This window comes from Ambystoma mexicanum, chromosome 1p (assembly GCF_040938575.1).
Source record: "Ambystoma mexicanum isolate Mex_15411 chromosome 1p, UKY_AmexF1_1, whole genome shotgun sequence".
Classification (NCBI taxonomy): domain Eukaryota; kingdom Metazoa; phylum Chordata; class Amphibia; order Caudata; family Ambystomatidae; genus Ambystoma; species Ambystoma mexicanum.
Genome location: NC_090921.1, coordinates 656,291,001 through 656,363,089, shown reverse-complemented (window position 1 = coordinate 656,363,089; position 72,089 = coordinate 656,291,001). Strand labels below are relative to the sequence as shown.

General features: G+C 45.0%; 1 long non-coding RNA gene across 5 annotated transcripts; it reads left to right on the top strand.

Annotated features, from left to right (window-relative positions):
• Positions 1 to 37,745: 37,745 nt before the first annotated feature.
• On the top strand, positions 37,746 to 63,826 carry LOC138578637 (uncharacterized). 5 transcript variants are annotated; one of them, XR_011303993.1, is made up of 9 exons: positions 37,746 to 37,848; positions 38,915 to 39,125; positions 41,319 to 41,511; positions 41,984 to 42,123; positions 42,544 to 42,711; positions 44,148 to 44,219; positions 44,533 to 44,584; positions 60,790 to 61,042; positions 61,622 to 63,826. It is a non-coding gene; the product is annotated as an uncharacterized lncRNA (long non-coding RNA). The 5 variants fall into 5 exon arrangements; XR_011303994.1 differs by having other exon boundaries at positions 60,790 to 61,730; positions 61,807 to 63,826; XR_011303996.1 differs by having other exon boundaries at positions 60,790 to 61,954; positions 62,461 to 63,826.
• Positions 63,827 to 72,089: the final 8,263 nt, after the last annotated feature.

Below are 72,089 nucleotides of genomic sequence, written 5' to 3'. Positions count from 1 at the left end.
CAGGATTTGTAAGGGCAATGGATGCTCTGCAAATTGAAGACACAAGACAAACAGAATCTGAACAAATTCAAGTAACACAAGTACATCATAATCAAGATCAAGTAAAAGAGTTATATAATTATCTATATGAAAATCCTCCGGTGGAAGACAGAAGAATGAATATGGATATGAGTAATGAGTATTTGGAATATAACATATACAGCATGGATGTATGTAAGATTGATATATGACATGTCAGATGGAAGTACAGCTATAAAAGTAACCGTAAGTCTCGGAAATCAGAACATACAATTTCTGGTGGACACCAGTGCTACGGTAAATGTAATGAGCAACAAAATATATAAAGATATAGCACAGCTATATCCATTATGACCGTCACAAGCCAATATATTCCAGTGGGGAGCCATGCAACCATTGGTTGTGAAAGGGAAATTCACATGTGACTTGGTGCACAAAGATAATCATATACCTGCGGAAATGTTTGTCATAGACAGTCCTGTGGAAGGGAGATGTCTTATTAGCTGCAGGACTACAACAAGGCTGAAGACAATGGGCCTCATTACAGGTCAGGCGGTCCGGAATTAACAGTGGCGGTAAACCCACCGCCACTGTTAATTCCGGACCGCCCGATCCCGAGTCCTGCAGGCGGGAGGTGATCTTCCCGCCAGGTCTGACCTGGTGGGTTGAACACCTCCCGCCTGCAGGCAGACGTGGAAACACCAGCACCATCATGAGATGGTGCCGGTGTTTCGACTTCCCCATTCCCATTGAGTCCTATGGGACTCAATGGGAATGGGGATTTACCCAATTCCGCCTTTGGAATTCCCGGGACACCAGGGTCGTAATGCCCTGGTAATTCCGGGAGTCACGGAGGCGGAATGGTAATATGAGTCCGGCGGTAACCAGACGGTTTTACCACCGCGGTTACCACCGGACTCGTAATGAGGCCCAATGAATATAGAGACACTAAAAGAGAAATTTCCTGATTTATTTAAAGGGTTAGGGAAATTGAAATGGGATGCAATACATCTTCATATTGATCCACAGGTTCAGCCAGTCCCTCAGCATCCAAGGAGAATAGGATTCCATCTTCAGGAGAAAGATTCCAAAGAACTAAAACAACTTATTGATAATAACATAATTGAAAAGGTGGAGAGTGGTCCCACACCATGGGTGTCGCCATTGGTAGTGGTCCCAAAGGCTGATGGACGCATTTGTTTATGTGTAGATATGAGGATTCCTAATGTGGCTATACAGAGACAAAGGCACCCGGAACCTAATATTGAGGACATGATCATTAGATTAAATAGAGCAACTAGATTTCCGAAGCTTGATTTGAATCAAGGGTATCATCAACTGGAAATCGATCCTGAGTCTAGACACATAACCACATTCACAACTCATGATGGTCTGTTTAGGTATAAGAGAATAAGTTTTGGAATATCATCTGCAGCGGAAATATTTCAAGAGGCAATAAGAAAAGTAATTGCAGCTGTGAAGAATGCATTTAATTATAGCAATGATATACTAGTGTATGGAGTCACTCAAAAGCAGCATGATGAAGCGCTAGAGAAAGTGTGTACAGCTTTGCAAAATAGCAGATTGACTTTAAATGGATCGAAATGCGTTGTAAATAAACAGAGTTTACGATTTCTTGGACATGTGTTCTCAGAAAAGGGAATAAGAGCAGACTCAGACAAAGTGAATACCATTCTTAATTTGGAGCCACCAAAGGATGTAACTGTCACGCCGCCCAACCCGGGCTTGTTCCAGCCCACTTACCTGATGCGGCGTGCCACGCCTTGGAGGGTTTACCCCCGCTTTCGCCTGGGGGGTACGGGGCGGTCCTGGGTACCGGTTGCTCCTGGATCTTCGGGACGCTTGGTCTCGCACATGCGTGGTCAGCCGCTCCGGTTCCCGCGCTCTTCCGGGTTCCCGGGGCATGCCGTTCCGCGCATGCGCGGCCGACCCCTTCCCGCTTTCCGCGCATGCGCAGTACACGATGCTCTCGGCTCCCGGCCGGTTTGCGGCCCAAGCCTCGCTTTGGGCCTCCCAGCACCTGGGAAACAGCACGGCTTGCGTTCCAAGCCTCCCGGGTGTGGGAGGCCCTACTTAAGGAGCCTGGCGGTTTGATCAAACCGCGTCTCAACGTGGTCTGACCGGATCGTTGTTTTGCTCCTGCCTTGACCTGAGTTCCGCTCTGTCCTGCCTGGTCTTTCCAGTCCCTTCTGTATAGACCTGCCCTTCCTTGCCCGGGTAGGGGGTCTCCCTGGTTCCCTTCTCCTTGCTCCCTTCCTGCTGGGGTGGTTCCCCCCTTCTCAGTTGTTCTCTGTTCTTCCTCTGGGTTCTTGGTCCTCCTTGGTTCCCTTGCCTTCTCGCCTTCCCTTGCATTCTGCTGCCTCCTGGATTCCTGCTCCTGGATTAGACTCGCAACTCTTCTTGCTCCAGTTGTCTGCAGAGAACTTCTAGCCAAAGACTATCAGGCTCCACCTGTCAGTGCTTGCACTGTCCTGATGCCACATTAATCAGGGGTGAGCTAACCTGTGGCATCGGGAGCTGGTTCACCTCCAGTCCAGTATCCATTTGGACGGGAGTTGGGCTGGTTCCTTGTGTCACTCTCACATCACCACAGAACTTCTGGCATTCTGGCATCGTCTACTAAGCCGACTTCCGGACGAACAGGTACGCTGCGCCCTAGTGACGCCATCTTTAACAGTAACTGAATTAAGATCGTTCTTGGGGATGACAGGTTATTGTGCTCATTGTGTACCTGAATTTGCAATGCTGACGGACCCTCTGCGACAACTGTTGAAGAAAGAAACAGCATTCACGTGGGATGAGAGATGCAAAAAGAGTTTTTAATTGATCAAGAGAGAACTTGTTAGTGGCCGGCAATTAGCTTATTTTAACCCAGAGTGGGAAACTGAAGTTACAGTGGATGCCAGTCCTGTGGGGTTAGGGGCAATTTTGGCACAAGTTAAACCAGGAAAGGAGGACGCCAGACATATTGTGATGTATGCCAGTCCTGCGCTGAATAAAATTGAACAGGCATATTCACAAGCAGAAAGAGAGAGTTTAGCCGCTGTATGAGCTTGTGAACATTTTTATCATTTCGTGATTGGAAGACCATTTACACGTATTACAGATCATCAAGCTTAGATCTTACTATTTGGAAATCCAAGAATGCCTCCACGCATTGAGAGGTGGGGTATAAGCCTGCAAGAGTATGATTATGTCATTGTACATAAACCAGGGAAAGAGGCTAATCCGGCAGACTATTTATCTCAACATCCAAGGGAAGGAGGTGATGACAAGATGCAAATAGAGGCGGAAAACCATGTGGCATACTTATCTTTTAATGCTTTGTCGCCAACAGTATCGAGAGAAATGTTCATAGAGAAAAGTAAAAGTGATCTAATAATACAAGCAACAATATGCTTGACTGTAGCTGGCAAATGGAAGTGGTTGGCGAAAGAGCAAAATGCTGAAGGAGCGTTGGATATGAAAGATCTTCAAAGATTGACAAGGATAAGTGGAGAGCTGACATCAACGGATGACGGAATGCACTTGAGAGGAAATAGGCTGGTTGCACCAAAGAGGAAAATGCTAGTAATGCTGGTGCATGAAGGGCATTGTGGGATAGTAAATACTAAAAAGATATTGAGAAATGAAGTATGGTTCCTGTGTATGGATATAATAATAGAAGACATCGTAAAAAAAAAATGTTTGCATGTCAGGTGTCTACATCTAATAGCAATACTGTTCCTCTTCAAATTGTACTGTCATGCACCAGCCCTGGAAGCTAGTTTACCGTTGGAAGTACTACTAACATGGATTCCAGGAGCAAACCCAACGGTCTAGTTTTTTCAAAGATGGCCGACGGAACCTATAACTGGCTGATCAAACTAGCGCACGGCGCGTTGTATCGTAATTGTTACTTGCGCTGCCAGTCTCTTACAGTGACTTGCCTTTATCCTCTTCCCATATCGCTTTGCTCTAGCCTTTCCTGTTCTTTGCCACTCGTGGTGTCCTAAGGTCTTCAGGTAAGGTGATCGGGATCTTTTCAAGCTACTTTCGCTTTCACTACGCGTTTTCTATTTACCGCGCATATTCTTTGTACATGTCTATCTCTGCAACCCACCTTGGTCTCCGCTGTCAGAACCCGCTCGAGCGGAAGGGAGACTCTGTTTTTACTCCGTTCTATTCTATTTTTCTTGTTTCCTCTATTGTTTACCTTCTCTGTTCCGTACTTTTCTGCCTCGTTCCAGCAGTGCAGATACTTTCACGGAAGTCCGTGAGACCGTTTGGATCTACGGTCTCACTACACACCTATTACCCCTGGGTCCCGAAGGGTACTAGAGACCCCAGCAACCAGTCTCCTCATCCAATATCGGAGGGTAGCGTCTGTGGAATCGGCAGACCGGATTCCCCACTTCAGCTAGCCTTCTAGTAATTATCTGGACCTTCCCATCACAACAGTCTCGTGATCTTCGGGGTTTTTTCTGCCTAACGGCTTTTTCCCCGTTTTAGGGCGTGCTCCTCGGTTCACCTCCGGATCTATACTGTATTCAGACCACGGAGGCAGCCGAGGGAGCGCGGCCCTACTTACGACAAAAAAAAGAGAAGAATCCTGAGAAGAAGACCAAGATCAAGACCAAGAGGAAAAGCTCAGTCAGAGTGGAGGAAGTACCTCAGTAAACAGGTGAGGAGGAGTTTGGGGAGGAGGAGACCCCGCTTGACATGTACCCTCACCAGATGGACCATGGAGTAGAGTAGCCCTCGATTTTATTGGTGGCCTTGGATGAATATTCCCGATTTCCGTTGGTGAAACATGTGATATCAACTGCTTTCCATCATGTAGCTTGTGTTCTGGATGAACTATTCAGTGAATGGGTATTCCTAAAATTGTGAAAAAGGATAATGGACTACCATTTCAAGGACATCAGTTTGAGAAATTTGCAGCATACCTAGGATTTAAACATCAAAAGATTACTCCACTGTGGCCGCAAGCAAATGGTATGGTGGAGAAGTTTATGTTGAGTTTCAAAAGAACAAGACAGAAGGCTGTTGTGGATAATATGTCAATGACACAAGCAGTGTCGCAAATGCTTAGGAGTTATCGGAACACCCCGCATGACATGACTGGATATTCGCAGTCAGAACTAATGATACGATATAAACCTTGAACCCCTATCCCACAGTTAAGTGATTATACTCTAGAAGAAGATGAAGAGATAAGAGATCGGGACAAGATGAAGAGAAGGAAAGTCAAAGAATGAGCTGACTATAAAAGGAAGGCGTAAGACAATCAAATTGGGGTGGGAAAGTCTGTGCTAGTGCGGCAAAGATTGCGTACTAAGTTGGATTCAAGATACAAACCTGTGGTGCTGAAAGTGAAAAGGGTGAAAGGGCCCATGATTACTGCAGTTGATGAGGATAACCATGAAATTACACCGAATGCATCATTCTTTAGGCGGATGTTTCAAGAAGATACTGACGTTCACGCTGAGAATGAAACAATTCCATATTGGATAATGGCTCTGTGATGTCTGAAGAGTTTCCAGTTACTGAAGAAGAGACTGAACTTGTGGGCGGAGGACCTGGTGGTTTAAGTCCTGCAGCTGATGTTTCACATGCTGGTGAGTTAGGATGTAGTGGAGAGGTGGATTCAAGAGACATGTCTGTAAGAGGTCGGCCTCACAGAGTGGTGCGTAAACCAGATCGATTAATTGAACAAATGTAAGGTCTGATCAACTATCTGTAAGTACTAAGTTAAATAATATTCCAATATTCTATATGTTCAGATAAAGAAATTAAGCATTTTAGTATAATTATATAAATTAAATAATAAGCAAGGGGGAGTTGTTGTGTTGTTAATAGTTACTGGGGTAGTCAAGAATGATAGGATGTCATAATAGAATGCAGAATGTTTTTAGGGAAATCTAGAATGTGGAAGACAGAAAAAGATAATAAAAGGTTATGTGTTGCACGTTATGGGCTCCGGTTTATTAATGCTGGAAATATAAAACAGCCACCAGAAATGACATATACTGCCCATTATACAGAAAACAAGGGTTACACTTTGGAGGCATTAAGTTCAGATCAGGGTGTTACAAGTCTTTTATCCACTCAGAATCTGGATTGCCTGTATTCCTGCATTTCAGTTGTCATTTTCTGGCTCTGGTACACGCATCATGGCACAGGACTATGCACGTCAGCGGGCTTGAGAAACGGGCATTAAGCCTGAGATTTGTTTCTTGGTGGAAGAGGTCCAGCTAGAAGCCACTACCGATGACATTCTCTTGATGACAGGTCCCCTAGAGCCTATCACAGGGAACATAAACAGGCCTCGGGTGCATCACGGGTCAGGACACCACATGCTTTATGCTGTATTGTGGGCATAATGCCATTGAGAACAAGAGCCCTGTCTGATAAGCTCTGTGGAGGGGAGTCTGATATCATGTGCCCTGTCTGGCCCCTGTTAGATGAATATGCTTAGCTTTTAAGCCTTCTTTTCCAACTTCCCCACAAGGTGGTTATCTATAGATGATTGATTTCCACTAAGAGTGTAAGTTGTATGATATTGGTACAATGATTTAAATTGCTCTGCTCTAAATTGAGTTGTTCAGTGTCAGATGTTATTAAGAAAGACCTGCTCTCGAACCTTGACTCTAACACTCTGTGTTTTCTCATTTTGCTTGATCCTCTTCTGCCTTTGATACTGTCAACCATACCATCCTGCTCAACCGTCTCCATGATAACCTGGGTATCACTGGTCAGGCTCTGGCGTGGCTGACCTTTTTCCTCTCTGATTGATCCTCCCAGGTCCAACTGGGGTCCTTCCTCTCTGACATCTTTTTCTCTACCTGTGGTGTCCCCCAGGGATCTGACCTCTCTCCCTGGCTGTTCAACCAGTATCTGGCACTCCTTGCCCACCGCATCGCCGCTCTCTGCCCCAACTTTCAGTGCTATGTGGATGATACCCAGCTCATTTTCAGGCTACGCCTCCTCTTCTCCTTCCCTTATCTCTGACGGTCTGCTATCTAGGAGGTGCGGCGCCAATGACCTCTGCCTTAATGCCGACAAGACTGAGATTCTACTCATCGGCACACCCACTCCCTCCTTCCCTGCAGCTCTCTGGCCGGCCTCTCTTGGCCCTCTTCCTGCTCCTACCTGCAAAGTAAAAAACCTCGGGGTCATCTTCGACTCCACACTCTCTTTCTCTCCTCACATTTCTGACGTCTGTAAGAAGTCTCACTACCAATTACACCTCCTCAGAGGTATCCTTCCTTTCCTCTTCTTCCCCCAGAAGTTCACTGTCTCTAGAGCCCTGGTTCTCTCGAAGCTGGACTACTGTAACAGCCTCTATCTAAATCTGCCTGCCTCTACTCTCTGCCCTTTGCAACTCATCCAGAACAGGACTGCGAGACTTGTCCTTGGCCTCAAGCCCAGGGACCGTTTCTCTCCAGAACTGCAATTGCTACACTGGCTCCCATTGGCTGCGAGGATTAAGTTCAAAACACTCTGCCTTGTCCACAAGGCCTTCTGGGGCCTTGGGCCAAAATACCTTCAACTCGCTCTTCCTAAATATCTTCCTTCTCAAGCTCTTCGCTCATCCGCCTCCAACTCCCTCAGGGTCAGCCGCTTCTCCAAGCAACAAGTTGGGGGCAGATCTCTCTTCTCAGCAGGGGCCTCCCTCTGGAACAGCCTTCCGGCCTCCCTGAAACTTGAGGAGAACCATCTCCGGTTCCGGAAGCACCTCAAAACCTTACTCGTTGCCTCCGCTTTCTCTCCCCCTGTCCCCTGCTAAAATTACTGAAACTGCACTGAATCTGCAACTGGGCCACTCACCGATCTCAGTCCTTGGCCCAGCCACTCTCCCCTGCACTGCCTCCCTGGCAACCCCTGCACTGCGGGACTGTCTCTGTATCCCTATAGCGCCCCCTTCCCAGCACTTGTCTGCACTTACCTTGCACTTGCCACCAGCTGGCCCTTAGTATTTATCTTCTTGTTCTACTAACCCTGTACTGCACTTTCCCGTCTCCCGTCCCCCTTGCACTTTTCCCTTCCATCTACCCTTGCACTTGTGCGATCTGAATGACACCTGGCCTAGTAGGATCGTTGTCTGTCTCCCCTTGTCCCCCCGCCCCCTGCCTCGTCGCGCCTTGAAACACTTGTGTATAGGCGCGTTATAAATGCCATATCATATCATATCATATCATATCATATCATATCATATCATATCATATAGTGGTGTTAGGATCCTTTTTGAGTCGTTGTGGGCTGTTTCAGGGTATGATCCCAACATCCATACCTGCCCTGAGTCTCCCTTTGAGTTATTATTGTTTAAGGCCCCATAAGTCTACCATGCCTGATGCATTGCACCTTTCACCACATGTGTGATGCACTCGTCTGCAGTTTTAGTCTTTTAAAAAGGCTCTGGATGTTGCTATAAAGGGCTTACCATCTTCTCATGCTACCTGCTACTATGATGTATTTTCACTTCTGTGTTGCTAGTGGAACTGTCTCCATTTAGGAGACATGTATTAAAGGATGCGTTAAAGTGTAGGTTTTGTCTCCAGGCGGTTTGTGCGGTCCAATGCCCCACATGGATAAACGCTGGCCATTGGCTTGATGGTAAAGGGGATTAGGCAAGCAGCGCAGAAGTCCAGTGCCACACATGTAGGACAGCCTGGCTATGGAGAGCAGAGGGCTGATTGAAGAATTTTCTTGAAGGAGTATTACCCAACATAGAGAGCTGATTTATAGGCACATTTAGCGATGATTTTGGCATGGTTTAAGTATTCTGCACTTTTTATTGTAAAGAAGAACTAGATTGTACATATATTTTATTTGTGTGGAATTTTTTCCTAGGTTTTAGGATTATGTAAAATTATATTATACAAATACAATGTTAATTTTCTTTTTTTAAATGAATTGTGAATAAGTTGTAAATTATCAAAGAAGCTCAATTTGATTTGTTCTGTTATCTAATTGATATTTGAAACGTTGATTTAATCAACTAACCAAAGAAGAAATAAAAAATAAAATTAAAGAAAAGATTGAAGAAGGGCTTTGACCATCAGTAGAAGGTTGATACAAACACTGCAGGCCATGGCTGAACTGGTGGGAAAGATCTGCATGGCAGCCTCTCGCATGTGATCCCCTCAGGATGCATGACTTTCTGAGTGATGGTTACATTCTAGGACTGGCAGTCTGGAACAAGCGCCGCATGGCTCAACACATCTTTCCCGTGTCTGAAACAATGAAGCAACATTGTCCTCCCTCCAACCCAGTCCAGAACAGCTGATATTGTTGAATAGGGAGATGTGTAACACAGAGAGACACACAGGTCCCCGAAATAAAAACATCCTCTGAGTGCATGGGATTAGCCATTGATAGAAGCCGGGGTGACTGTGTAACTCGGGGCGAGAGTTGTAGAAGATTCCCTGTAAGCAATCCTTTAGTCTCCCGTGCCTAGTGCGTTGGTATTTTTCCCACCTATGGGATGCATTTATATCTATGGGCCCCATTACACGGTAGGCGGTAAGGGTTTTCCGGTACCGGTATTTACCGGTACCGGTAAACCCTTACCGCCTTACTACGAGGTCCCTTTGCGGGTTGGTACATTAACACCTGCTGTTAGCAGGCGTTAAAAAACAAACCTGCAAAGGGGCCGGGGTGCTTATTACGGTACCGCAATTTGTGGTACCGTAATTAGCGCCTTCCCCATTCCCATTATGCCCTATGGGGCAAAAATGGGAATGGGGAAGGGCAATGGAGGAAGGAGGAATTACCGCCTTCCCAACCTTGGAATAGGGTGGTAATTCCCCTTTCCTCCAAGGCGGTACCGGTAAATTACCAGCATGAACCATGGCGCTAATAGCCACATGGTTTACCACCTACTGTGTAATGAGGCCCCCTATCTTTTCTTTTCATCCTGCCTGGTGCATTGGAGTTTTTTGTGCTGCTAGTGGAACTGTCTACATTGGGGAGAGATGTGTTGAACAATGCTTTTAAGTACACGGTGTGTTTCCATGCTGCTTTTTAACTCCGGGGACGACATGCTTAATAGGTGGTGGCTCTGTGCAGTCTGACACAAGTACTGCATGGCTAACCACCGACACATATCGGCGTGGGCCCAAAACTGATAGAGCATTGCCCTCCCTCCATCTAAGGCTAGACGAGTTATCACAGTTAAAGAGGGAGATGTGCAAAACCAAGAAGAAACATTGAACTCCCTGAAAAATGAGCAAACTGGCTTCTGCATGGATGGGATACATCATTTTGTAGAATCCTCGGCTACTGTGTAGGTTGGGACTAGAGTTGTAGAAGGTCGCTTGCAGGAACTCCATTTGTCGACCCTGCCTAATGCATTGATATGTTCTTGACTTGTTTGCTGCAGTTTAGGTGTTTTATTCTGCTGTAAAGACTGCAACTTCATTCCTTGAACATGACCAAACACTGGCAAATATTTGAAGAGGGGACCATTCTGATGTGCGTGGGTAGGTCACCATTGCAATCTACCATCCATGACATTAAACATTACTGCGGGGCCAGGCATCAGCACTTGTTGCGCGTGAGTTCACTCTTGCAGGCTTTAAACATTGTATGTACATGATTGCTGTACTGTAGGCCATTCATTAGTGGCTCTGTTGCATCTGGCAATCACACATGCCTACAGCAGTCCACTACCACACCTGGGGCTTAGGCGACTATGTGCACTCTGGCTCAAGTAATGCAAGTCCAGGAAGACTCCCCTTGTGCCATTTTGCAGAGGTCAAACACAGGGAAATGCATCACTTCTGCTTTATTTTTCACAGGCCTTTGCAGTAAATTGATATCTATTTTGCCTATATTCAATATTCATATGTATTCTACTTATTCTTTTGTAAAGGAGCCATGCTACTCAGGTGCCAAACACAAAAATGAATCAACTTTGCCCTGCGCCTCCCCAGAACTATAAAGGAGGGAGACCTTCAACAGAGAGAAGAGGGAGGAAATATTGTTGAGAAAATAGAAAAAAGGCTTGTGCTTGCATAGGATCAGTCATTTCGTAGAAGCCATGGCTACTATGTACGTTGTGGCTAGAGCGGTATAAAGTTGCCTGTAACAGCTCCTTTAGTCTACCCTGCCCAGTGCATTGAATTTGTTCACACCCCTGTGCTGCATTTATATGTATTCATATTCTTATGTAAATCGGCCAGGTTGCTCCATGATGAGTGGCTAAATGGCTTGGAGTCAGAATCCAGAAAATAAATTGTGAATCCAAATTTCCGACTTCATTCTGACGATTTAACATACTGACCATAAATATTGGTGGTGTGGGTGCAGAGTCAAAGTGGGCATGCGGCCGTAACCCCCATCATACAATATAATAAAAGGCTAGATGTATGTTTGTCCGACGCAGTCATGTGCAGTAGAGACTGCCCGCTTCACCTGTTGTCACTGCTGGAGGGCGCTGTTGCCTTAGGAATAACATATTAACAGTCTGAACATGTCTCTCCTCACGCACTTTGGCCCGGGTACACAGGCTTTCACACTAGTTAAGCAATACAAAGGTATAAGAAATGGTAATATTGCAAATTGTTCCCATGTTAAAGGGACTTGAAAAAATGTGAAATTCTCACCTCTGACATACAACTGTCTAAACACTGCCAAATATTTCGGGAGGGTGCTATTCAGGTGTGCATGGCTACATAACCATTTTAATGTAAGTCTCTTGGCCTTGTGTGATACTGTGGAGCAAGGCACCAGAACGTGGTGTAAAGGAGTGCACTGTAGCGTTAAACGATGGATGTACATGGTTGCAGTACCATAGGCTGGTAATTGGTGGCGGCAGGCAATATAACACTACACTAACACGTGCCTCCAGCTGCCCTCCACCAGACATGGTTAATAGGTGGCACTTTGCAGTCTGTATAAGTAATGTAACTGCAGCCACGCTATTCCTGTGTCACTTTTGTCCAGGTGAAGCACAGGGAAATGACTCTGTGCTTCTTTGTATTTCAGAGGCTTGTCCACCATGTGTGTTAGTCCACTATTGCAGGCCTGCCATAGGCATCAATGTGCACCTGGGCACCAATAATGGTTGGGAGTGCCATAGGTGGCGGTGTGCAGTCTGGCATAAGTATTGGGAGTGCCGGCAAACTAAACTGGTGCCTCTCTTCCGTTTGACACAATGGGCCTCATTCCGAGTATGGCGGTAAGGGATAGCGGCCACCGCTAACGAGAGCGGTGGCGGTAATCCCTTACCGCCATACTCCGAGTTCCCTTAGCGCCATGGAGGTTTTAACACCTGCTTTTAGCAGGTGTTAAAAACCATGGCGCTAAGGGACCTTGATGTTAATTACGCCACCGTAATTTACGGTGGCGTAATTAACGCCTTCCCCACTCCCATTATGCCCTATGGGGCAAAAATGGGAATGGGGAAGGGTGAATAGGGATTGGGGAATTACCGCCCCGCCACCCTTGGAATGGGGCGGTAATTCCGCCATCCACCAAGGCGCTGCCGGTGCGGGTACGGCGTCAACCAAGGCGTTAATAGCGCCATTGGTTAGCGCCGTACTCGGAAGGAGGCCCAATAAAACAGTGCACTGTGAATCTGTGCTTTCTTATTTACCACAGGCCTTTGTACCAGCCTGGGAGCAGATTTATTAATTGACCAGTTGTAGAATTGATATCTTGGTGTTTTTTGTTTAAGAACATATCTGGAAAGCATACACGTGCTCTTTATGAGCATTTGCTGCGCCCACACAATTATTTTATTTGTTACTATTCACACAACTGTCATGGTGCAAAAGTATTTCTACACATACAATGGTTACTGTATCATACAACACAAAAATTAACTCAAACACTTTATATATATTGGGGACAAATAAAGTAGGCCAGTATTTCAAATGTAATTACTGTCCTGGTTGCCGTTTATTCACATATTATACAGTCTGCAATAACAATTTTAAACACATGCTTGTTTCCATCTCATATTTTCTCTTTTACTCATGACAGCATTTTTACCACTCTGGGCCATCATTAAGCATTAGAAACCTGATGGGGGTGCTAGCCAATCAGGATGCTTGGAACGCGGCTGTACTGTATGGTACAAGCCACTGTTCTGAGCAGCCTGGGAAGCCAGCATCTCTTTCCCTTCTCCGCTTGCTCTTCACCTTAGCACTCATGTATTTTTTTACACAAGTGCTAATTGTGACTTTTTTTTGTAAATAAAAAAAAAGAAACATATGTTGGCTGCCGCTGCCCAGTGCCACGCACTGCTGCTTTTCCTGAAGTTCATTTCATGTTGATGATGTCACAGTCATCAACAGCAAAACCGGACTTCCAGGACACCAGCACTGCACCGGGCCACGCAGCCAAGGTAAGTTTCTTTTTTTTTAAAGACACAATTTGCACCCATGTAGATATGCCCCTCGGCGGTGGGCCAACCCTGTCGGTAAGTGCAGCCTCGGGACATATCGCCTCCATCTTCACACATGTAGAGAATGAGCAGTGTGCATAGAAACTCTTACAGAATACAGTAACTTTACAAGGATTTGTAAGCAGGTTTATTTGCAAATTCCAAATACCTCTCCTGTGTCCTTCTCAATGATAATTGGATGTCTGCTCATCAGTAAAGCAGCAGATGGATAACATTTGCATTTCAATTGCTGCAGGAGATGAGTTCAACTCTCACAGTTTACTCATGTCTTTGGGACAGGCATTGACGATTTATGCTGTATTGAAGTTACATTCTCAATATCATTGCAGCTTATTGGCTGAATGGAATCCTTGAAGTCATGATTGGCCAGAATTGCTGGTTGAATTGTATTAACAAGCATTGTCAAATGCAGTCCTATTGCCTGTGCCAATGCTGGTTCTGCTGGCCATAACTTCTGCCAGGAGACTGGCAGGGCTGGTGTCTCCCCTGTGTTTAGAGACACATCTGAAATTCCTAGTGACTGGGTTGATCAGAAGCCCTCTCCCGCTTACCACCTTAACATTTCTTGTTCCTATGGTCTAGTGCAGGAACTTGCTTTTTCTGTGTTCCAAGCTGACGATGATTTACATTTTCTCTTAGAGAAACCAACCACACTGTACTAACCACTAACCGCCCCTGCTCCTCGCTCCTCTCTGGGATGCCTTCCACATACCACACATGCCCTAATGGGCTAGCCTTACTACACGCAAAACACACAAACCACACAACCACCTAAAAAACAAACAGCTGCAAACAACAAACAACCCAGACATCGGGCATTGCTCCTTTGCACACAATAACACCAGTGCACACAATCCAAGCACACTCAGAAAGCCGGCACGCACAGACGCCAGTTTCTCCTTTCTGGTTCTGCAAGCAACAACAGAAGAGCACAGCCTCTATCCTATACCTCCTCCCTCATTACGTCCCTCATTAATCTACCCCACCTTTTTTCTTACACTGCCATGTGAGTGCCTGGAGACCGTGCAAATGGTAGCAGTGGGTGGGATAAATCAACATAACATGTGACATAACAAATGTGGCGATTTCGGTTCACATCTATTTGGGTCACTCCATTTCCTTTCATTTTTGTGAATCCCTCCTTTTATCCTTTCGCCCTGGTCATAAGGGTAAGACATCTTTTACCGCAACCCTGAGTAGGTGGGTCAGAGAGACCCTCTCTCTGGCATATGAGTTTGCCTCAGAGTCCTCGGCCTCCCATCATTCAGGGAACGTCAACCAGGGATGGCCTCTTCCCGGGCTAAATTGGAAGGAGGGTCTATGAAGGAGATTTGCTGAGCTGACACTTCATTGTTTGTCGACATTGGCTCATCATATATGTTACATGTGGGTGCTTCGGTGGATGGCTCATTTTGCACAGCCGTGCTGCATTCTGCTGCTTTCTAAATTGTTAATGAAGAATAAGTAATTCTTTGGGGGTTTTTTTCTAAGTCACTTTTTCTTATTCAGGGGATCTCCTTTTCATTTGAGGTTCAGGGGCATGGGTGCGTCATGCGTTCAAGCTCCACTTTATATCAAAACTTAAGTGAACACTTGCACACATTTTCATGCTGGTGTTAACCCAATGGATTCTAATGGGGTCTGCCTACCTTTTGCTCGTACAAATGCCTACCTCAATTGGCAACTGTGGGAGGCATTTCTACTTTTCCACTAACAAACTGGGACAGGAAAGAGGGCAGGTGATTTCTATTTGCCTGCTTTTACGCTTTACATTTCCACTCTGTGGTGAAAAAGTTAAACATTCTATGAAGAGTATATTTTGCATGCAAGTGCAAATAGAAGCGGTCCAATTGCAATTTAGGATGCAAATAAAAATGACTTTTGTATTTTGCAATTATACAAGGTTTTGGGTGTTAGTTAAAAGCATCTGACTCGTTACGTCCTCAACAACTGTGACTGGGTTCAGAAAGAAGGAAGAAAGGGGAACAAAGGGGCAATGCTATAATTTCGTATCGATAATCCATATTATGTTATTCCCATGTTACAGTGTGCACCAGTGGAAGTACAATGATCACTACTACAAAAATGTCCCCAGTGCAAAAAACATACATTTTCAATGCATTTTTGCACCAGGGAAAATATCTAGGACTAGGGCACAGAGATCTCGGATACACAAACGCTTTTACAGAAAATATGTTTTGCACTTTTTACCACCTCAAATCTTTCTCGTCACAGTCTATTAATTTCCATGCACTGGAAATTAAAGATTACCAGTAAGTAATCGGAGCATTTACAGCCGAGATAGGTTTGGCGGTGACATAGGAGAATAACGTGGTTCCTGAAGAAGAGCGGGACAGCTGTTTATTGCTGTGATTTTGCCTGGATGTTAAGGCTATATATATACCATGTGCCGGAAATGCTTCAAAATTATGTTCTTCAAAAATTTTGCATAGCATCTATCTATGAGCAAAACCTTAGATGAGAACTGTGAACGCACAGGTGGTAGATACATTTCAGAAATCAAATTAAGTAAGGCATCCTCACCAAAAGCTCAACTGTGGAGGAACACATAGCGGAGATCTGTTATGTTCTGACACAGTTGCGGGCCGCCGGAGCAAAACTTTCTTTTGAAAAGGCACAGTGGTGTAGAACCCGTGTTAATTTCTTGGGGCATGAGATTACTCCTCAGGTTCTCTGTCCCCAGGAAAAGAAAGTGGAAGCACTTCAGAAACTGAAAGACCCCACAACTCTGCGGGAACTAAGGAGCCTCCTTGGACTGACTAATTACAGCAGAAAGTATATTGAGGGCTACGCAGAGATCACCAGACCCCTGATTCATTTCTTGGGGGGGGGTCAAGTGGAATGGGGTCCAGAACAATCTGAGGCAGTAAGACAGCTTAAAATAAGCCTCTCACAAGCGCCTCGCCTAGCTTACCCTGTCAGAAGCAAGGAGTTTTTCTTGGAGACAGGGTTCTCTAATACATGCTTGACTGCAGTATTATTTCAAAAGTATGACAAGGTCAATAAAGTAATCTCCTATGCGAGCAAAACTTTATCCTCTGTGGAGGAAAAATTCAACGATTGCGAGAAGGCACTCCTGGCAACGGTGTGAGCATTGAAGAATTACCGTCCATTTATCCAGGGGGAACACATCATAGTGGAGACTCCACACCAGCCTCTGCAATACCTCCAAAGTGACAGAATCTGAGCCGGAAATTTGAGTAATTCCCGAATTACTTCCTGGATTCGGTCAATGCAAGGCTTTCCTGTGGAGGTCAGATGTGGCCAAAACAAGAAGAGTCCCCTCGCGCAAGGTCTGGCTGACTTGCATGATTGTGCCAGAGAAAACTGTCTCGAGGACGAAAGTCTAAAAATCAAGGACACCATGGAGGCATACCTTAATTCCCCACACAAAGTCTTTGAAGAAGACAAGTGTGAGGGTATGCCCACTGTCTATGTGGATGGATGCTCTTACCATGTTGACAACAACGGGGAAAAAGAACTTGTGGTCGGCGTAGGGAATTCATGGGTGAATGAGTCCCCAGAACCCTCCGCTGGATACAAAATTGGTCCCCGAAGTAGTCAGGTGGCAGAGTTGATGGCTGTGTATCAAGCCATCCTCACTGATGTCCAACATCAACTCCACGAACTGGTCATAATCACAGATTCAGATTATGTACGGAACAGATTTGTGGAGCACCTGGTTAATTGGAAAACCAGAGGCATGTTATGTGCTAATAACGACCATCTACTGGAAAAAGATCAAGGGTCATTCCAAAGTAGAGGGACCAGACAAAACTGGAAATGACTTAGCTGATCAGCTGGCCAAAACCGGGGCCATCCAAGGGAATCTAATAGAGATTGAGTGCCTGTTGGGGGAAATCCAGGTCACTGCTATCACTAGGTCCCAGACAAATGCTCACAATGATCTTTCAACTGCACAATGGAGTAAGGGGACCCCAGATGCTGATTTGATTAAGGCTCAGAAGGGGGATCCAATAATTGGTAAGTTTTACCAACACATTGAGGACCCTGAGAACTTTCCCCTGACGGATACCGATTACATTGGGAAAGAGGACCTTAGAGTGTTGATGAAATGTCCAAAAATGTTCCGAATCCAAGACGGTTTGTTGGTAAGGAAATCCCAAGCTGGCCATGATCAGTGGGTGGTTCCTACCTCATTCCGAAGCCTGATGTTAAGTCACGCCCATGATGTAGCCACAGCCGGTCATATGGGGTTTCATACAACACTTGAGATCTTAAGAGAGGTTGCATACTTGCCACACATGAGGCAGGACCTCGACCAATACTTGAAGGGGTGTCTTGTGTGAGCACAATTTCAGCCAACATCCCTCACACACCGTGCGCCTCTCCAAAAGAGGGGGATGACACTGCCATGGTCAGATTTGCAAGTCGACTTCATAGGCCCCATGATTCGCTCCTCTAGGGGAAATAAGTACATGTTGACGGTGACATGCTTATTTACTAAATGGGTGGAATGTCTCCCGGCCCCAAACTGCAAGGCAGAAACAGCAGCTGCCCTGATGATCAACCACATCTTTTCGCGTTTTGGTCTACCCCAAAGGATTGAGTCAGACAGAGGTAGCCATTTTACCAGCGAAGTAATGACTAAGATGTGGGAGATGTGGGCTTATAAAATCCAAGATGGCCGAAAAGCCCACATTTGCGCCAGAATCCAGGAAAAACGCGCAGTTTTGCGCACACCAAAATGGTCGCCTAACCTGCCACCCACCAGTGCGAGCGTGATGGGCCAAAAGCGCCATGAGTGAAACGTGGTGCCAAAGGAAAAACAGCATGCCTGTTAGCTCAAAAAGCGCTTTGAAATCACCTTTGTTTCTCTGAATGCAAGCTTAAAATGCCTAGTTCAAACATTGCAAGATATTCAAAAATCTCACTGAACACCAGCAGACATTTGGCAGAATGTAGTCTTGTGTGAATACAAAATCTGGAAAGATGAAGAGACTAAAGCAATGTTTATAACAAAACTGGCTGAGCTGTGGATGTCAGCATCTTAAGTGAAATTGGATTTAAAACCACTAAAATCGAAATGTTTAAAATAAATGAGTGACCTACCCTTGAGTGTCACATAGGTTGCACCTGTTTAAATGTCATAGTTTTGAACTTAGAATCAGCGTTCTAGCTGCATGTGTAAAAATTGTAAGTTTGATTTGAATGAAGAAAACTGGAACAAAAGTGACATTTTGCTGAAGCCTGGCTTGTAGAGATTGAATTGTGCCCGGCAACTACCCCCGACAGGAGTTGAAACTTTCCCAGCAACTGCATTCACAGGCCTGGCTGCATTCTGCTGCCCCCGCCATAAGGAGATTACACCTCTCTGATTAAATTAGGGGTGGGGTACCTGGGGCTGCAGGAAACAGAACAATGAACTTTCCTTGACTCAGGCAAATGCTAATCAAGGGGTCGTAAATGGCTTCCTCTTGGAAGAAACTGGGAGGAGCAGTGCCTCTGTGAGCAAGCTGAGCTTGGAGGAAGTGGACAAACCAGAAATTCCACCATGTGCTTTGGGAAACCACACCCCTCTGGGCCAGAGCATAATTTTAAAAAGATGGATAATTCATAGTACGAAATTGTCAAAATTATATAATAATATCATTTATTCTTGTGATTTTTCTGTGAACATTTTAAGAGGTGTTAGGACTCTGTGGTATGTTCTGGGGGGCAGTAGCGGAAAATAAGGTATTACTCCAAATGTCTGTATGTTAAAAATCTGACACTTAATCATCTGATGCCCATATTCCTTGTACATGTTTGTGTAAATTCTGGAAAAGTTTAGAGGTTGTGTTCTGGATGAAAAGGGCAGAATTCTGTCAGAAGTGGACACGACATCTTACAAAGACAGGGATTGGATGATTTGGTGCTACAGAAAATATGTTAACTGGACATATAATATTAGAAAAATTGTACATAGATAAATATGTATTTGGATCAAAAATAGATTTGTGGGCAAATTGACAAGGGGAGGATCCTCTGACCCATAAACCTACCTCATCACGATGACTAGGAACGAGATTTAACTTTCATTTTAAAGCTAAGAATCTAAGCTTTCCAACGAGCCTAAAATCGACTTTCTACTCCTTATAGTTTTTCCGTAATCGTGCTCGACGCACTCAGAAAAAAGTGCTGCAAATAGCTGCTTTTGTTTGCATTGCTGAGATTCGTTTCAACCTAATAATCCCTCAGGAATAATTGGTAGTGTTGACCTGAACCAATCTGAAGTAGCTATCACCTACCCTGAATCTCCTATAGGGAATTAAAATCATTTTTCTCATATTTTCACTTCAGTACACATCACATTTAAAGTATTTTTGCCTGTGTGTTAAAATCACCCCTGTGCTCTAAGCTTGCTAGGGGGGAACTGAATTGGTATTGCATTTGATGGTATTCCTGAAAATGGTGTGCTCTCTCCTTCCATCTCTTTATACTGCATAGGGGGGGAGTGAATTGCCACAAGGGAAAAGTGATTATATTCTCTCTTGTTTAAACCATATCAGTTTATTTCTGTGCTGCATTATTTCCCTCATTGTTTTTCCTTGAAACCATAAAAGCATTCTCAGCTACCTTATCCTTTCTATACCAACTCCTAAGTGATTACAAAAGTGTGCTATCAAATATTAATTCATTATAAAAGTGTGATATATATATATTGTTTAATTTGTAAAATAAATCTTTTAATTTGCAAAACAAACCTACTTCTTGGCTCAGTGAGGTCAGGGGGATTCAAAGAGAGGGCGCTATACAAGGGTTTATCATCCAGATCCATGAACTTTTCATAAAAATAGATAAATAAAGGCTTCCCTTGGGCATCCCAGACTTGGCATTGACTTAGTTGGAGTGCTGAATTGAGGTCACTTAACAGGTGCAGTGGAATAGGTAGGGTAAGGGTCTGTAAGAAAAGGAGAGCAAAAGGGTAGGTACCGTGGGACTAGTATGGGTGTCAAAAGGTGGGAAGAAGAATAGGTAGGGAGGAACACGAGATGCTATACATGAGTAGAGAGGTACGGGTAGATGATAACAGTGCCCAGAACAGCCAAAACAGCCAGTCAGGGGGAAAGGGAAGGGAGGTACTACAAGGGAATGAGGATGGGAGGTGCTGAGAGCCGCTGGGTACTGGAAGAGGTCTAGGGGGGGCAGTAAGGACCGGGTAGAGGGAGGTTGAATTGAAGAGAATCACAGGAAGTTGGGCAAGGTCGAGAAGGGGCTGATGAGGAGATAGTGATGGAAGTGGAAATGGGAAATGGATATACAGTGCTGACTGGTCAAAGGTGGACGTCAGCTACATAATTGAGAAGGGCTGTGGGGGTCTGGACGTAGGGGAAATCAGCGGGGTGCACAGTGTTAGGGCAGGAACCAGGCAGGTGTGGAGGTAGGTTGCAGGAGACAGAAAGGCAGGGTGGTGAGGGCGAACTGAGGTCCAAGTGTAAGGCTAACTGAGGTCCAAGTGCAGCAGGGGATAGCAGCAGGGTAACTCAGGACTCAGGCAGGTATAGAGTCAGATTTTCTGGGTAGGAGAGCTTCACAGTTAGCAGGACCCAGACAGGAGTAGAAACAGGCTGCTTGGGGAGGATCGTGTCACAGCGAGCAGGACCTGGGCAGGTGTTGAAAACAGGCTGTAGGTGATGGGCAGATCCAAGGTGGAGAAGGCCCACGAGGGTCCAAGTGCAGGTGTGGGGTCAGGCAGCTTGGGCAGGACAGGACAGTGCCAAAGCCAGCAGGATTCAGGTAGGAGTAGAACCAAGCTGCTTGGGTAGGATAGGATCACAGCCAGCAAGACCCGGGCAATTGTAGAGTCAGACAGCGGGTGGTGGGCAGGTCCAAAGTGAAGAAGGCTTACAACGGTCCAATGAAGCAGACGAGGACGTTCCAGAAGCGGAGGGCAATAAGGTATAGGAGGCAGGCTTAAAGCTGTGAATGCAACACAAACCCAAATCCATATGATGGGGTGCTTTTTCTATGATTAGTTGTTACACAGGCATTCTAAAAGTAACAGGAAAATTCTTAACGGGAAATAGAATTGGTTACCTAGTTATAAGGTTGCCAGAACAGGGCAAGGTTCACAGTGTATGCAAGGGAACAGATGTTATCTGGCCATTTGTATTAAAATCTTTAGAGGGATTAGTCATTTGTTTGGTGGTAGTAAACAAGGCCCGAGGCCAGTGTCTGAAGGTTAAGTGTTTTTCCAGATAATCAGAGGTTGTATGTGGCCGCATAAATTAGATTAAGGCGCCAGAAGTCTGTGGAATGGAGATGGCTATCCATATAGTTCAAGGAAAATCATGTTTAAGCAGACCTTCCCCTATTTGCTAAAATACGTCATCAAGACCATGTGCAATCATATGTAAAGTTAAAGGTCCTAGGCTAGTTATTGCAAGTAATGAATTATGTTTTCAATAGTAATGTTTAAACCATGCACCGTCAGGACCTACTATAACAAATCCCAAGAAGAGGTGTGTTTTGAATATGATCTGAAGATGATAATAAAGATAAGCCTGACCAATGAAAATGGAAGAATTGGGAAAAGATGGGATTTCTTTAAAGAGGTTTTGTCCAATAATATTTGGAGGGTCCCATGTTATAAAAGTATCTGGGAGTGTTTTAAATTGTTACAAAAAGTAAATAAACTGCCAACTGATGTTGTATTGTTGAAACTTGGGTTAGTTTGGTCCTGCAACACCATATAACCACTCCCCGGAGCTTTTGTACAATAAACTTGCTTTATGTACAACTGTGTACTTGCTTCTTAAGTGGTGGGCCTGTTTTCGGTTAAGGTGATTAAAGGTCCACCCTCACATTTGGCGAGCCTAGGTACGCGCCCAGTGGTTCCGCAACGTTGGGGGTCTTATGTCCACACCTTTCAACTGCGGCACCTTACGATGGGGCCCAGTCTTTTGTGCACAGTGAATAAGAGCTATGCAGATGCCATATTGGTTCAAGGTCCCTCTGCTCCACGGAGATGTGGTGCCATGTAGCGTTTTCACAAAGCACCACATCGGAGCACCTCAGGTTCACGTGAGTACACATTTGGGGATGTACAGCAAGGAGGAAATATGGGTAAAAAAGGGGTTGTTTCTTTGATTTAAGAGGTTTTGTTTTGTTTATTTGTTTGGGGGATAAGGCTAGATTCGGAGTGTGGGTGTGAAATTAGTCCAGGTTACAGGGTTTGGAAAAGTGGATGTTTTTTGATAGAGTGGTTGAACTGTTCTATGTTGTGAGTCCTTTGTATATATTTGTATCTAGTTTGTTATTTTAGAAGTGTGAGGGGGTATCTTATCCCACACGCCCAGTGTGAAGCTTGTCCTGATACCCTTTAGTTTGTTTGTCTGGTTTGCTGGAGCCCTCACCTAAAGGTGGGCTGGTATCTTAGGGTAAGTTCAACTGTAAATACCTTCCTGAAGAAGGCCTTGACATTCTTTTGTATTTGTCATGCGGGCAGAGCCCCTCACCTAGAATTTCTTGGCTAGTCAAAGTAGTGAAGAGAAACGCCCTGTACTCAGGAAAAGAAGTTTTTGTAGTAGAGAAGGCCGTACTAGTGGTCAAAAGAGTGAGTGCAGCGGTGCTGTAGTAGAAAGCATTGCACTCCTCCCATGCTCGAGTGGTGGGCATATCTCAGAAATATTGTCCGTTGAGTGTTTTTGATAAGATGCTGTCTTCGGTGTATGAGTGAGAAGTAGAATTGGAGTAAATAGTGAAGTGAGGCAATTGTGGTATAGACGAGCACGGTGAATGAGTGTTAAGGGTCACCAAGGAATTGGGAAAGGGTAAAAAAGGAGCTCTTCTGTGAAAAAATGTTCGTGCCGCAGGTTCGGCTTAGTATCAGATTTTTGGTGAAACTGTTTTTTGAAAACTGGGATTTGAGTATGGAAACTCAATTGAATCTCAATTGAATGCCATGTGTTGCTTGGTTATAAGGCACCATATTAAAAAAAATTATAGGGAATGGTTGCGGGAAAGTAAGGGGAAAATGATAAACTCTTGGCCTATTGAGGAATCCTATGATACAGGGATATTGGAGAACCTTCATATTTTTTTTACTAAAAAAACACAAGGGCTTGAAGCTAGAAAAATGGTTAAACATCTTGGAATTGTGGAGGATGTATGAAAAAAGCGGGAAGGGTCATAATCTTGAAATTTTGGGGGAAGGGCCAAAAAAGGAGGGTGCTGGAAGTTCTTCTGCACCCCCCCCATATGGGTGATATCCTTTATTGCCCGTAGAGGGGAAGGCAGACCCTGAGTGTATACCACCATTTTCCTGAGCAGCTAGTCTAGTGGTTGCAAGATGCATATAGGTAATGCCTCCATCAGCTAGGATTTCTAAGAACTGGGATTCTGAGGAAAGTGGAAGGTAACTCCTTCACTGGTTAGGGTGGCAGAGAGGTTGAAAATAAGGGGTGAGAATGGGATAACTCCCCCATTTGCTGGTTTAGCAGATAGATTAAGGGTGGAAGAGCAAGAAAGAGTAAGACCGATAGTTAGAAGAGTGGAGGAAGGATTGGAAATTAGAGTGAAAGAAGAGGTTAGGCCTCTTCTTGCGAGGATGGAGGATAGATTGCAAAGAGTAGTAGATGCACAAGAACGGGAAAAGATGAAGGAAGCGCTTTGGTGAGGTAATGCTGTTACGGCGGCAGAGAAATGAAGAGCGGGAGGAAGTGAGAAGACAGGTAAGGGACATAGAAGGATGAAGGTAGAGACATGGACAGGATTTTGTTAGATTGGACAACTCTGTTATCAGAACTGTGGAGGTGGACATGGAGAAAAGGGTTGCTTCCATGGGTACAGAGGCTCAGCAGTGGGGATGGGAGATGGCGCCCTATGGCAGAGCTGATAGTGCTTTCATATTTGTAGAAGGGTTAGGGGATGTAGCAGCCAGAGTAGATGATGAAGAAGGAGAGGAACTGGATGTCAAGCAAGGAGAGCAGGGTGTAGGCACCCTACCTCCCGCTTAATTAGCAGCGATAGAAAGCACACCATGGAACCAAAGGACACGTCAGGGTATTCACATGGCTGTAATAAGTGCTAGGGGAAAGATGGGGGAAGCCCCAGTAAAAGCAGGTATAACGCAGTTTCCATTGCTGCAGAAGGGTTTGGGAAGGGCATATATGTCCTGTGGTCACACATGGACCAGAATAATTTGATGAAGTCAATTCCTTTTCTCACTGAAGGGGCGGAAAGTACATTTATACATTAGAGAAACACAGTGTCATGTTGGGCATAGGGGACATGAAGAGCTTATTCTTAGACCAATGGGGGAGCGGTCAGACAAACTTTGGAAGAGGTTGGGATATCCGGGAGTTCAGTTGGATAATAATAACCATGATGGAGCAGCTTTTAATTATCTTAGGGCACAGGTATGGGGCTCCTGTAGAGTACGTACCCCATTACGCCTGATATCAATTCAATTTCACCTAAGCATGAAAACATGAAAACGATAGTTTACCAATGTTCTCAGATTGGTAAACCATTGCGTAACTTCAACTTTGCCACAGTTTACACAGCTATTGTAAACATTTTGCAAACATAATGTCTACTTGCAGTTTACACAACATTTGAATGAGTGTACACTATGTTTGCAAACATTTTACAACAATGTAAACTATGTGCAAAACCTTGTGTTTACAATGGTTTGCTTGTTTGTAAACCATACCCAACCTATGGTTTGAAAGGTTTGCAAATGTTCTGTAAACCAATAACCAACGATTAGCATAGTTTACAACAATGTTGCATACCTTTTGTTTTAATGGCTCACGAAAATGTGTAAACCTTTCAAACCATAATTTTGGTTAGGTTTGCAAAAGAGCAAACATTGTAAATGTAAGGTATTGCATGCAGTTTACATTTTTGTAAAACATTGGCAAACAAGGTGCACACTCATTTAAATATTGTGCAAACTTAAGTAAACACTACGTTTGTGAAAGGTTTAAAGGAGCTTTGTAAACTGTTGCAAAACTGAGGTTATTCAATGGTTTACAAATCTGACAACATTGCTAATTTCTATGGGAACATAATGGGCCTCATTATGGGTCGCGCGGTCCGGAATTAACAGTGGCGGTAAACCCGCCGCCACTGTTAATTCCGGACCGCCCGATCCCGAGTCCTGCAGGCTGGAGGTGATCTTCCCGCCAGGTCTGACCTGCCGGGTTGAACACCTCCCGCCTGCAGGCGGACGAGGAAACACCGGCAGCATCACAAGATGCTGACGGTGTTTCCATGATCCCCATTCCCATTGAGTCCAGTAGGACTCAATGGGAATGGGGATTAACACCATTCCGCCTTCGTGACTCCTGGGACACCGGGGTCGTAATGCCCTGGTATTTCCAGGAGTCACGGTGGCGGAATGGTAATACGAGTCCGGCGGTAACCAGGCGGTTTTTTCGTAATGAGGCCCAATGTCTTTTTTTTTGTTTTAACTTAAATCATCTGTCAAAGAGTGACATCATACTCCAAAGCCTTAAAAAACATAGAAAAACATAGAAGGAATTCTATTGATAGGGGAAAAGAAAGTACTGAATACAAAGGTTATGTGTTTATGGGGCTGCAGCATTCTCAGGCGCTACCAGATGTGATGATTCCCAAGTTCTGATCACTTCTCCCCAGAGGGGAGTCCTTCTCTGTGGGACTAGGGAGTGTGTGAGCCCGAAAAACAATATTCCACTAGCAGTGGCGGTAAGTGGGACCTCACTGGGAGAGACACCCCTCTTAGGGATAAGGACTTGTTCCCCATCTCTTGAAATTATTGCCCTCACTGAAACTTGTAGGTCTCCCTCTGATTCTGCTACACTTGCTGCCCTCAATTACACCCTCTATAACTTATGCCACGCTCCCCGCCTCATGGGTAGAGTTGGTGGGGTGGCTCTATTTTCATATTCCAAATTCCCTATCTCTGCATCACCTCAAACCCCTACCAATTCTCCCTCATACACTGCCTCTACTATCACTGTACTTTACCTCCGGTAGAACAATTCTTTGACCACCTCTCCCACTAATCGACTCACTCTCTCCAGATCCGCATCTCATTGTCTTAAATAACTTTAACCTTTACTCTTGCTCCATGGCCACATCCACTGACATTACCTCCCTTCTCCATCATCACTCTTTCTCTTCCACCCACTCCTTGCCCACTCACGCTAACAGGAACTCCCTCAATCATATTTTCATCTCTAGTCTCATCCAGCAGAATCGCTACTGCCCCTTCTCCATCTGGCCACTCAATAGTCTTTGCCTCTATCCTGACACCCTCCTCTGCCTCCTCTAAACTCCTGTCACCCTCAATGAGTGTTACTAAGCACAAGTTTCCTGCCTCTGAACTCTCCATCTACCACTCCGACCTACACCACTTGCTTTCCTCATTTTCTGAACTAACCCCCGATGAAGCCTTCTCCAACTTCAACACTGCTCTTCAGGCTCCTCGCTGTGCTCATTTCCCTCTATCCCCTTTCAGCCCTAAACCCTCCCTGACATGACCATTGATCACACCTCTAACACGCAGCCTGAAAACAGCAATGTGAATAAAACTTTGACAAGGCAAAAAACTGGTGATCTCCAAATCTACCTCTCTGCTCTTTCAATCTACTTCTTTGCTCTTGACATTGCCAAATGTGAATTGTTCCGCTCTCTTATTTCCTCTCAGTCCTAGCAACCTACACATCCCAAAATCTCTAAACTCTATTCTCTCTCCCCGTAACTCCTCCTCCATCTCTTCCACTCTCTCTGTTAATGATCTCGCTGTCTACTTTGCTTCTAAAACGTCTACCATTCAACCTCACCCCTATCCTCCACTCTCGCCACCATGTTCACCTTTAACCCCACTGACACTGAAGAAATGTATGCACTTTTGTCATGCAGCAAACCCTTCTTGTTCCCCCACTGACCCTCTCTCCCTTCAACTAGTGAAACTTCTAGCCCTCACTGTTTTCCTGTACCATACGTCCCTCTTCAATGCATCCCTTGACATTGCCACTTTCCCTTAATTTAACAAATCAGCCAGTATCATCCCCATTCTAAAGCCCAGCCTTGACCCTAACAATCCTGTCCATTTGCATCCTGTTTCCTTCTACCTCATTACTCCAAAATCCTGGAAAGAATTGTATTTAACAGATTTGCCACATTTCTGGACACACACAACCTTCGGATACACTGCAATCTGGCTTCAGACCCCTCCGCTCTACTAAAACAGCCATTCTCAATGTAAACAACATCATTTACTCCACTTGCCATGACAACCTGTCGTCTATCATTCTTCTTGACCTCTCTGCCGCCATTGCTTCTGTCGAACATTCTGACCTCCTAGCCACACTGTCTATCCTTGGCACAAAAGATAAAGCCCTTGATTGGATATCCTCTTACCTTGCCCCAGACACTTTCAAGTGTCCTTAAACAACGTTTCGTCCACACTCAACCCTATCACTGTTGTGCTTTCCCATGGGTCAGGCCTAGGCCCTCTTCTCTTCACCCTCAATACCTCTGCTCTCAGTGCCCTCATCTCCACCTAGAGCTTCTCATATCAGTGTTTTGCTGATGACACCCAGATATTCTTTCATTTTCCCTCCCTATGTCACAAACTGAGAGACATCTCTCATTGTCTCACCACCGTACAATATTGGATGGCAGCTCACTCACTCATGCTCATTCCAGTAACTTCTCTACTTACCTACCAAATACATGATCCCCCACTCTCCTCCTCCCTTATTTTTCTCCCCTGACTACCGTTCTTACTCTCCTTCTGCTTGCAACCTTGGTGTTGTATTTGTCCCACCTCACAATTTTTCATTCGTAATCTTGAAATCTTCTATGGCCGACCAGACTAAACCTCTTGAATATCTGCAAAATATCTGCAAAATACACCACCTCCTTCCTTTCAACAATACCAAACACATAATAACTGCCGTAGTCCTCTCTAAAACTGATTACTGTGCAGGTCTTTTTTATGGCCTTCCCAACTATGCTTTCTCTCCAATGGACAAAGTCAAAAACATTTCTGCCCGCACACTTTTGAACCTTCCTTTATTTACCTCTACCTCCTTGGCCCACAACTAAATTGGTTAGTGAAACTTAGAGCTAAATACAAACTTCTTCTCATCATCTTCAAAACAATATATGTCTGTGCCCCTCCTTACCTAACTGCCCACCTAACCCTTTACTCTCCCCTCATACGTTGAAATCATCCTTGGCCCACCTTCTGAACACCTCTCTAGCCCCCTTTTCTGATCCCTCTCTCTTCTCGCTCCCCTACTCAGGAATGGTCTTCCTCTCCCACTCTGCTCAATTCCGTCTCTACCACTATTTAAGAAGAGTCAGAGTTATAACACCTCTTCACCTATCCTGCCTTTCTCCTGACGTATCAATGCAATGCCCACTGTACTTTCCCCTGTCCCCTAAACCCCATAAGGTTGCACTTTGTCCACTCTCCATTTTCTGAATTTGTGAGACAGGCATGGTATTAAGAGAGACACAGACTCAAGGTTGTTCGCTTTAAAACCTTTATTTACTAAGGTTCCTGGGTTGGTGTAATGTTCGTTTGGCCCTAAGTCTAAATGGATGGTTCCCTTAACTGATGTTTCCAATCGATGTAACTATCTAATAGTCCAAAATAAAAGTATGTGTGTAAACCTATGCTTGACCTCACTCTTTACAAAAATGTGATAGAGCGTCTTCTTGAAAAAGGAAAATAGGGATTCAACAAAAAGTGGGAAAGCAAGGTTGGTTTCAGGTGGTCTTAATGTCACAAAATGAGTTCCATCAACAGGGCTGTTCGTAAGACCTTCTCCACAGGGTTCTTGCCGTTATTTCAAATCCCTTCAGTGTCGCTGAGTTGAGTTCTTTGGGGTTCTCTTCCCCAAGCTTCAACTTATTCAAGTTTCAAACACCACAAAATAAATGTACCACAGTTCCTTTTGAAGCTTCTCGGGGTTCCCAATGCAACGCTTCACTCCGTTCAACCTTGAAAAGACAAATAATAAGTTTCCACCTTGGTTGGGCCTCTCAGGGTTCCCTTCCCCAAGCTCAGGCCCTTCCAGCTTTCAAACACAAAATCAGTTTTTATCAGGATGCACTTTGATTCTTTTGGTAGGCCTCTCAGGTTCCCTTCAATCAAGCTCAGTCCTCTTCCAGCTTTCAACACAAAACAAAATATATCACAGTTCAATTTTTTATTAAAATGCACTTTGCTTTCTGCAATAGGCTTCTCAGGGTTCCCTTGCCCAAGCTCAGGCCTCTCCCAACTTGCGACTCAAAGCCAGTTTTATCGGGATGTACTTTGATTTCTTCAATAGGCCTCTCAGGGTTCCCTTTCCCAAGATCAGTTCCCTTGCAAGCTTCAAACACAAGTTCAATAGCTCAGTTCAAGTTGTCAGGATGAACCTTGCCTTTTCCATACAGTCTTTTACACATATCCACTTCTGTGGTGAAGCCAAATACTTTTGAAAATGCCAGGGTATAGGTTCCTCCTCAGTGCGACCACTATGACCTATGACTCCTCTGTATATTTATTTCTTCTATTTCTGTCTTCTTCCAGCGCCTCCTGCGCCTCTTTACTTTTTCTTTCCTCTCCGTGCACTCTTGCACTGTCGCTTTCCTTGTTATCAAGCCCCTGGCACTTTTCCTTTACTCTTCTCGTGCTACCGTGCACCCCTTTTTCTGTTACGGGTCACTCGCACCCTTGTGCACACTTGCACTGTTGCCTTCCTTTTATCATGCCCCTGGCACTTTTCCTTTACTCTTCTCGTGCTGCCTGCACCCTCTGTTCTGTTATGGGACACTCGCACCTTGGTGCACACTTGCACTGTGGCTTTTCTTTACTTTCACTCACTTTCCGCTCTGATCGGCCTTTTGCTCGCTTTCTGCTCCGTTCTGTCAACTTTGCACTTTCCTCTTCGCTCTTGCTTTCAGCTGCGCTTTCAACTTTTCTCTATTTGTCTTTCCTTTTAATTATGTCCTGCTTTTACTGTTCGCACCTTTCTCCTGCTCCACTCTCATCCAAATTCATGCTCCCGAGTTTCGCTCACATTCTTGACGCAACTCACCGGGCAGCGTCACGTTGAGAGGAGGTACCTCCAGGATATATGCAGGGTTGAGGTCAGGGTCTCACTACTTGCCCCTCAGATACCATTGGGATTGGCACAGGCCCCAAGGGAACAAGCACTCTCCTGAACATGGCTGGCAGAGTGCAGGCTGCATTTTTCTGGCTCCCTGGAGGCACAGCTCCCTCGCCACATTGCAGCCCTTAATCCACACCGGGCCAGCATCTCTGCATGCCGTCCTCCTCCAGGCTGCAGCTCCTGCTTTGCTCTGCTCCTGGGCTCCTCCGGTCTGGACTGCATCCCCAGCTCGCTCATCTATCTGTGCAAGACCATTCCTTTCATAGTAAACAAGCCAGTCAAATGGAGTTAGGTGTGAATGGTCACTATTAAATGCCTGACCCTGTCTGACTCTATTAGTGGGACGGTGGTATTCTCTAAAGTAGGTTTCCCTTACTTTCCCCCATGTTATTCCTATGGGTAATCATTATTGCTCCTAGTTGCCTCTTCTTCATCCCAGTGACACCTTCTGGTTTCTCACAGTATGCATCCATTCATATATACTGTAAATACAGGAGGGGGGTCTGTACTTCTGCTCTCTATATGGTAGAGGAGAGGCACAGAGGACCCCAGCCAAGATTCTCTATTATTGGTAACGTAGTCGAGCAATCAAGGCCTAGCTTCTCACGAGCTGATGCAGGCTGTTTCTTAAGTACAGTGTAGTCCCCAAGCCCCCACAAAGGAATGTCCACACACTGTCTTAGTTAAAACACAGGGCCTCATTACGACCCAGGCGGTAAGTTACCGCCTGGGCCGTGACTTTACCACCATGGCGTAAACTACGTTTACGCCATGGTGGTTGGCGGACTTACCGCCCCATTCCGAGGTCGGCGGGGCGGTAAGTCCCCAATCCCCATTTACCCTTCCCCATTCCCATTTTTGCCCCATAGGGCATAATGGGAGTGGGGAAAGCGTTAATTACGCCACCGTAAATTACGGTGGCGTAATTAACTCCATGGTCCCTTAGCGCCATGGATTTTAACACCTGCTAAAAGCAGGTGTTAAAAGCGCCATGGCGCTAAGGGACCTCGTAATTGGCGGTAAGGGGTCGGCGCAGCTAACGCTGGCGTTAACCCCTTACCGCCAGGGTCGTAATGAACAGTCTTTATATAATTAAGTTCAAGGTTATGTACACAATCACAATAACTCACTTTGTGCTCAGTGGATCTACAATGGCAAATATATACAGTTCTAAGTGGTACCACAATTTGTATTAGATTCCATTAAAGTGCATCAACTGTACTCTGGTGAAATGTCACACAAATCAATTAATAAAGGTAACCAACAATAGACATAGGAGGAGTAGTTGGTTAGAACAATTGGCAGAATACTGGCCCCTACCACTAGACACAGTTCTGTGTGGAGATCCCCCCACCTGGGCAACCTGTAAAGTAAAGATATATCACAAGCCCAGTCCATATATTGTTCTATAAGTCTTATTTCCTTCTATAATGTTTCTACCACCCCAATGAACCTGGAATAACAGAGTTCGACGTCGGGCCGTCGACGGATCCTTCTTGAGTTGCTCCCTTTAATGCAGAGGCACCACAGCCCAAGATTGTCGAGATCCCACAAAGAAAAGTGAACTTGGCATCGAGGCGGCAGCTTCGGTCCCAGCGGTGCTCATTGTTGACGAAGCGAAGGCGTCATGCAGGGAAGAGGCGTGAGGGGCACCTCGATGACGATAGTTCAGGACCGCAAAGAGTTTATGTAGAACTGTGGCCCAACAAGGGTGTCGAGTCGTCCAGCGTCTCTATGGTCGTTGGGTGGCGGGAAACCCACCGGCGGATACTCCTTGGCATGTCGACGGCCTGGCCTTATCCGGCGGGGTAAGGAGGGCAGCGGTGCGGACAAGCGTGTCCGTGAATCAAAAGTCTTAGGCAAAGTAGCGTGCGGCTCCGGTCGTCAGCAGCACAGTGTCAAACGGTCCCCTCTGCTGGGCAACACGGCTTCAACGGGCATCCAGCAGTTACAGCAGACTTTCGAACCCTGGTCGATGATGGTGGAAGGAATGTCCGGTGCTGATCTTCGTTCTCCTCGGTGGTCCCAGTCTCCAGTCGGCAGCCTTTCGAGGGGCTGACTTCCAGGGCGCTTTGGCGAAGGTTAGCAGTGCTCGATGGTCCCTCAGAGCACAGGAAGAGGGCCCCTAACCAGGTCCTCTCTTGGATCAGTCTCTGCGGCTTTCGGCTTTTGGTGAAGGGAGACAGCAGTCAACCTTCTTCTTCAGGCTAAGCCTCGAGGTTAAGCATCAGTTTCAACTTCAGCTTCTGAACAATTTCCAGTGGTGAGAGGTCCCCAGATATTCTATTCTGTCTCTCATCCACACTGCTGGGTCACACTCAGCAGCCAATCATACAGAAGGGCATTCATGCAGTCAGTCTGCCAATCAGGCATACAGTGCATTCAGGACATACTCCTCCCTCTCAGACACTCACAACAAGGAATGTGGATTGGGACAAGTACCCAGCCATTCAACACTACACACTGCATTCACACCAGTTTCGGGCAGGGCTGTCTCAGTCATTGTGTCAAACACCAGAAACCAGACATCCACAACAAGAAGTGCATATTGGTCACACACTCCATTCACCCAGGTGCCACCCACAGGGTGTACCCACAACATACAGTCACTGGGAAGGCTCCAGCCAGTCTGGCCTGTACTTCACAACAACAACATATATGGAACTTCCACCCAGTTAGGGGCAAGGAACAGAGTCAGGGCTTCCCATGACTTTTGGAACACAAGGTAACAGGCAATAGAAAGCAAGAGGCCACGGGGGCCATCTTGTTTCATATCAGGAATCAACTGATTCCAATGGCAGGGCCTACGTATCCCAAATTCAGCAGGGAGCTGCCACCAGCCCATACCCTGCTCTGTGGGCCACACACAGGTGCCCAAAAACATACACTAGGGGCACAGGGTTGTACCCCCACCCATGGGTGCCATAAGGGCATCCCATGGGTCTGCATACCGAACCAAATACAGGAAGAGCTGCACTGCCAGGAGTCACACATGGACTACGGGGCAGAAAACAATACCGAACACAAACGAAAAAGGACTACAGGGCAAGGACAGGGAGGCCTTGTCCCTCCAATGCATTTCCAGCATCACACATACATAAAGCTATACTCATCCACTGATCCATCCACCCACCCACCCATCAGTCCATCCAATCATACTCATCCACTGATCCATCAACCTATCCATCCATGCAGCCATACTCATTCATCCATCCATACAAACATACACTTCCATTCATCCAACGATCACCCATTCATCCACCTGTCTAATCATTCATCCACTGTTCCATCCCTCCATCCAAACATCCCTCCATCCATCCATCTACTCATCTATCCTTCAACTCATCCATCTACTCATCCAGCCATCAATTTATCCATACATTCACCCATCGACCCATCCATCGATGCATCCACTGATCCATCCACCCATGCATCCACTGGTCCATCCAACCACCTAACATTCCATTCATGTATCCACTGATCATCCATCAATCCATCTATCCATCTATCCATCCATACATCCATCCGTCCATGTGACACTACCCACTATATGGTTGGGGTAGAGGTGCAGAGGCACCACAGCCCAGGTTCTCTAATGGTATCAATGGACCAGCAACAAAGGCTGAGACTCAAGATCTGTGATGCAGGCTGGTTCTTAATTACAGTGAATCCCTAAGCCCCACAAAGGAATGTCTACACACTGTTATGTCCTAACAAAGCTCTTTTATTAGATACAATTAGGCTTAGTTGAATAGATACAAATAAATAAGAATCACTTTGCACTCAGAACACTCTACTCCAATAGTTAAAACGATATATACTGTACTATGTGATACCACAGTTATTCTTAGTTTAAGCAATAGGCATACATGAGCATATGTCATAAAATGCACTAAAATTAATAAGCATTGTTTAACTTCAAACCACACATGTAGAAATGTAGGCAATTACTTTAGAACACTGGCAGAATGTTTTTTTTTACAATAAAAAGTCAATACTGCGTGGAACCCCCCACACCCTGACCTGGCCAACCTGCAAAAAAAGGTATGTCATGTATGTATTGATTGTATTTATTGTGTATTTGTAAGGCACCTATACATCAAGTACATTCTGTTTCACAGTGCCCACAGGGCAACAGGGAGGGAACATGGGAATGAAAGGCAAATATAACAATGAAAGAGAGAGGTCCTACTAGGCCTTGCAAGCACTCAGAGCATGCAAGTGCAGAGAGAGAGAGAGAGAGAGAGAGAGAGAGAGAGAGTGACAAGGAGGGAAGTGATAGGGAGTAAGTTCCAAGCTGTTAAGTGACTGGCAGAGATCATTTGGTGAATGGTCGCCTGCCAAAAAATAAGTGTAGGCCTGTGATAGCACATGCCAGTGGGCGCCTAAAGCAAGTGCTGGGATTGGGCGGATCTTGAAAGCGATTTGGGGGGGGTGAGGCTAGAACCCAGGTGGACACATAAGGACCCTGGTCACCAATCTCAGCAACTGTGGGATTTTGCAAAGGGGGGTTGGGAGGGGGGGGTGAAAAGGAAAGTCGTGAGGAGCTGCTGGAATTTGACGAGATCTGGCTCAAAACGAAGAGGAAGGGTGAGGCTGTTCCATAAGAGGGAGCCAGCCGAGGAAAGAGATCGTCCACTAGCTCGCTGGTTGCGAATCGCTTGACATGCAGAGAGTTGGTGCCGGAGGAACATAAAGATCTGGGGGGAGAGTACTTAGTGAGAGAGTGGGGTGCAGAGATATTAAAACACACCAGGATTCATTATACTTCGCTTTTGTATTAGAGCCCAGTCGTTATATGTTCAATAATTGCCTGTTCCTGCTTCTACAGGTCCCACCACCACAAAGTACCTGGGAAGCAGCAGGTTGGTCAGGCCCAAGACAAATCCAGGACATTTGTGTTACCCCTGCAGGAAGAAGTCCCTTGTCCTCATCACAGTGCCTTGGGTGCCTTGAAAGGCAAAGTGGTGGAGTCTCTCAGCTTTACTCGACGATACCCTTCGAGGATGGACCCCCTCTAGAAGAAAAAGTCACTGTGTCTTCGTTGTCGAGCAGGGGAAGGGAACTATGTAGTGTCAGAATGGCAATAGTGATGGTACGTCATGGTGGTCTCCTTGGTGGGGTTGCTACACTGGCTTTTGCCTGAGTGTGACTGACTGGGTGCAACTGAGTGACTGGGCATGACTGACTGTGTGACTGAGTGACAGTGTGCCTGAACGAGCATGACTGACTATGGGCCTCATTACGACCCTGGCGGTAGCCGTGCCCTTATTAAGGGCACGGCTGCCGCCGGTAATGATTTTTGGTAATTGCCCTTTTCTTGGACCCGGTAAAAATCAATCCTCATTCCCATAGGGCTCAATGGGAATGGGGAGGATGCTAACAACGGGCCCGTTAATGACGGTCCTATTGTTAGCATCCTGGCCTGCTAGCGGGTCCCGCTTTTCACGTCTGGTCAGACCAGACGTGAAAAGCGGGACCCGCTAGCAGGCCTTGTAATAGGGCATCCCATAATGAACTGTGCCGGTCCCGTACCGGCACCGCTCATTATGGGAGCACCAGGGTCCTAATGAGGCCCCTATATGTTTTAATCAGTTACTTAGTGTAACAGATTGTGATTATTACAGAGGCTGTCGCACTCAGACCGTCCACTCCCTCCGGGCTTGCAGTATCCAGCAGCATTCCTTTCACCGTGTTGCCTTTCTACTGTTTCGACTACACTAGCACCTTGCTAACAAAGAGAGTTTAATAGCTTTTTGTAAGTGGACATTTAGTGTTTAAGCTCTTCGCTGGCTGCCTATCTTTGTTTTGCCGTGCAGAGGCCAATAAACGTCACCTATGATGAGCCGCAGGTATTCAACCCTTACTTTTGTTTTATCTAAGATTTTCCCACAGAATAAAACCACAGGGAAGGATTGCTGGTTGGAACATATCTCCATTATAATGTATGCACCCCACAGCCACCTCAGATGGATTTTCCCATCTTTAGTCAAGCGAGTCCCAAATATCATTTTGAAATGGCCTGCCACAAGCCCCCATGCATCTTAATCTGTCCCTGCTTTGTGCCCAATGACGTATCCAGGCAAGCGTGTGGATGGCACCCCGGGCTGTGTGCAATATGTGCCCTGGGGGTTTAAGTGAGAGAATAATTAGGTCAACTGCCTTTGACTAAGCTGCCTGATTGTCCCTGGAGGGCACATTTATAGGGGACCCCCGTGATTTCTCATTCCACATCACAACCACCTCAGACATTACATAAATATCACAAAAACAATAAAACCACACCCACATCACAACCAGGATAGTCACCATACTCTTCATTACTCCTAGGCATGTTCTTGCTTGTCACAGTACTTATAACCCACTCTGTACGGCCCAGTGGAGATGACTGGGTCCATATGATTATGAAGTATGGAACTACAGGCTTATTGGCAGGCACAATAATGTATGTGATGACAGATAGAGGCGGAACAACAAAAAAGATGGAAGAAGGTTCCTGCTAATGGAGGCGGGGCCTCAATGAGTAGGCACTACGATGAGGAAGAACAGGTCTAAGAGTAATGAAGATCATGAGTAAGCAATTCTCTCATTCATAGCCAAATCAGCACTTGACACCTGATGTCTGCTCTTACCCTTTGCACTTGCCACCAGCTGGCTGTACGTTTCACTTATTGTTTTATGTATTCTATGTATCCATGTACTGCACTGTCCTCTCCCCGCCACTCCCTCACTTTTCCCCTTCCCCCTTGCCATGCACTTGCCCGAGCTGAATGACACCTGGCCTAGTAAGATGGTTCCCCCTCCTTTGCCTCATCGCACCTTGAAACACATGTGTATAGGCGGGTTATAAATGCCACATCATATCATATCATAATGTGCGGAAAAAAGGAAAACCTCCTCTTGCAAAGTTAGAAAACAAATGCCTGATTATTGGGACCTTAATTTATTTCCACCATTGAAAGATTAATACTTTGTTTTACTTTCATAGGTCTTTTTCCATGAAAGAAAACGTTGCATCATTTTTTTTTATTTTAAAGAATGTTGCCGTTATAGAAACATAGTTGTATATCTTGAATGACACGAGACTTGGATGGCTTGGAAGGCTCATAATATGGCCATTCCTCTAGTACTTTGCCTCGGCCCGGATGTTTATGAAATGCCCTGGGGAATTGTGGGCCCTCTTTTGGCAAAGACATGAGGCTTCCGAGGAGCGTCTGTTCTGCACTGGTTGCTCTGGCGGGAAGGATCCTGAGCTGCAGGTCTGCAGGGAGGAAACACAAGCTGGTGAGTGAGTGCTGGGGAACTGCATGTATGCGTGATCCTCATAATCGTGCGAGTGTGGGTGAAACCCTTAGTTCTATTCAATCTGCGAATCAACCTAATCTCTGTCAGTGATTGTGGAGAGGGCCGGGCTGTCACTGCAGTTGCGAGTACGAAAAGCTGCTTGCTGGTGTGATTCCTACTGACCCTGCAGCAAAGTGCCATTTCCAAGGTAAGTATTAAGAGAAGTAACAACTGTCTTTCATAATGTGCTAACGCTTGCCTGAGTCCCATTGGTGGGGATCCCACAAGGGCTGGGCTGGGGTGGGGGTGGAGTTTGGGGGGGTGCTGCCGAGGATGTGGGCTTTAGGGGGGCGGAGCTGGCAGTTGACCTCCTTTCAAACTAAATAAGCAAAATAATAGTTTAAAACGGTGCATTTTTTTTATGCTGCTTCTTTTCCAAACTATATATCAATTCCACTTTAAACCACTTCCATGGCACTGGTGATTAGTTACTTCACTATGTGGATAATAGTTTTGACCCGTGTTGCTGAGTAAATATTCCTTAAAATGCACAATTTGCATCCCATTGTATAAAAAAAAGTCCCCTTGGGTACTATTGAAACAGGGTGAGTTCTGTTCGCAATAAGCAATGTTTTCCTTTACTTTACCACACCCGGCACACCACCTGCAGCTCCCCTCTGAAAGCAGTTGGGTGGCTGCATCGTGTCTTCTGTTAGTAGGGGTATTTATTAATGCAATGTTTGTCGGATACCTGTATATTTATTTATCTATGCAATGTTCATTGGATACAGGTATCCCACAAACATTGCATACATAAATAATTAACCTAGGTCGATGTATCTGACAAACATTGCATAAATAAATAGACCGGGTTGTAGCTAAGGACTGTAACTTCCTCTTGCATGGGGTCACGAGAGGAAGTTACAGTTTGCTCACAGGTGCTTTTTTTCCCCCCTTCTCCCCAGCGCAGAGCAGGGGTTTGGGGAGGCTGATCTTGGATCCGGGGAGAGCCAGCCCAATGACCAGCGCTGCTGAGTTGTAACATTGCTATTTCTCCTTGTTGCAGGTCTGGCTGAAGTCCGGCATTGAAGCGCTGATGAACCACGTGCAGGAAGGATAGCTGCGCTGATGAGAGATAGACTCCAGAGTGCAGAAAAGTCAGAAAGGAGTCGCATGAAGTCTATGGAAGTAAACCAGTGTTGCTGATTTGGTCCCCTATGATGTGGTTTTCCCCTTTTCTTGCAGGTCACTGAATGAGGAGTTACAGAGGTTAACTGGTAAGCGTTAAGCAGCTTGTACAGATCAAAGCAGAGCTGCACACCTGGGTGTGGCCTTTTATAGCCAGCCAGTCCCATTAGCTAGCGTGCACTTCCTAGATGCTTTCCTTGGCCTGATGATCGGCCATCTTGATGGAATTTGGAAGTTCCTTACTGTTCGATGCCGAGCCTGCCATAGATGGGTCCAAATGGCCCCTTCCCCAGTCTTCCCAAATCTGGGGGTGCCCTTAGTGTGTGATTGGGAGTGCGAGCTACCCATTGAAGGTGATGAGGTGTGCAAATGCATGGTGGTCTTGAGAGTGATCCTGATGGCACTCCCCCCGAAGGCCCCTCTCAAGGAACAGCTACTGGGTCCTGGTTTGGTTGGGTGCTTGTGATGAAACCTAGTGAGTAACCATGGGGCATGTATGTTCGTGCTGCGTTCCCATGTCTGATCTTGTGGTCCTTAGCCCTTCCAGTCTACTAGGTAATATAAAGTGTTTTGCACCACCATGAGCCTTTGATACTCTTGACTTTGTATTCCGGCTCACTTTCCGCAAACACTGGGGCTGGGGGTGTCTTGGTACGAGTGCCTGGTTGAACTGGCTTGAGCAAGGACACATGAAATACCGGGTGTATGCACATATTGGGAGGCACAGTTTGTTTTACAGCTACTGTGTTTATTATGGCCTCAATTCTGTAAGGCCCTAGGAATTTGGGATTTAATTTTCATGGTCCCTTCAGAGGAATGTGTTTAGTCACCAACCATACTGCATCACCTATTTGATAGCCTGGAGCTTCCTTTCTGTAACGATCTGCGACGAAGAGTTCATGTTAAGACCTCTGCTATGGTGAGCACTTGCACTGCATGTGGATTAATGAAACAAAGGTTAACGTGATGTGTGCTCTGGTTTTTCACTATCATTCTATTAATACACAAGTTATTATGTTTTTAAATCTGAATCTACTTGTTAATGATGAATGTTTTAATGTGTTTCACATGCTAAGTGCCTCTTGTAATCCCGGGATCTACATCTATCTGGCTCATGCGGTAGGATCTTGCTCATGAGGTGGGGGTGGAACCTGGAGCCTCTACTGGCGACTGGAGCGTGATGATTGGAGTAGGTGATGGGTTACTGAACCCCTCATGCAGTCTATCATGTGTTTTAGCCATTCATAACGGGCATGTTGGATGGTTGGCAGTTCCCCAGTCATGCTGTAGGTGAAGAAAACAGATCCTCTGTGGGTGCATTGGGGGTCACACCTGCAGAACTGGTGATGGGGGGTGGGGGACGGGGAGTGCAGCTCCTAGAGCGTGCCTCTGTAGTCTTGGATTTGGCCTGGACTTAAAGGTGCGGGGGGATAGCGGGCTATGATCTTAAGAGTTCTGGATTTGATGTGTGTGCAGGGGTACCCTGCAGAGTAGGCTCTGTGGCCTTTGGATTACAGGACCTGGAGAGAAAGTGTAGTGAGTCAAGACTAGACTTGTTAATTCTGAAATTTTAGTCCTAATCTCTTGCATCCTTGAGCAGTGCACAGTCTACTACCACCATGGCCTTTGAAGTCACAGCAGTGGACCTGGCATTCTCGGGTGCTGTACCTGTGAACTAGTAAATGGAATTCCTCAATTATTTGTGTTTCATAGGAATTGTGGGGTACGCTCGCAAGCATTGGGCATCAGAACCTGATAAAAAATGTAGTTGAAGAGAGCTAAATTCTGGGATTTGTAACCCTTTTGTCAATTTTGTCTGCACTAAAAATAGTGTTGTGCGGTCCTGGACAGCAAGCCTTTGCTGCAGCCTTAAATTCACTCATAGTTCTTGATGTGGGTGCTTTATTACTGTTAAGGAGTTTGTAATGTTTTCTAATTGTTAGATATTTAATGTGTCAGATGATTCCCCCTGAACTGTCATTGTAAGGGAGCGTGGGTGGTGTAGGAATGAGAACTAGGAGGAGAGGGTGGGAGTCGACATGGATGATCCTACGGGGATGTCTACAGAGTTAATAAAACTTGTCTGCATTTTCAAATGCTCCTTAATACTGTACCATGCTGATGATATGACATTTTATCCCATTTTACAATGTTAGGTTTTACAAGATAGCATAGACCTAAATATGGGGCTGAGCAGCTATGCATTCTTTCTGCTGCCCTTTTGCCATGTTCTGGTATCTACTTACTTTGAATTATTTCTTTCTTCATACATTTTTTAATAGCTTACCTGTCTTAATTGTGGGGGGAAACAGAGGCTAGCCAGGTGTAAGTGAAGAACCCATTGCTGGAGCTCTGGCCTGCACTACAATGGTCACAGCGCTCACTATTCACCTCACAAGCTGTCTCAGTGCGATCTAGCTGAAGCCGCAAGCCTGCCGCACCAGTTCTAAATCAAGTGGCTGAAGGCAGACCTGGGTAAGACTCTTATTACACCAGTAGTGGGTTTCCAATCCAAGTCATTAACTCTCAGAAGACTGCTTTGTAAAAACACTGACAGGCACTTTGTTTACGTTGCTGGAAGAAATGGGGCTAGGTAGATGCCACTGGTTGGTTAACTTGTGATTACATGCCTTGGGCTCATCTGGGTCCCCGAACTGGGGAAGTACGGGTTGGCCCCATGTCAGAGGTGAATACTAGCTTCTTGTAAGCATGGTGTTCTAACAAATTTGAATATCCAGATAAAAATGAAACCAATTGTGTCAAACTAGAAGCCATCACAGGTAGAAGCTAGGCTTTAAAGTGAAGTTTATTTTTTTGCTAGGCTGATGCACCTAAAAACACTTGTGTACAGGTGCGTTATGAATGCCATAGCATATCATTACCCAGTAAGAAGTGCCATTTGTTGCTATTATTATGTATCATATTAATGTTTGTGCTACTATTTCAGTGTACTGGGACAGAATGGATTTGCATCAGAAGGTGGTCATTGAACACTGCCTGGAACTGGCTCTTCAGTGGAAAAAAAAGGGGGACCGGAACAGAGTGTTTTAATCTCATCGCAGTACTGGTCCGGCAACAGCATCAGAAGTAAGCACCCCTTGGGTAAAAAAGAAATTTATTTGATGCCCCTATTAAAATAAATGCTTTATTTCATCAGTCAATATGCAAGTGAAACCTTAGTCTTCCCCCTGCCTCTTGTCTTCCCCTCTTCATCCGGCATTCCTGTGAAGACATCTTGTGGTCGATACCCTTGTAAAATTTGCAATAGACTACGTAAGCCTACAGCGCTATAATTATATGTATTGTGCTTACACAACTGTTTCACCAAAGCACCATACAATGGGAATAAATAACCAATTAGGCAGAAAAATAGAAAAGCTGTAAGGAACTAAATAAACAGACCACCAAATACAGAGAATATTCTTATGGATGTGACTTCATTAAATATTTGAACAATTTCCAAATCTTGAGAAACCTAATCATTTTTCATTTCTTATATGCACGGAGGACATTTCTTCTTGTAGCAAACCTCTTGGTGTACCCTGTGAAACCAAGGGCGACAGTGATGATGGCAAAACAAAGACAGATGAGCACCTTGGCACGCTACCTGCCGGACCTTGAATGTAGCAAAAGGGAAGATTAACACGGGAAGTCATCGACAAGAAGCTATAAAAGGTACAAAAATGCCATTCAGAACACACATGTTAAATATATTTATTTGAAGATTGTACATTGAACATTGTCTACTGTGCTTCCTTTCATCCATGCATCCCTTCTCTACTTTCTCCTCCTAGTCTATCTCTACTTTCCCTTTACTATCCTGATCTAACCTCTCCCTATCTGTCCCCCTCTCATTCTCTTTCTTGCTTTCTCATTCAAGCACATACAACTAAACTGGTACCAACTACGCAGTCCGAAAGCCTTACTTTCGCTCCATCCTAACAAAGCAAACCCTCCTCCAAGTCCTCCACCTGCTGCACATGCGTATGTTGCCTTTTGGTCCTACTTCAACTCTTCCCAACCTCTCCTAAGCATCTTTCACTGCCAGCTGACACTCCTGGATTTTTATAGCCCTCCCTTTCCTGTCTAGATACTTCCTTGTGCTTCCAATGGACACATGGCTCACTTGTTTTCCCCTGTCATTAACTAGCTGATCTACTGTCATTTCCTCCCATACCCTTCCATTCTGTGCTGGGACTTCCCTGGAAGTCTTCATGAGGGCCTTTTTCCACATCCCTTTTCAATCTCCATTTTTCTACTGCTAGCCATGAGGACACTGATTGTGTTCTGTTCCTCTTTCTATCATTGGTGCCTCACTTTACAAGATTTGTGGAGTGTTTCTGGGTCTGCCCTATTCCTGTGCAGTCTCTTGCTAGTTCCAGTTGCCCAGCAACTCTGTGCTTCGTGCAGTGAGTGTTGGTCTCCCATTCTGCTCCTGAATGGGGAAGGATAGTTAATGTCCATTAGGGCAACCAGTTTGCTCCTCCTGTTCTGTACCGGGTCTTATCCATAGGGCCGGAAACAGTAGAAACCCAGATACATTGTATGCCCAGGGGCGTCATGGCCTAAGGCCCCCAACGCCCTCACCCCTCCACTGGGATAGGATCAGCTCTGGCATATGCCTTGGTACGCCTATGACGGGTTGGGAGGGGTCAAGACCCTGACCCGGCAACATGGTGGAAAGAACCTCCAAATAATTAAAGATAAATTTAGAAGTTTGGTTGCCCAAACACCTAACCTGGTGGGGAAAGGTACTAGCAATAGTGAACATAAATCGAAAGTGGATGGAGCAGTTTTTCTCCTGGACAATAAACCCAGTACAAAAGGAGGGCCACCGCTAACATGATGCTGACAATTTTGTAGGCATGAGGGAGTAGGAGACGTTTTTTCTGTGATGGATGGCTAAGAAAGCTTGGGGACCTGGATTACCATGGGATGAAATGCAGTGGGGTGCTTCATCGCAGATGTCTAAATTCAGTATAAGATCTTTATTTCTAAGGACTAATGGCAGACCAATGTGTGTGGTACCACCAACTAGTCTTGTTAGAAGAGGGAAGCATGTTAAGTACATCATGGAATCCAAACCAAATTATTCATTTTTATCTCTGCAGGTTCCAAAACCCATACATGTATTGACCATTAAAGAGATGGCAGTGTTGCAAATCCAAGCTCCCATCAGATAAGTAAAATGTCCTGCTAATACCTTTCCTCACTTAAATTACTACTTTTTTTTTTTTTTTTTTTTTTTTTTTTTTATTAAGCATATAGAGTAAATAAATACAAACTTTTGCTTATTTCGCTCACTTACAAGGCCAAACCATATCTTGAAGTCTTCTTTATATTTCTATCGCAATTCCTCCCATACTTGTCACTTTTTAATTGTTTATTCAAGTCCTTTTTGGTTTGGCCTAAGTGTAGACATATATCAATTACTACTTTTGGATGTCCCATGCAGCTGCACAGTGACAAGATTTTCTTTATCTGTGTTTCCTATAGGTTACTTAGAAGACCAGCCAACAAAGGACTCTTGTTGACCCTGACATCTTTGGTATGTTTAAAATAATTTATCTTTTCCCATTTACAAACACCGTGGTCCTCAAAATTAAACTTGGATTTAGGTACTAAACTTAGCATTCCTTGTCTTCCATCCATACAATCCCATGTAATTCTACCAGTGCTCTGTGCACTGATAAATACAGTCACTCATCCACACATTCACCCATGCTGTGGCAGGAGAAGTAGATTGGTGCCACAGGGCTGTTTTTGTATCTGCATGAGCAATGTGTGATGTGTGTACATTATGTGTTCGTTTATGTGCCATTATTTGTTTCTGTATGTATTATCTGTATTTTTAGATATCGGGCAGTCTGTGTGCGTGTACATCTCTGTTTCCACATTCAAATTATTTGCTGCCATCATTGGTAATAATGGTGCTTGCTTGTTATTTGTGTCAGGCTGTACCAATGAAGCTGCAGTTTGGTGTGGCACCAGGTACAAAATAGTGCGAGGTCAACTGCAAAATGTGTGGCCTAGGCATTGCACAGAGTTTATCTTGGCAACTGGTGAAAGTCTCTTCCAAACAAGTGCTCCCCTGTTCCTCAAACTATCAGGGACAACCTTGCCTCCCTTCCTCCAGCCTTGGCTGATTTCTGCAGACACTCCTTTGCCACTGGCTCCATCCCACTACCCCTCAAGCACTCACTTGTGCACTCTCTCCCTAAAAAGCGCTCTGCCAACCCTTGCGGCCCTGCTAATTACTCCCCTATCTTCATTACCCCCTTCCTGGGCAAAATCTTGGACAAGTTGGTCATCTCCCTACTGATGCAGCACACTGAATCTGTTGGTTGTCACCACAACAACCAGCCTGACTTCAGAGCAGCCAGAGGCACGGAACCTGCTCTCCTGAACACCCATGAAGACTTGCTCTCAAATCTGAATTCCAACTCGCCATTTGTTCTCATTATTCTCGATCTTTCGACTGCCTTTGACCTGGTCAATCATACCACCTTTATAAATTGGCTCTGTGATACCCTTGGCATCACGGACCTGGCAATGGACTGGTTGACCTCCTTCCTATCTGACTGACATTCCCAGGTTCAACTGGGCCCTTTCCTCTCATCTCCCACACTCTCCACCTATGACGTCCCTTAGGGCTCTATCCTCTCGCCGTGGCTCTTCAACATCTACCCTGCTCCTCTGGCCCACCTGATCTCCATCTTCTCAACTCACTTCCACTGTTATGCGGGTGATAAGCAGCGCTCCTTCACGCATCCATCCACTTCCTCTTCCTCTCTCATTCCTGACTGTCTGATTGCTATTCAGGTATTGTGCGCTGCTAACAATCTCTGCCTTAATGCCAGTAAGACTGAGATACTTCTCATTGGGACCCCTGCTTCCTCCTTTCCTCCTACTCTCTGGCCACTATTAGGCAGAATTATATGCACTACTCTTTGGGAACACCACACACAATTAAGACTACAAGTGACAGTACAAATTCATCTTTGGTACATGCCCGTACTACACAGTAAAAGTGGTAGCGATGGCTTTGCAGCCAGACTTATGTCAAGAGCAAGTGAGCAGTATCAATACTTACACAGCAATTAGGACAGCAATTACTATGATTCAAACAAACACTGACTCAAGGTTTCTGAGTAAAAGACTATACATTGACTCAAGGTTTCTGAGTAAAAGACTATACGTTTATTAACACATCAGTTGTATAACATTTCACTAAATTAAAGCAGTTTAAAAATTACACTCTTAATAAACCACACCACTCCCAATAGGTTCCAGACAAGTTAAGTTCACAAATGAAGTGGGAGCAAAATGGCACTCCATAAGTTTAAAAGTGAGGGGAAAGACAAAGTCAGGAAGAAATTGACCAGCACCAACAGGTAAGTAAGCAGGGCAATCTAGAAAGAGGAACTACAGTGATGGAATCAAATCAAACCGGCTTAGGGCCAAAGTCACTAGGACAAAAGTCTCTTGCTCAAGATCACACAGCTCATGGTAGTTTGCGGTTAAGTCTTTGCCAAGAGTTCCCGACGAAGTTGGTCAGCAGAAAAGTTAGTTTAAAGAGTAGAGAAGGACAAGCCCTCGGATTGGAGAAAGATTTCACACACATTCACCGCGGCTGAACGAAACGAACAACCGGATTCGCACAGTACCTTTTAAATGGAGAAGAAGCTGTAGCTGAGGCAGATGTTCCTGCAGGCTCACGGTTCCTGAAGCGACTGTCGGACTGACATGAAGTAGGAAGACTGGAGGGTCCTGCACTGCCCAGGGAAGAAACCAGCAGCAGAGCAAAGCAACGAATAAAAGGTGCACTTCTTACAACCCAAGCAGGTCCCACCTTGCTGGCTATCCGGCCCACTGTAGCTCTGTACATCGAATTCAACCAGAGGAGGGATTCCTGGCTTGCAGTTTGGGCGAACTGGTTGGTCCCACCAGCCGCAGGGGAAGAAGATTCCTGGTGGATCTTCTGTCTTTGGAGTTTGAGGATTCGGACCTGCAGCAGGGCTTCACCGGGCGGTTCAGTCGTGGTAGAGGTCCTCTTCCGTCAGCTCCTCGTCGGTTCTTTCGTTCCAGTAGCGACTCTGCCTTTCCAGACCCAGAAACCTGCTTTGTATGCAGTTTTCCCCCATTCACACAGCCTTGCTGTCAATCACACAGCAGGGTGGCTGTCGGGATAGTCACCACAGCCAATCAGTTCAGAGTGCGACATGGGTCTCCAAGGAGATCCTGTGCAGGGAGTCCTAAACCCCCCCTCACATCCTGTCCCCCTCCCCCCCAGACATACAGGCGGCTTAGGAGGGCTTCTGCGAAAAGACAGTGGACAAAGGAACCAAACCTGGTTTGGCGCGTAGAGTAAAACACGAGAAAGACTTTTACTAAATGAAATGGTGAATAAACCCACCCAGAACCGTAATACAACATATATATGGTCTAGCGTGTTTAAGTTTGAGGTTACCAAGATAGCCTAAAACAATACCAAGGTAATTTAACTTAACCGCGGTAGTTAAAATAGGGTAGTTGCCACTGCCACCAGCCAAGTCTTGATGAAAAGGGAGAAAAATAATGCTCAGGGAGAAACAGACAAAAAGGGATAAGTATTAAGCCTTTCCAGTACTCCATGTAAGATGCTTTGTACTGGGTCTGTGGTTTTACAGAGACTAATAAAGTTAATGGCAACTTTATATGTTCTGGGAGACAGTAGTCAGTCCCAGAAAAATGCAGTTTGAAGTCTAAAAGACAACCTTGTGTCACTGCACTGAAGGTGCTGTGTAACACACAGTAAAAAGATGATGCCTGTGGAGCAGGTGAGGCTCCACAGTCTATGAACACAAAAACGTTAAACACACACAGCAAAACACATGTAAGAGTGGGGAAAAAAGGCTAACAGTTACCAGGTGAAAGAATTAATCTAGAAATCCAGCAAAGCTGCCGAGGGACTCATTAGGTAAGGGAAATTAACCATTCTGGTGAATTCTCCCTAACAGCCACCCTCCATGGGTCCCCTCCCCTCACCCTCTCGTGAGGCTAAAAACCTTCGCGTCATTTTCAACTCCTCTCTCGATTTCTCTCGTCACATCGTGGATCTTGCCAAGAAGGCCCACTTTCAGCTGCACCTCCTCAGAGGCATTCTCCATTGCCTCCCCTTTTCCCAGAAACTCAATGTCTCCAGAGCTCTGGTCTGCTCTAAACCGGACTGCTGCAACAGCCTCTTCCTCAATTTACCTTTATCCTCCCTTACCACCTTCAACTAATCCAGAATAGGACTGCTAGACTTATCCTTGGCCTCAAGCTCATGGACCCCCATCTCTCCAGTCCTAAAACCTCTCCACTGGCTCCCCGTGACTGTGAGGATCAAATTGACCCTCTGCATCCTCCACAAGGCTTTCTGGGGCATGGGGACTGCACTACATCCAACTCTGTCCCCCTAAACACCTCCCTGCTAGAGCCCTTCGGTTTTCTAGCTCCAATTCTCTGCAGATCAGATGCTTTCCTAAGCAGAGAGCAGGGGGTAGATCTCTCTTCGGCATGAACCTATGTGGAATGGCCTCTGTGCCCCTCTCAGGCTTGAGCCAGATCTCCTTTCCAGAAGCTTCTCAAGACCCTCCTTTTCTCTTTCTTTTCTCTCCCCCACCCCTGCTAATGCTCCCCTCTGCCTCATGGACTGTCTGCCTGGTCCCTGCTGAGTCCTACATGGCACCAGTCCCTCCTCACCCAGTCTTCCCCAGCACTGTGGTCTCCCTAACCTGCACATGCCATTCCATGCCCCCTTCCCCTCACTAGCTTGACTGGGTGTGCATCCCTACCGAGCCTGGTCCACCCCCGTCCTCGCACTTAGCATGTGGTCCTCACTCCCTGCATCCCCTGGCACTTGCCCACCTGGCCTCCTCTTGGCACTTGCCTAGCCCAATGGGCCCTCTTATTCCCCTCCTCCCCCTGTACTTGTATGCCACCACTCTACCCTGTAATTCCCTCCCACCCTAGAATTTTCCCTTACCCCCTGCCTGTATCCCTCCCCACTCTCCTCCCCCTGCACTCCTTGTTACTGCACGTGCACAATCCGAATGACACAAGGCATAGCGGTACCATTTTGTTTTCTTCCCTGCCTCCCCACCCACACACTTTTGTCTTGTGGCACCTTAACACCATTTCATGTATAGGCGCTATATAAATAAGCAGTAAATAAATATAATTTGTATTTTGCATTGTGGAAAGTGCAACACTTTGAGCCATGTGAAATTTGTCACCATGTGCAAGACTGACCATTTAGTCTCTTTTTGTCCTCCTCAAATGGAATGCAGCAAGTGACATTTGCTCGGAGCTACTTATCTAATGCTTGTAGATTCCTGGAGCTCAGTTATTTTGACACCAAGCAATACCAGGAGCTACAGTTGACTGCCTAGTTAAACCGCTGCAATTTAAATATACCTACGTGAAAATAACCAGTTTTGGGAATGTGTATAAAGGAGGATTATGACACAAGTAAAATACAGTATATTAATAATAGAACCTAGTGTATAGCTTAAAATAAACTTTCCACAAATCAATCCCACCATAAAAAAATAGCAAAACATTATCAAACACAATTCCAATCACATTCCAATGAGGCATACATAATGGACAATAATTTGGATCTTAAATGATAGTTACATTTGTGGCATGCCATATACTAAGCTGTTCATTCTCCAGATATGTTTCCTGTATACTAGGTGATGCCGGATACCTTGGAGCTGCTCATAGGTGCCCCTATCCATCAAATCTTTATTTTGATTAGTAGGAACATGTCCCCACTCACAATCTCATAACCTCATTGCTGCTAATAACAGGTAGTCGATAGTCAGATGACTTGAGTTACAATCCAGATTGCTTTTAACCCAGTCTTTGTTCCAAGAGCTACTTCTATGCTATTCCAGCTTCCCGGTAAGAGAGCTAGACAACTGCTAGTGTAAGGATGGGTACTCGAAAAATAGACGAAATATTGTTGCACGCCAGGGTTTTCGCCTGCTGCATTTTACAAGCATAAGTTGGGTTTATGGAAATCTGATTAGGTCTGAGGGAACAGCAACACCTTATGTTGCTGATGGATTTTAATGTTAACTCGGATTGGTAACAAATCCCTTTTTATTTTGGGATAGCTGTTCAAATTTGGATATGAGTTTATTGGTAGTTGATTAAAAGAAGCACAATGTACACATCTTTCACTGAAGAATGTTTAACATCTTGAAATGAAGGGGCTAAGGGGAATTTGTTTGAAGGGTTAGACGATTTTAGACTTCAAACACATGCAAAGTAATAAACGGCTATTGTAATACAAGGCTGCTCGATGTCTAACAATGCATAGGCATTTAGGCTTAGTGATGTAAACTGCACCACTGTCCCAAATTGGGAACATTTTTAGACCAGCATTTATTCGGTCTTGTTTGTGCCCTCCTTGCGCAATTCTCTCTCACCTGTGTGTGATTCTCTGTCCTCCCTCCTCTCCCTTGGATCCCTAGTAAATATCTGTCTCTAAGCAGTCTCACACTAGTCTAATGGTCCTCTTCTTCCTTTCTTTGAATCAGAGGCACTGTGGAGCCGCTCGCTCCAAGCGGTCTGCCACTCATTGCTAATGGTTAGCCTACTTTCTGACAATCTACCATGGAGGAGGCGCTTGCTATAAGCGGTCTGCCACTCTGTGCTAATGGTTGTTCTTTCTCCCTTGTTCTTTCTCCCTTTTTCTTTCTCCCTCTTTCTTCCTGTCCTCCCTTCACCCCCTTAGATCCCAAGTAAATATCTGTCTCTAAGCAGTCTCGCACTATTCTTATGGTCCTCTTCTTCCTTTCTTTGAATTGGAGGCACTGTGGAGGGGCTCACTCCAAGCGGTGTGCCACAAATTGCTAATGGTTAGCCTACTTTCTGACAATCTACCATGGAGGAGGCGCTCGCTATTAGTGGTCTGCCACTCTGTGCTAATGGTTGTCTTTCTCTCTCTCCCTTCTCTGTTCTCCCTTTTTCTCTCTTTTTCTCGCTCTCTTTCTTTCTTCCTTCCTTTTCATTATAAGCAGTAAGTCACAGTTAGCTAACGGTCCTCATTTTGCTTTTTTTAGAATTTGAGTTATGCATGTTTATGTCAGTCACACCATGCTAATTTCATACACACGCTCACAAGGGGGATACAGGGCTTCATCAAGTGGCCAGGGGAACCATATTTCCATGATGAGGGCACAGAGAAGTAAGACCTTCGCACTGGAGAGTCCAAACTTTACAAAGTGGGTATGGGGAACACGTTGTGGACACCTGATTCTGAAGGAGTATGTGACATGCCTCAATAAACTGGAGAATTAGCAGACTTTATTTTTAAGTCCCCCACATGACAAAACTCTGATCTTGGCCAAATCACTATCTCTAATGTCTATTATGCCACAAATGGTGTTGCTTTCCAGCAGGAAATATTCTTCCGAAAAACTATCGAATACTCCCTACACTTTAAAACAGATGAAAGGTTTTGCTATTTTTGCTTCGTATGTGGTTAATATTACTATTTTCTGATAAAATTGTTGCTGCATCAGGGAATTGGCAGAAAAGATGCTTCTAACTGCCCAATTGGTTTGTTTCTGTTTCTAATGACCGCGTACAACATGCCCCAATACCTGGAAGGCTTAATTTGTACAATTACTTGACAACATTCACACACATTGTAATTACCATTATTCTGTTTTGAACGCGTGTGCCTTGTAAGTTGCTTGCGTTTTAGTCAGATTTCCCTACTCCAATCGAAGGATGTGAAATCAAGTTGGATACTGTCTGGGATTAGAATTGTGATTTTGCTGAAACCTCTGGGAGGTGAGAGCTGGTGCTCTGGGGTTGAGGAACACACCAGTAATTTAGCAGGCTAGGAGAAGCAAATGCTGGACTTGTCTAAATATGGGATGTTGTTTTTCAAAATGCTTTTATTGTGCGTTTCCAATATAGCATACATTAGCTTCACCTATAGTTCTCTTCTATGTGCTGTAGGAGCTAATCTGGCTTCATCAGTGTTTTTTTTAAAAAAAAATGTATTTCATTTGCCAGTGGCCTCTATATGCCTAATGGTCGGCATACAACGGTTTCTTTAACTTTTAAACCCACTAAACTATTGGTTCACATGGCTTTAAATGTAATTTATAGCTGTTGCTTACGTTCATTTGACCAGTGAAGTTGTTTTTGGTACTCTGGCACACCGAGGACATTTATGACATTTGAGCGACTGGTGAATTTAGATTAAAAAAGACAAGTCAAGAGCCATAACTGGAGGAGTAACCGACAATTCAAAAGACGTGTAGGTGTGGTGTAGCAAGAGTCTAGCATCCTAGAGAAAATTGCTGGTTACAATTGTAGGGGTCGAAATTAGGATTTCTTGACCACGATCAAAATTCTGCTCCTGTGTATCAGGAATCACCAATTAGCCTGGAGCTACGCATGTGGGACCAGTGGCTAGTGCATCGAGCACAGCAAATGTAAGCTTTGCTTAAGACTCACACTTTAACTTATTGTCCATTTTCATATATAATCCAATATGCTTTACATGTCTCTTAAGTGTATCCATGATTCTCTTTTATACACATACCCAAACCTACCCAGTTAATATTACATAACCATGTTTGTATAGCACCACTTGCTTGGGGTCTCAGAAGTAGCTTCAGGCAGCTCTTGGTTTCGAGGTAACCAGGCTCTCCTTGGCTATAACCAGGAGCTAAATAACTCCTAGCTCCTGGCAATTTCGATCACTGCTATTGTTTTACATGTTTTGTTATGGATCTACATCTTATGTGATGTTTGCAGTGTAATGTTGTCATGCAATCACATGGTTGAAAGGCTTGTAATATATTTTTTAGGTGTGCTGCCAGTGATGCACAATCAAGTTTTCTTCAAATCATATGTGCCTTTTCTAAGTCACTGCAGATAGGGGAGAATAGCTACTTCAGCAGATTCCAGGTCTGTATTTGAGGTTTTGTTAGTAAACTCCTAAAACACAACCTGGGAACATTGGGGGTCATTATGACATTGGTGGTAGCCGTGCCTGTAGTAAAGGCACGGCTGCTGCCGGTGTCATTTTGTTTCTGGCGCCCGCAAATGGGCAATTACCGGGTCATTACGGCCCTGCCGGACCCGTTAATTGCCCATTTGCGGTCACTGGAAAAAAGATGCTCCCCATTCCCAGTCGGCCCCATAGGGCTGAATGGGAATGGGCAGCTCGGATGCACCGGCACTGTTAATGACGGTGCCAGTGCATCCGAAATTCTGTGCTCACAGGTGCTGCTCTGTGGGTGCCTTGGCGGGCAGAAAGGCACCCGCGAGCACAACTCGTAGTTTGCTGGTTCGGGAATTACGGTACCGGCAAGCTTACAGGTATTGTAGTTACCGAACTGGTAAACTTATAATGAGGCCCATTGTGTTTTAAGAGGTTTACTATTTAATAAAGTAAAAGTGCACTTAAAAGACGGAACTGAAAACTATTTGCAAAGGTTTACACGCTTTGTAAATTCGGTAAACCAAATGTTTACTAATGAGAATTTCAGGTGTACGCTAGGTTTACAAATACATTTTCTTGGTAAATGAAATGTTCATTTGTACCTTGTGTACATTGGGTTTACAAAGTACTCATGATTTGTAAACTATGGCAAACTTAAGGTTTACAAAGTATTCATGATTTGTAAACCATAGCAAACTTAGGGTTTACAAATCGCTGGACCATAAAGTCCAAATGGACTTGCATAACTACATTGGTTTACTTATGTGTAAACGCAATGTAAACCAAAGGTTTACAGAAAAGGTTTCAAACACTCGTAAACCTTTGTAAACTTATAGTTTGCATAGGTTTGCATGCAGTGTACCAAATTTGTAAACCATGATTTGGCATTGGATGATGATCCTGCCACAGACATCCAGTTAATTCTTGAGATGTGGAGGGCAGAAACAGGAGTAGCATGGGACAAGAATATGATAATTATTTACCACATGCTGAAGAAAAGACTTCCAAAAGAAGTCCAGCACAATTTAGATAAAGTAGTAGGGATGAGGCCAAGAGATGGCCAGAAATTCAGGTACACATTGTGAATTTCTGCAAGAGAAGACAGGATAAAGAGAGGGAAAATGTAGAGCAGGCACAAAAGAGGCTAAGCTTGTTCAAACAAAATTGGCAAAGATTTGTTTAGAAGGGGCAGTAATTACAAATTCTATGGAGAGACAGCAGGGGCAACCGGGACAACAGACACATTGAACAGGTTATGATGCAGGGTTAGGTGGATGGGCATGTTCCCGGTCCGAGGCCAATGAGAAGGTTGCTGAGGGGCAGACGAGGATTTCCACAGTGAGGTGTGTCATTTGGCGGGTTCCGGAGGAATGGATCTTCGGTTTAATGGGCCAAGAGGAAATATAGTGGAGGATTGTATGGGTTTCAGTGTTAGTCATGTGGAAGGTTGGTGCACATGTCACGGGATTGCCATGAAAGGCCACTGTACTCGAGCTCAACAGATGCAAGCCTGACCCTGCCATATGTCCTAGGTCCTGTGCAATTGCAGCAGGCACGGGTTTAACAGAACCCAGCAACTGTGGCTGCACAGATCTTTGGGATCCCACCGACCATGCCAGCACAAGCATCATCGCAGACATGGGAAAATAATTCTTTACCCCAGGAAACAGTTGTGCACTACACTGGAGCTAGTGTTTTTGGGAGAAATCCTTTTTCTCTCCCAGGTGCTAATATGTACCAGGAATAGGACAGCCCACAGGGATCTCTGATGTGTCCCGTCCTCTCCATTACCACCGATCCAGTAGAGGAACCCTGGATAGATGTGCAGGTAGGTGACCAAATGTTTTCATTTACGGCTGACGCAGGAGCTACCAAGTCTTTTATTAAGCAAGATGAGGACCCCTTATCAGTCAAAACAATGGACATGCAGGGATTCTCTCTGGCTGTCTTGTAGATTTCTTATACTGAAAATCTTTGTATCAAGCTAGGTAATCAAAATGTATCAGCCCTTTTACTGTATTGTACGGATACCCCAGTAAATCTTTTTGGAATGGACAGTCTGAGCAAATTGCAGATGTCGATTGCCTTCATGGAGGAAGTTATTGTATGTTCAACCCCAGGCGGAAGTAGCACATTTTCAGACCTGCTGTAATGACAGTGTGATTAGGGGGGCTCCTGTGCATACTGCATTGTTTCTCTATGGGGTGATGCTTTTGTTGAGGTGGGTCCTGGGGATCAGAAATCAGTCCCTGCGACAATCATTTGAATTTTTATTTTGGCCTGATGTACCACAGGAAATAACACCAGGCACCATTCTTACAATAATCTTAGAGACTGTAATGATTAAGAAGAACAGGGTGGTTCTCTCAGGCACAGATCAGGAATGCGGAGAGGGGCGCACAGTATGTTGCATCGATCCAACCTTAACGCTAAGGGACCTGTCTAACGAGCAATAGTTTGAAGACACCGAAGACGCAAGAGAGATGGTCTTTGAAACTTGGGTGGCTTGCCAGATAGCGATGGAGCATAGGAAAGTATCACAGACCATGCTTATCATTAAAGATACATTGGGCCTCATTACAAGTTTGGCAGTAGCCTTACCAGTAAAACCGGCAGGCTCCCGCCAAACTTGGAATTTTTTCCGGCACCCACGGATGGGCAGCCGGACCCGGCAATTTCCCATTCGCGGGCGTCAGAATGCATTACTCCCCATTCCCATGCCCTATAGGGCTCAATGGGAATGGGGAGGTCGGATGCACCGGCACCATTAAGAATGGTGCCGGTGCATCCGACATGCTCTTCTCTCGGGTGCCGGTACGGCCACCAGGTCTGTCCTGGTGGCCGTAATGTCACCTGTGAGCAGAACTCTTAGTTTGCCGGTCTGGGAGCTATGGTACCGGCAAGCTTACTGGTACCGTAGTTCCTGGACCGGCAAACTTGTAATGACCCCCATTGTCTTTTTGGAAGGAGGATTTGGGAAAAGTGGCAGACCATTTTGGACCAGCAATCCTCATGATGTGGTGCTGCTAGAAAGTGTTGGACCAGTGAGGATAAAATTGAAACCCGGTGCAATATTACCACGTGTTAAGCAGTACCCCATGTCCAAGGAGGCAGCTGAAGGGATTTATGAGATGATTATAGATGGGTTAAAGCAAGATATAATACAATCCTCTGTGTCCCCATGCAACAAGGATATCTATACTGTGAAGAAGGCGAAGGGGTCCAGTTGGAGGATGTTCCAGGATTTGTGCTGCCTCAATAATATTGTTGAGGTGGATTTTATGGTGGTCCTGTATCCCCCCATCATTCTCTGTAACATCCCTAATGGGTTGACCCACTTCATGGTAGTTGATTTAAAGAATGCATGCATTTTTCTCTTTTCCCTTACGCCCTGATTCTAAGTACCTCACAGCATTTAAGTATCGGGGTCAAAGATTCGAACATAAGAAGTTGCTGAGGGGTACTGCAAATATCTGAGTCTTATTAACAGGGTGGTTCAGATGGATATGGGGAATTTAGATTTGTCCAGTACCATAATTCAGTGCATGGATGATGTTTTAGTCTGCAGCATTTCAGAGGAGCAGTGTCGAGGAGACTCAATTACACTCCTCACCCTGATCGCGGAGAAGGGGTATAAAGTGTACAAAGAGAAAATGAAATACTGTCAGACAGAGGTAATTTATTTGAGGCAAGTAATATCGCCCACCAGAAGGAAGATGATGCAAAATATGCCTCAACCTGTCACAGTGAAACAAATGCAGCAGTTTGTGGGGCTTTGTTGTTAGGCAGAATCATATGCAGTAGCCTTTAGGAACAACACACATAATTAAGATTACAAGTGACAGTACAAATTCACTTTTGGTACAAGCCTGTACTACACAGTAAAGTGGTAGCGATGGCTGAGCAGCCAGACTTATCTCAAGAGTAAAGTGAGTAGTACCAATAGTTACACAAAGGACAGCAATTACTATGGTTCAAACAAACACTGACTCAAGGTTTCTAAATAAAAGAATATACATTTATTTACACATCAATTGTAAAACATTTCACTAATGTAAAGGAGTTGAAAAATCAAAATCTTAATACACTACATACCATCCAATAGATTCTGGACACGTTAAGCTCAAAATGAAGTGTGAGCAAAATGGCACTCCAGCAATTTAAAAGGGAGGGAAAGACAAGGCTAGGCAAAAGTTGAACAGCACCAGCAAGTAAGTAAGCAGGGCAATCTAGAAAAAGGAACTCGGCGAGAAAATCAAATCAAGAGGCCCTGGGCCAAAGTCAATGGACCAAAAGTCTTTGCAGAGGATCACACAGTTCAGGGTAGTTCGCGGTTAAGTCTTTGTTAAGAGTTCGTAACGAAGTTGGTCAGAAGAAAAGTTACTTTAAAGAATAGAGAAGGACAAGCCCTCATATTGGTGAAAGGTTTCACACACTTTCACCGCTGTCGGACGAAACAAACAACTGGATTTGAACAGTACCTTAAATGAAGAAGGCGGCTGTAGCTGAGGCAGACGTTCCTGGCAAATCCAGCAGGCTCAAGATTCCTGAAGCGACTGTCAGACTGACACAAAGTAGGAAGACTGCAGTGTCCTGCACTGTCCAAGGAAGAAACCAGCAGCAGAGCAAAGCTACAGATAAAAGGTGCACTCCTTAAAGCCCAAGCAGGGTCCGGTCCTTCTGGCTATCCGGTTCACTGTAGCTGTAGCTGTGCACAGCAAATTCGACCAGAGGAAGGAGGCCTGGCTTGCAGTTTGGCAAACTGGTTGGTCCACCAGCTCAAGGGGAGAAGATTTCTTGCAGATCTTCCCTGCCGTCGAAGTTTGGAGATTCGGACCCGCAGAAGGGCTTCACCGGGAGGTTCAGTCGTGGTAGAAGTCCTCTTCTGTCAGCTTCTCTTCGGTTCTCTCGATCCAGTGGCCACTCTGCCTTCTCAGTCCCAGAGACTTGCTTTTTATTCAGTTTTCCCCCATTCACCCAGCCTGGTTGTCAATTACACAGCAGGGTGGCTGTCCTGGCGGGACAGTCACCTAGCCAATCAAACAGGAGTGTGACTTGGGTTACCAAGGGAACCCCTGGCAGGGGTCCTAAAACCCCTCCCTCACATCCTGCCCACCCAGACTTTCAGGCGCCTAAGGAAGGCTTCTGTGCAGAAGCCCGCCAAAGGTCGGCGAACAAAGGGACCAAACCTGGTATGGCGCGCAGAGTAAAACATGAGAAAGACCTTTACAAAAAGAAATGGCGAATAAACCCAGCCAGAACCAAATTACAACAAATATGGTCCAGCGGGTTTAAGTACGAGGATACTAAGATAGCCTAAAACAATACCAGGGCTATTTAACATAACCGCGGTAGGAAACATCGGGTAGATACCACTGCCACCAGCCAAGTCTTAATGAAAAGGGAATGAAACAATGTTCATTGAGAGACAGACTAAAAGGGATGAATATTAACCCTTTCAAGTACTCGATGTAATATAGTTTGTACTGGGTCTATGGTTTTAAAAAGACTAATAAAGTCAATGGCAACTTTACATGTTCTGGGAGACAGTAGTCAGTCCCATAATATGGAGTTTAAAGTGGGAAGTCTGAAAAAGACAACCCTGTGTCAATGCACTGAGGGTGCTGTGTAACACACAGTAAAAAGATCATGCCTGTGAGGCTCCACAGTCTATGAACACAAACATGTTAAACACACACAGCAAAACACATGTAAAAGTGGGAAAACAGGTTCACACTTTTACCAGGTGAAAAAAAAATCTTAGAAATCCAGCAAAGCTGCTGAGGGACACTAGGGAAATTAGCCACTTTGGAGAATTCTCCCTACTATTTGTCACTATTGTCGATCATGGATTTTTGATTACTCTAGTTATGTGAGTCCTTTATTGCAGGACCTAAAGGAAGCACAGAAGGAGCAAACCAAAGTCTGATAGAAGCGTACCGAGTGATCGGCACTAGATTTTTGGGAACTCAAGGCTGCCATCAGCAATGCTCTGGTCCTGGTGATCCCAAATTACAAGAAGCCATTCTTTTTATTTTCCCATTCAAACAGGTAGGTGATGACAACAGTCCTGACCCAGCAGACATTGCTAGGCCACAAACCTTTAGCATATTAAAGCAGACCCTTAAACCCAGTAATGCAGGAACAGTTCACTTGCGAACCAGCTCTTGTGGCAGCGGTTTTTGCAATTCAAAAGTCTTCAACCATTACGATGGGTTGCCCGGTGACGATGAACGTAGAGCATGCAGTCTTTGCGATTCTAGAAAACTGTAAATCCACATTGACGACTCAGAGGGAGTCAGGGTATGAGGTCATCTTATCAAATTCATCAATTCATCCTGTGCGATGTCACCTAGTAAATCCTGCATCATTTGCAGCAGAGCCAGTACAGTCTAAGGATACTGTTCACAATTGCACCACCTATGAGGCAGAAGAGGAAGAGAGGGTACATTTGAAAGAAAATGCCCAGGAGGGGGGTGAGGTGATTTTTTTTTTATGGGTCTTCAATCATCAACCAAGGGACGGTAGAGAGGCATACGGGTGCAACTGTCATGGGTCTTGTGGATGGGACGAACTGGGTCGGATTGATGAAATGGTTGCCTTCTCATTATTCTGCACAAGCGGCAGAACAGGTTGCACTTATAGAGGCACTAGAAATGTGTAAGGGGAAGGCGGTCACTTTTTATTCTGGCTCTGCTTATGTCAACTCCACCGTCCATTCTGGGTTATCAAGATGGCAGAGAAGATTATTTAGGAGTTCTGATGGGTCCCCTGTCCAGCATGCATTCGTCTACTTAGGTGCGCTACCCACACTAACCACACTAATTCAATAGCTTTCGAAATGATGCCACAGACAAGGTGTTGAAGGAAGTGGCATATTTTCCTTTCACAGATTCCCATTTGCTTTGGATACAGCAGGTGACGGGAAAGATAGTAATGCTTTTGACCCTAGAGCAACTATAATACCCATCACATAATTCTCTACGACAAATCTTAGTAGAGCTCCAGGAGGATTGGTTTATCCCTAACTTACAAGAACAGGTAAATTGATTTGTAGGGAATTGTGTAGTGTGCAAGGAGTTCAATCCCACAAATATCATGAGGTCAGTGACAGGGGTCTTGCCCAGGCCATCGGGTCCATTCAAGCGGCTCTGTATCGATTTTGTGAATGTGATAAAGAGTTGCAGTAATTACAGATATCTTATTGTGGTGGCTTGTGGCTTGTCCAGTTTCCTGGTGGTTTGAGGTTGGTCTCTGTGTACACCATGATGCTAAATCGGCTGTAAGATTTCTGGTCAGAGAGGTATTTCCGAGAGAATTTTTGAAGTTCTAATATCCGACAATGGAGCCCACTTCTTTAATGCCTTGTTCACAAAAATCACTTTGCTGCTAGCAATAAAGCATTGGTTGTGCTTGGTGAATCACCTGCAGACCAATGGAACTGTGGTGAGGCTCATTGGGGTCCTTAAAGTCAGGTTAGCCAAATTGTGTGCAGAGTTAGATAAATCATGGATCATCTGCCTCCTACTAGCTTTGTTTTACTTACAAAATCAGCCAAGGAAGGACCCTATTTAAGCTCTCACAAAATCATGACTGAGCATAGGCTACATACACCTCTCTCACCTACATGTATGACATCATATGCACACAAGACCACAGCGATTTTAGGTGAGGATTTCATGGAGTATCTTACAGCATTAACAAAAATTGTTTACATTATATCATCACAAGTTCTGTCTTCTCACCAACAGACAACAGGAGAAAGCGGGGAGACTACTGACAATCAGCACAAGATACAGCTTCTCCCCAGGGACAGAGTCTACATCCGCACCTTTGTGCATTGCTGGAATGAGTAGTGTTTCCATGGTCCACATGCAGTAGTCTACGCGACTCCGTCTGCGGTGTATGTGGAGGGCAATAAGAGTTGGATCCACCTAAAAGACATTCTAATGGATACCGGCAGCCCTCGACCTGCACGGGAGCAGGAGCAGGCATAGAAGTGAAGTATGCCCTAGGGATTCACAGTTTGTTTTAGTATGAGGGAGGTTGCATATGGAGATCTGGAGTTTAAACAATTTTGCTATAAGAAAAGGAATGTTTATGATTGTAAATTGTGTAACAATAGATGTTTTTGTGTTTTTTGGGTCCTTCGGTCATCATGTTTGAAGATGACAACCAATTTGAATTTTCTAACATTATGAAGTATGATGAGAAAATGTTAAGAGGCAAAAGAAATGTTGATAATTATTTTTTTGATAAGTCAAATCCCATAATGGATGCACATGGTTTTGCAGCTGAAAACATACGGTACTGCCATATGAGGAAGGTGGGGAGAGAGATATTAATAGGATATTGCTACATCTGTTCCCTCATTCCCCATGCTTCTGGCATGCCTAGGGTGTTTATTCCAAATGAAATGGAGGTAGCAGATGTGCTATGTCTAGTGCATTTTGCCTTGTCTAGGGTTTTTAGGGCAGTCCATTACAGCATCAGTTATATCAAGTGATGAGAGCTGCTCAATGGCTGAGCAGGCAGAGCACACACATATTATGTGTACTCAAAGTGTTCAATTGATTTTGGTAGGAGTTCTTTTTTCTGAAAATCGATTGGAGCAAGGGGTGAAGAGCTGCAGAGCTGGAGGAATGAGGGGATTCTCAGACGAAAGGGTGGCACAAATAAACAGAGTGTGTGGGTCAGTATCTGACGTGACTCAAAGTACCAGAGCAACCCGTTAAGGTACATACTTACCCATTTTTCTCTGTTTTAAGGGTGATGGCACGGTGCCTGCTTGCACAAATGGGAACTGCAGTAACACTCTATGCATTGCGGATTTGGCTGGGGGTACGGCTGCCCTTCTTGACAACTTCTGGATCTGTAGAGAGTGTGCATACAGGCAGTTGCCACCAGCCTGGTGAGGTGTGCGCAGTTTCTCTATCCAGATGTCCATCCTTATAATCCCTGAATAGCACTTAATGTTGGCCCATCCAATGCCTGAAATTACATCTGCGCCTCCTTCATCTCATGTGCCCTTTGTGTCCCCTTCATCACCATATAAAGACAAATCGGAGACTGTGTTTGATGGCGAAAATCACAGATAATTATTCTGAAGGAAAAGGTCCAACTACCTCTCAACAGCATTATCACAGGCCTTAGCATTCCTGCTCGATATCAGCTATTTAGCCACACAGAAACCTTTTTTCCCTATCTCCTGGCACCTGGCATTCAAGCAGTGGCAAATGCCAAATGGCTTTGGGTGACCAGGTACGAACCTCTTTGCTCTTTGTGAACACTTCTGAATCTGTGTTTAGTGCCGTTAAGGAAGAATTTGCAAAACTGCTACTCTGCCTCTTGACAGAAATGGGGGGCAGAGTATGCCAGAAAATAGGGAGTAACTGCTGTACATTTGTGTCTCCAAATGACAGAGAATGGCAGACTCACCAGAACTATCGCTGCTCTGCATAAACTGAAAGAGGTAATGGAAACTGAGGATGGGATCACCAATGACTTATGGATAGACTCTTTGTTTGCATGGCTACCTACCAGGTTGAGCCTTGGTGTGAAGATCGTGATGCCTATTTTTGTCTTTTTTTGTTTTTTGTTCCCGCCCGTTAGTTTTACGTTGTTGCTCTGCACAGCTACCAACAAGTGCAGCCAAGTGCAGCCATGATGATCATAACCATGTCCAAAACTAGAGCCACCACTACTTCATCCCACTCAAACTGAAGCTGTTTTGTTTCCCTCACCAAATTGGCATGCTTGTGTGGAACGATGAGCAGATTGCAAAAATGGTGGGTGGACGTGTTGGGTTGATTCAGCAGAGAAGGATGTCCATATTGAAACCAGGGTAAGAGATGGTTGTAGAGATATTCCCCAAGAGGATGATTATTTGTTAGTGAAAGTATTAACTATAGGGGCAAATGTCGGGGTGGTCAAGGAAGGTATTGTTTATTGCGAGGGATTCATGTTGTGCACAGCATACTGGTGGCAGGAGGGGGGTGACAGCAAAACTAAGACAATGTTGCAAATCCATATGTGTCAAGTTGAGTCAATTGTTGGTGGGATCAATCATTTAGAGTGCATATATATATATATTAGATCTTCATGCACTTAGAAAGATACAATATTAAAGCTGTGAATGCAACAGGAACACCAGTCTATACAATGGGTTATTTTCCATGCTTAGTTGTTAAACAGGCATTCTAAAAGTAGCAGGAAAATGATTTACAGGAAAGGGAATTGGTTACCTAGTAGTAAGGTTGTTCAAATAGGGCAATGTTCACAGTGCTTGCAAGGGAACATATGTTATCTGGCCCTTTCTATTAAAATCTTTAGAGGGGATTAGTAAATAAGGCTTGAAGCCAGGGTCTGATGGTTAACTGTTTTTCCAGATAACCAGAGCCACAGCAATTAAGGCCCCAGAGTCTGTGGAATGGATATGGCTTTTTATTGTTCAAGGAAAATCATGTTTAAGTAGACCTTCCTCTATTTGCTAAAATATGTCAGCGACACCATGTGCAATCATATGCAAATGTTTACGTTATTAGGCCAGTTATTGCTAGCAATTAATACTCATGTTTAAAACATGCACCAATGTCAGGACCTACTATAACGAATCCCAAGAAGAGGTGTGTTTTGAATATGATCTGAAGATAATAATGAATTGTTGCAAAAGTATATAAACTGCCAACTGTTGTTTTATTGTTGAGACTTGGGGTAGTTTGGTCCTGCAACACCATCTAACAGCTCCCTGGAGCTTTTGTACAATAAACCTGCTTTATGTACAACTGTGTACTTGCTTCTTAAGTGGTGGCCTGTTTTGGGTTAAGGTGATTATAGGTCCACACCCTCACCCTAATGGGGAAGAACTGAACCATGCCTGAGCTGAAACAAAAAGCTGGTCTCAGATGTATTCATGAGATGTTGTACAGGAGCAGTTTGCCCATATAATGCTGATGGGCAATGCCCTGCCACCCATCCGCCCATTATGGAGCAAGTTGCAACAAAACAAGAGAAGACAGAGAAACAAACTGGGTCCCTCTAGTTGCAGAAATCCAGAGCAGCTACACATGCCCAATGGGCCATGACTGGCTGTGGCTGTAGCTCTCACATATTGGCATTGATAATTAGGCATGCTGGAAGTTTGTTGTAGGTAGAGGAGCACACCTTTGCAGCCATCTCAATGAGCAGCTGATGGGGAAGAAGGGGTCTTAAATTTTCAGAGCCATAGACTTGTACAATCTTTTCCACTAGTTCTTTGGCACGATGGCTAAATGTATCCAAAAGTGCTGAGGCATTCTCTTTGTTGGAGAATGTTGTAAACATTGCTGCTAGTGTGTCTAGCAGGAAATTACTGAAGGATCGGTGCTCAATAATAGAACATTTGGCTTGACATTTGTGGGGCAGCCATGTGGGTGATATGAGACAGGTGATTGCGGCCTTAGTTGGTCTAGTTGAGAGGGAGGAGGTTTGAGCATGAGAGGATCGGGCAGGAGGTGAAGACTAGGTCAAGCGTGTGAGATTTGACATTTGAACTGTTTAAGGTTTTATAAAGTAAGTCACTAAGAATACAGAGTCATGTAGGTCTTTTGCTGGTTGGGACTCAGGGATGTTGAAATCTCCAAGGAGGATATAATTAAATAAGACAACTTTTGCAGAGGACAAAAAGTTAGAAAGATCATCAACTAAGTTAACATTCCCATAAAATGGCCTGTAAATAAGATGGAATGTTGTTGGTTGAGACGGAGAAACAGCATGACAGGGATTCAAAGGAGCTGTGTGTCAATGTTGAACTTGCCATGCAAGGCCAGTCGATCTTATGGATAACAGCCATCTCACCTCCAGGTTTCCCAGAATGTTAGTTACTGTAGCGATGTGGTAGGAGGACATGAAAGATTTATGGGGAGATGGGAGTAGACCATGTTTCAGTAATGAAAAGGGCATTGGGATCTTTGTTAGATGAGGTCGAGGATTTCAGCTGCATGTCATGGTATATTAACCATATTATATTAACCATCATAACCGGGCAGGTTAGCTGTCTGGGCTGATTTTGGGAATTTGACTGGAAATGAAGAGGCAGGCCTATTCCGATCAATACAAATCAATGTATTATACCGCACCTACTTGACCCCGAGCAGGATAGCGAAGTTCAAAAGAACCACTGAGACACAATGCACCTGGTGCGGGACAGATGGGGCAGACTTGATTCACATGTTATGGAACTGCACCAAGGCACAGAACCTCTGGTCGAAAGTAAAGCAAACCTGCGAAAAAGCAGAAGTCACAAGATACAAATGGACTCCAGCTGAGTGCCTCCTAGGCAGCTATCCTGGGCCAGCCAAACTTAAACACGCTGTAAAAATAATGGACCTGCTGTGCATAACGGCCAAAAGAACCATCACCATGGCCTGGAAAAAGCCCACAGGACCAAGCCATAAAGCATGGCGCAAAGAACTGGAAAGGTGGGCGAACGCCGAAACCAGAGCCTGGGAGGACAGTGTAACTGGGTCCACTGAAGACTCAAGCATGGCACTGGAGGCATGGAAGGACACCTTATCCAAACTGTTCAGATCCTCGGATGATAAACCTCCCTGAATGACGCAGATGTTTATCCCACTGCTAAACGTGAAGGCATAGAACACTAAACACCATACCCCCCAGCCCTTGAACTACTCCAGAAAGGACTCCTCCCGCTCCCCTGTGGAAATTGAATTCGCCCTCCCCGACAATACCAACCACCACTCGCCCATTGTAAGGAGACTGTTAATGTTAAGTTTGTTGTACGAATGTTGTTATTTTGTTTCATAAACAAGGCATAACTGCAATAAGTCTGTCAGGGGTCCTGAATAAAGGCCCGGACTAGTATTAATGTAAAACGCTCTTAACCATAAATGCCAATAAACAAATTTTAAAATAAATGAAGAGGCAGGCCTAAGCAGCCAGGTGGGGTTACGGCCATTTGACCTTGATCCACTTGCACAGCTCACCAACTGCAAAAGAAAAGAAGCTGAAAGGTTGCTTAAATAGGGAAAACAGGTGGGCAAAACAAGAAGACACTAAAAGTAATAAACAGGTGCTTGGGGACTAGGTCACATGACCTAGATCCACTTGCACCAGCTCACCAACTGCAAAAGAATATATATGCACATTATGTGAAAAGAAAACCTTGTTAAAGGGACATTATAGGTAAGTTGCTCCAATAAAAACCATTCAAATTCAATTAAAACACTTAGGTTATGGTTACATTTCTCTAATAAAAACCTTCCAAATTCAGAGAAAAAGATACGTTGTTAAAGGGATGTTATGGATACGTTCCTCTAATAAAAATCTGTTGAAATTCAGAGGAAAGACTTAGTCAAGGGGCGCTATGGTTAAGTTGCTTTAATCAAAACCTTTGAAAATCAGAGAAAACTTTGTTAACAGGGCATTATGGTCCCATGCAAAATCTAAAAACAAAATAAATGTGTCAGTTATGTTAAGCTACGTAACCATAATTTGTGCCCCAACATGCCCTGCTCAGCCTAACATCAAAGATAACATCACAAATGGCATCATCAATGGCATCACTGATGACATGACACATAATATCACTACTCTGCAACAATCCTAATGGAAAGTTGTTACAAGGGGTTTTGTTGTGGGTATTGCTAGCAACTTATCAAGGTTTATAGGTAGGCCTCTCATGGACTACTCCTTGTATTACAAAATGTAATTATTAAAAGAAAAACCTTCTACTGATAAGAGAGCAATTTATGAATATGAATACATAAACATTGACAATGGTGGAAGCATGGACCATAAAGTATTATTAATCTGGTATGTTTGTCCAGTACACTCAGCCCTAAAGATAAGGGGTGTATCAGGCACTTAAACTGCCTAAAAATAGGTAAACGCTCTTTAAAAAAAAAAAAAAAAAAAAAAGGAAGCACAAATGCTCTAATCATAAAATAGCTTTCACCCACAAAGCTCCATGGAAATCTTTGGACCAGAAGTGCAGGTGGTACCATGGGAAGAAACTATTATTATTATTGTTTGATGGAAAGAAGCAAACCTGTATCTTTTTATGTACATGAATAACTACGTGCTGAGAAATGATTACAAAAGCAACATATTTTTACCTGCTTATAAAATACTCCCATTGGAAATTGGACTTACATGTTTACTCCCTAAAAAATCATTTTACTCCCTACTTTAAAAAATACTCCCACTTCCAAATCATATCTGGAGCACTGAGTACACTCATGGGTCCTAGCCTACCAGAACCTTGACAAATGTTAAAGTTGGAGGCAAGGCTAGGTATAAAACAATGATTAGACACATGCGTACAAGGATATACAACTTCCATGCACACATGGGACCAGTCTAGTAAGGGGAAAACAAATACTATGACCATTGAATGAAACTAAGGAGTGCCTGTCATCCTGCATATATAGTACACAAATTGTATTATCTCTCTGGGGCCGGCTTATTGTTCCATGTATGTGCACTATGAGCTGAGTCTAAATGCTAAGGAAAGTAAGGTAGGAGCACGGTTGTGCCAGACTACGGTCTGCATATATAGCACCTTTTAGTTTATCTGTATCATGTTTTCAATGCAGTTTTCCTTTGGTTTCATTGTGAGATTCCCCTGGAAATACTGGCAAACTCCATTACCGCTACTGCCACTTACTTTCACAGATGTACTGCTATATTACAAGAGGGATATGGCAGTGGTGACCCCATTCCTGAAGCCCATGGGACGCTTTGGGTATTTTGAAGAATTATTGTGGGCAGAATACTACTCCATTTTTTGGTGGTAAAGAGGACAGGCATTCAGCCATATGCTGGAGGTTACTCCTCCACTTCACCACCAAACTCAGAATTGGGCAGTGCAGGAAAGTGGAGATAAAGTAGAAGTAACTCTGATACCGTCACTTTCTCAATTTCTCGCAGTCCCTGCTCAGCTGAGATCCGCTGCTCTCCCTGCATGCTGCCACTGGCTGCCGGTGCACTCACTGCCTGGGCTCTCTGGCTGTCACTGCCTGGGCTCTCTGGCTGTCACTGCCTGGGCTCTCTGGCTGTCACTGCCTGGGCTCTCTGGCTGTCACTGCCTGGGCTCTCTGGCTGTTACTGCCTGGGCTCTGAGGCTGTCCTGGGCTCTGAGGCTGTCACTGCTTGGGCTCTGAGGCTGCCACTGCCTGGGCTCTGAGGCTGTCACTGCCTGGGCTGCTTGTCTGTCCTCTGCAGTCATTGCCTCGGTTTGCTGTTTTCTGGAATCCACTGTCATTGCTGACCTACTGACCCTTGCGCTGGCCCTGCTCCCACTCAGTGCAGAAGAAGCAGGTGAGCATAGTTGGGCCCAGCGACTCCATTTTCTGGGCCAACTTGCTTTTTGAAAAAGCAAAGTAGCATCCCCAGCCCCCGTGTGCTAACATAGCTGGCAAACACTTCCTGGTGTTCCATCTCCCTCCCGCCTCCCATCCCATTGGCTGATCCACCTCATCATAACTGACCCGCCCAGGGCAGCCCTCTGCCCGGCAACCCTGCGGCTAAGGGCCACAAGGCCAAGGGCGGCTCCGACAGTGGCGGCTCCAAGATGTGTCTGCAGGTGTCAGCAGGGGAAGCCAGCAGCTAACAGACATCAACAAAAACTGTAAGTATGGCATGGGTGGGGTGTAGAGCAATTTCTGTACACCAGAAAGCCCCTGCCACTCTACCTTATCTTCCCAAATCATAGACAGCCATAGACTTAGCCCATGCATACTTAGAAAGTTGTGTGACCACCATCCGGATTACAACCATGACAGTGTTTGAAATGTTGCCTGCACTGCATCCTAACATACTAGTCAAGGTTAACAAGTGTTAGACCTGGAGGGAATTGTGGATGCTAGCATGCGTCGCATTTAGATAGGTCTGTAAATGTCGGCATCTGCCTACTTGGATGGAATTAGGAAGGCTTAGCAGACACCACACTTGATAGAACTCCCATTGAAATGTTAGAAATGTGAATGTTGGTATGCACCACACTTGAGAACACTAGCCTGTGCCATATCCAGACAAGATTGTAAATGTTAGCATGTGCCACACTTATTGAGAACATTAGCCTGCACCGTATCTAGACAGGATTGTGAATGTTAGCATTTGCCACACTCAGACGTAATTCCTAACGTTGGCCTGTGTCGCATCTAGACGGGATTGTGAATGTTGGCATGTGCCACAATTATTGAGAATATTAGCCTGCACCGTATCTAGACAGGATTGTGAATGTTAGCATGTGCCACAATTATTGAGAATATTAGCCTGCACCGTATCTAGACAGGATTGTGAATGTTAGCATGTGCCACACTTATTGAGAACATTAGCCGGCACTGTATCTAGACAGGATTGTGAATGTTAGCATGTGCCACACTTATTGAGAACAATAGCCTGTGCCGTATCAAGACAGGATTATGAATGTTAGCAAGTGCCACACCGAGACGGAATCATGAAGATTGCCCAGCACTACACTTAAAAGGAATTGAGGATGTTGACATGTCCCGCACTTGGATAGAATTATGAACATTGGCTTGTGTGGTATCTAGAGGGTATTGTGTGGGTTGGTGAGTGCCACACTCAGACTGAATTGTGTAGGTCAGCAAGTGCTACACTTAGACAGAACTGTGAATACTTGCATGTTAAATGTCACATAACCCACTAACCAATATAAACTCTAACTCTCTGCATACTTAAAAAACTCACACCACCATCTGTCGCACAACCAGCTGCACGCACTTCACCACACTGCAACAATACATAAGCCACACCAACAGCATACGCGTACTGACACCGATCCAATACTCGCACCAAAGCTCAGCACCGGTGTCTACCGAGTTGAAGCTGCCAACAGTACACCATTCCTCACACTATCTTACACACTCTTCACCTTACTAACCCATCCCACCTTCTCATTTACAGATCCTCCAGAGCGCCTGGGGACCAATTTCATTGGTGATGGTGCGCTATATAAGTACCGTTAACATAACAATTGATACATTTAGGCTTTTTGTCTGTGTCTGACAGGTAGCCACGCTCTGTCCCACTGGCCTCTCTATCCGGCAGTTAATGCCATGTTTCACCCCCTCCACACCCAGAAACTGACCCGCCAACCTATGCCTATAATGCCCCCACCCTGCCACTCCTCTCTAGTGGAACTAATCCCCATCTCTTTCTCTAATGCCCCTCCAGCATCACCTATGCACTAGCGTGTACAACGTTCACTCCTCTACTCCTACATCTAAAGCTTTTCCTCGTTGGGCATCTAGCCATTGCCCTACCCTGCACTTGTCCCGTCTCATGCCACCGCTCTTTCCTTGCATTGCCCACCACAGGCACTCTTAGCCCCGCTGCCTCTTCACCCAGCCTTTACCCCGCTAACTTCATCATCATGTGATCCTAGCTGTCCTGTCTTCTATCACCAAAATATCCTGCTTTCGCACCTCATGAGATGCTTGTGTCTGCCCCTGGGTTCATGCTATGTCCTGAGTGAATGCATGCATGAGAGAGGAAGAGGCTGTGGTATGTCACAGGTGGGATGATGTGTGCAACCCTGTGCGTTCATTGAATTGAATCCGTGCCAGTTAGTTGGATCCTGTGAGCCTGCTGCAAAGATGTTCTAGCTGCCGTCCCCATCTATGCCTTCCACACGAACAGTTGAACAGCTAATATCCATGTAGTCTTTGAGTCTGTAGCCATAAAGTACTTCAAAACGGTTTCCAATGAGAGAACGTTTCCCGTCCTCCTTTACCTGACCCCCATACTTCCTGGAGCCTAACCTCACACAGGCCCCTCAACTCCCTCCCTTCTCTTTTGTCCAATTCACTTTCATCCCCCTGCTGCCTCTGTGTGCCAATGTGCTCCATCTCATCTGCTTCCTCTGCGCTTCCTACCGCGGGGGAATTACGTCCGGCACAGCCTTTGTTCCAGCCATTACTGTGAACCCACCCGCCCCATGCGAGTGGGGCTTAGAACACCGGAAACCCAAGCTTCCTGAATTTCCTCTGCTATCCCTTCCAGACCTTGAAATTCCATCACCTTTTTACCTTGCTCTCTGACTTGCCCCTTCCAAATGCAATAACACACCCTTACTTCAACATGGACGCTGTCTGAGACTGCTTGCTGCGATTGTTGCCTTGCCTGCTCCTACCCCCACCTTGAAAGACCATCACTGATTCCAAGACGTGGCCCCCCAGACGCTTTAGAATATAAATTCCTTGAGTCGTCTGATTGGCCGCGCTTCTAATAATCGGTATTAAAACTAAGTGTCAATGCCATGGATCACCGTTAGGTGTAAATGGCTGAACACATGTAAAGCATGCACATTCGATGCATCTGTTGCTCATTTTCGATGTATGCTACGTATGTTTCTTGAATAGCTTATTTGTGATTATTTCCTGCAAATCTGGTTTCAATTTCCATTAGGTTATTTCGAATTCATAATGATCAGTGTCTTATATCTTGACACTATATCGCACGACTGTTGCCGTTTAATTTCGTTGCCATGGGGTGGACTGGCCTATTGGGAACTCTGCACCCTTCGCCTCATTTCTGAGTGGCATGTCCACATTTTCTCTTAGGAATAGGTTGGGCCTTTGCGAATAAGTGTCATATGGGGCCACTTTTAGAATTATTTCCAATCCCTCTTCTGGTTCCCAGTCCACCCCGGCTCTTGTCCTAATCTGCAACCATTTTTCTTAAAAGCTTTTTGAGAAGACAGATATCCTAAAGGACACTAGCATTGTAGGATGAAACACTGTTTGCACACCGCAGTCTGCCTGCAACATGTTCTAGAGTATGTAGGGGTGCTGATATAACGTGCTCCAATTCCCTGCTTTCTGGGAATAACTTTGCTTAGTACATAGCCCTATATGGTTAAATAAAGTGCCTCGAAGGCAACGCTCAACAATATGATTCAGAAAGTTATCTAGTGTTTCAATGTTGGGTTCACAAAAGGCAGCTCATCCTTGTGAAATATTGATATTTCTGAAATAATTTTCATAACATGAAAATATTTGTACACTTCATTTAATTGATTTATTTA